Source organism: Eumetopias jubatus, unplaced genomic scaffold (assembly GCF_037043125.1).
Source record: "Eumetopias jubatus isolate StellerSeaLion01/CBP00866 unplaced genomic scaffold, mEumJub1_p1.0 scaffold_6, whole genome shotgun sequence".
NCBI lineage: Eukaryota > Metazoa > Chordata > Mammalia > Carnivora > Otariidae > Eumetopias > Eumetopias jubatus.
The window spans coordinates 111,975,301-112,046,643 of NW_028274812.1; the positions used below are offsets into that span (position 1 = coordinate 111,975,301).

Genomic DNA, 71,343 nt, shown 5'->3' on the forward strand with positions numbered 1-71,343 from the left:
AGCTGGGGATTCTGTTCCAAGGCCAAGGGAAGACCAGACACACCTTGGAGGGGCAACATGGGATTCTTTATGCCCACGTTCCTCCTTGTGGCAAGCAGCCCCAGACCTGCCACCGCCACCACAAACAGGAGAGATGAAACAGGCAAAAAAAACTCCCATCAAGAAACCAATTTGATTGTCTAAATTCTTTCTGTTTTAATAATCAGAGGTGTTATTAGGAGCCCGAGATTAAATATGCCATGCTTGATATCCTAGCAAACACATAATAACAGGGCAGGGTAATAACTGCAGGCCTTTGTAATGAGACCTCCTCCTTCCCAGAGCCGCCTGTTAACTTTAATGATATCCTGCCTGGGGCTGCCCAGCTGAAGCCCTCTGCCTACCTGCTGGACAGGGCTGCTTCTGGGAGGCTGGGCCCTCACTGGGGCCCCTAAGAGTGGGGTGAGGAGAGGGAGCAGAAGAACACTGGTAATGCTAGCTTCAAGTTCCAGGGGCAGTACTGTGGGGAGATGCTGGGGATATAGGGATTAGACACAGCCCTGGAGCCCTGGTCTGAGAGGGGAAGACACAGCCCTGCCCTCAGGGAGCCCCAGTCTGAGGGAGGAGACACAGCCCTGCCTCAGGGACCCCAGACTGAGGGGGGAAGACAGAGCCCTGCCCTCAGGGAGCCAGAGTCTGAGGGGAAGACACAGCCCTGCCCTCAGGGAGCCCCAGGGTGAGGAGGGAGATTTAACTCCTTTCTCCAGTGACCTTCAAGTCTGATATCCTAGTGAGATATCAACCCTAAATTATGTTCTCCAGCTGGAGTGAACTCTAATGCTATCCAGTCATTGCCTACCCCGTAGCTTGGCTTAAAGAGAAAAAGCCAATTTTAATTTTAGCCTGAGCCAAACATAATGAGGAGAGTAAATCGTAGTGTGAACCTTCCCTCGCCAAATGGAAATGAGTTTTGGATTATCTGCCGTTTTGAATTATCCACCCACTTCTCCTTTCATTAGCCCAGGCCTAGAGAGGACGGCACACTGAGGTTGCCACCCTGAGCATGGGGCCCAAGGAAAGGTCAGGGTGCTTGGGGGTGGGGTGCTGGTGAGTCAGTGAACCCAGGGGTGCTCTGTGATTTCAAGCAGGGAAGGGTTAAGATGGCAAGGACTGGGTTCTTGGACATGAATCTGCGGAGGGTGAAGGGGGAGACTTTGGGCAAGGGAGAAGGGACCAGAGAGGCCCTGGTGACTGAAAATGCATTGCTGTGTATCCATACCCTCCACACTCTTCCTGTGAGGTACAGAAGGAGTGGTCCTCCCGCCTTCCAGAGCAGGATCCTTGCTTGAGTCTTCAGGTGACAGAATCCAGAAAGTGCTCAAAATGGGGGGCAGGGGGCATTTTAGAGAAGGAATCTTGAAAGTCATGACTGAATCAAAGCAAAAATCTCTCTGTGTGAAACCAGAGCTCCCACACACTCACCTAAGGGCTGGAATAGAGGCTGACAGGCAGGGACAGGGAGGAAGGTCGAGGCCTAAACTGATGCTGAGAGCCGCCAGCCCCATGGGCTGTCTGTGTCCCCTAAGCAGGGACAGATCACAGGCAACCATGGAGATTAATGCATTTGTAGTTGACAACACGGCAGCAAAACAGCATTTGTTTCCATCAAAGCCGAACAAACAAGCTTGCTCCCTCTCCCTTCCTCACACACTATCGGCCCACGGGCAACCTCATTCACATCCAGGCCCCCATTCGTAAAACCAGGCCCTCCTTCACCCACACAGCCCTCCATTCAGGCAAACACACCCCGTTCACTCACTCACTCACCTCCATTCATTCAACACCCCCTCACTCACACATGAGGTGCCTCAAGGCACGTGATCAGTCAGACATGCCCACTTCCTCACACACACACCTCTCCATTCACTTTCCAGCCCTGATAACGACACTCCACATGCGTGTGCACATGGACGCCTCTCAATCACACTCACTCACACACTGGCTCACAGCTATCTTGAGACAAGAGGGTGAGTGCTCCACAGGGCCGTGGTCGTGAATACGTTGGGTGGAAAACAATTGCCATTCAACTCTTAGGACCAATCCTTTGTGTGGGAACTCAGGTCTCCTTCCTCCCCAGAGTTGATGGTTTTTTTGTTTTGTTTTGTTTTGTTTTTGTCATTGATGAGAATGTGAGTGATTTTCATATCATTTTTTATTTCCATGTATGTGACATTTCCACAGTGGCCCAAACTCAGTTGGTACCTTACATCATGAGAGTTATAATTAAGAAGTGGACCTTGAGCTGGATTCCCCAGAAGTGGACCTGAAACGAGGATCTGAATGGAAGTGGCTTACTTGGCTGGTGATTGCAGGAAGAGGAGTGGGGGTGGGGAAGGGAAGACAGTCAAGCCAATATGGGGTGTGAGGAACAGGTGACTCCAAAGGGCATTGGGGCTCACTGTCACCAGGGACCTCCAGGAGACTGAATAACGTGCCTCAGAGTCATCTCACCAGTGGGGGGAGGGAGTTGAGGTATTTATCCTCCACCCCTCTCATGGGGAAGCATTGGTTGGAGCCTGCTGTCTGGGGCATTGCTTCTCCAGCATGCCCGGCCTGCCCCAGACAAAGGTGAGTGTGTTCCTGCAATAAGTCAGCGTGTGAGGGCTGGCGAAGGTGCCAAGGGGTACAAGTGGTCATACACTCATTTTCAGTCAGTCACTCATTCATTCTATCCTCAGACATGTCCCCGATGCCTCCTCTGTGCCAGGTACTGAGCTTGCTGCTGGGGATTCAGAGCTGAACAAAACACAGTCCCTGCCAAGAAGGGGTTCCCAGGTGAATGAGGTAGGAGACAGCAAAACACATAATTACGTTGCAACACAATAAAAGCTATCATGGATGCATTAACACGGAGGCCTAATGCTGTCATTGAGAACAGAAAGGAAGCAGCTCTGAGCTTAATAACTTGCTTATGATAACAACTGCTTATCTTGCACAATAGGAGTTTAAACAGAGCATAAATGGGCTCATTCTGCCCTTTTGATGTTTTAGACATTATTTCCCCTTTTCTTTCCTGTTGCCCATGCTGTCTCAGACCCCTGTTTTTAATTAGTTTATGCCAAAGTTTGAGGATTCAAGATGTGGTCTCTGCCCCCACGGTTTTGTTTAGGGACAGCATAGGAACTGTTTTTACCCATCCTGTTTGAGTGTCTTCTGTAGCCAAGAAACTAGGGTCTTTTAGAGGGGAAGGGGCTCCCTTGGGGATTTGGCTTCCTCTCTCTCTTTCTCTCTCGCCTCTGTCTCTGTATCTCTCCCCTTACCCACTTCAAACCAGAAGCTGTGACTCCAACATCAAAATAGGAGCTGCCTGAGGTCAAAAGGCTGTGCCTCTCCCATCAGACTGGGAACTCTGAGGTCTTGGGCTCACTCTCTCTCTAGCACAGACTCATGAAGCTTGCTCCCTGCCCTCTTTTTGAGGGTTCTAGAAGGATCTCTCTGCAGGGCAGCATCTGAGAGGCGGTTGGGGAAATTAGCTCTCTAATGCTAATTCATTTTTCTTATCCTTAGAAGGAGCTCTGGTCTGTTATTTCCTGAGGGTCTGGGAGGTGGAGGTAATGGTGATGGGGCTGAGAGGGCCAAACATGGGGCTGGGGGCAGGGCCACCACCTGCCAACTCCTAGACCAGAAAAGCAGCCCCATCAACTCTTGTCTGGAAGTCAAGTTTCCTTTCCCCTATCCCCTGGCTCCAGAGCCAGTCCCCCAGGGCTCGCCTTTAGTGGTATGATTTATGGGGAACAGCAAGTGCTCTGGGAGGGCAAGTCTGGAAAGAAGGAGCAGGGGGCTACCTCTCCTGACAGATCTGAACCACTCCCACTTTTATTAATTCACACTTTCCTGGCTGGGAGCACCCTGGAGGAGCCATTTCTTTTTACCTGACGCAGAGACAGGCATCCTACTTGATTTACAGGCTCCAGGGGCGGGTGGCTCCTTGGCTGGTTGCTAAGGTATCTTTTAAATGGAAATCAGGGTGGAGAGATATCCCATATATCGTGCCAGCCATCTGCTAAATGTTGCCTCTTCTGTCTGGAACAGCTCGAGGTGGTTCTGACAGGGAGGTAGGGCCCAGGGGCTGGAGGGAGTGGGGAGGAAAGTCTGTGGCCTCACCATCGAGGGAAGGAACAGGAACTTTCCTTTTCTGCTGCCGTGTCCATTAGTTTTCTGCTTTCTGTCCTCGCCTTTCTTTGTCCCTTTTGTTTTAAATATAAAATCCCATCTGGAGACTCTGATTACAAACCATCAGCCTAGTTCCACACGCTATATTTATTCCAGTATATTTAAGTGTGTGCATGCATGCATGTGTGTGCACGTGTGCTCGTGTGTGTTTGTGTGTGTGTGTGAGAGAGAGAGAGAGAAAATCACCACCATGAGGCCTGACAGGTGGGTCTTTCTGAGCCAATTAGGCCCCTGCTTCTGAGAACACCATCCCTAAGCAGCAAACTCAAGTGCCCAAATTTAGTCAAACAGCTGGGCAGTCACAGGTCACTAAGAATCCCATAGTTGTGGCAGTCACTTTCTCCCTGTAGACCAGGCACATGCAAGCCTCGGGTGGTCGGGGGGGCGGGGGGGGGGCGCTGCTCTACTCCAAGGACAGCCTGGAGCCAGAGAGAGTCATCAGTTCTTCTCAGAGTAGCTGGGAGAGTTTGGGCCAGCCCAAACCTCTTTGAACCTCATTTCCTAGTGGTTGAAATGAGGATAGCAATACTCAAGGCCACAAGGTATGGGAGGGTAGGTTGTTTACTGGGCAAGGTTGTCCAGCGAAAGGGGCCCTACAAATGCCCTGAAGGGACACCTGTTCCTAATTGCACAAGAGTACCTTATGAACCAGTTGCAGTGCTCACCTTGCTGGGGAAAACTGCCTGAAGAAACCCAAGGAGGGAAGAGACACTGTTCCTACCCAGAGACGCGCGGATTCTTGCAAGCACAGCAGATCCAGGGAAGAGTGTTTCTCCTCCTCTCCGGGGTCCTCTGTCTGCTTCCCCAGGCAGCCCCTTCCCCTCCCCTCCCCTAGCCCAGGCTCATAGACATTCCAAGCAGATGAACTCTTGTCCTCTGCAGATGGATTCCTCTGCATGAAGGCTGATGCTGACATTTGATACCAGCATCCATTTCACAGCCTCGCTTCTGATCCCCCATGCACCTCTCTCAGCTTTGCTCACAAATGATCCCAGAGCCCCTCCCACCGGCTTTTATCTGCTCCTTTTTTCCTGAGACCAGACCTCCTACTCCTAATCTCCAGCTCTCCTTGCTCCCCTCTGCCACCTCTCCCATTCAGACATGTTTAGAGGGACCTAGTTTCTCCTTCCAGCTCAGATCTCTGCTCAGGAGAGGGAGCCTCCAGTCTGGGTGTGCACTAATTACGCACACCCACATGCTCCCCATCGCCTCCCTCCCAACCCAGGGTTTAAGCTGCTTTTTGTTTGACTGTGAGAGTAATATATTAAGTGACAGTTCTCAGAATACGATTTTAATTAAGATTCAATAGTCACTTCTCTGTCAGTAATCTTCCATGCTGATTACTTAAAATATATTTACCCAGCTCTATTATGTCACAGCCTTGAATTCATTAGACGTTTGTTAATCCTTAACAAACTTTAAAAAAATAATTTCCAAGGACAGAACTGTTTGAAACAATGGGCCATGTACAGGGTGTGCACCCCGGAGTGTCTGAGTCTTCTCTGCTTGCTGCCACCACCACCCTCTAGCAGAGGGCAGGCAGGCAACAGGACCGAGGACAGCCAGCCCCAGGGGATGCTGTAGGATGGGGCAGTCTGTCCACGGTGCACTGATGCAGCCCAGACAGCCAGCCTTCCAGGGCACAGGGCAGAATCGGAGAGGGTGGAGGGAAGAATCTGGAGGGACGAACCGCAGAGATCTAGCATGGGCCACCTGCAAGCTTGGCCCTGGACTCACAGGAACCTGCTGAGCACTACCATTTCCTCTATGCGCCGTGATGTGAAAATGCTGGACGTGCTGCTTAGCCTTAGGTCACTTCAGTGTTTACTGATGAGAGCTGGTAAGGAGGATGGCTTTCTCTTGAGGCCCTATGCTTTCAGCACACTATCCCCCTCTCTACACGTGCACACACAGCTGCCTCCAGCTTAACTAGGGAGGGACATCCTTGGGTGTGGTTGTCCCTGGATCCCCAGTGGGTAGAGGGAGTATTGTTCATCTCTACTTGAGGAGACATGGTAGCTAGAGAAATATGGACTCCCTGACTCTATGACCATGGTGTCATGCTGGGAAGTGCAGCTGATGCTTGACAGAAGATGCTTCTGAAGTTTCTCTCCATAAAGATAGTTTTCTCAGCTGATCAACCGAATGAACCCGGAACAGGGTTAATACAGACCTCAGAAACTCAGCGACAATGCCAGAAACTCCCTTTGCTCAACTCCTACTTCATTCATTTAATTGATATTTACTGGGCACTTGCTATGAGTCGGGTGTGGTGCTAGGTCCTGAGGGTACCGTGAGGGGTAGACAAGATAGCTAAGTTCCCTGCCTTTTGGCGTTTACAGTCTAGGAAGGCAGATAGGTAAGGAAGGAAGGCATTATAATGAAAAGTGCAGTGAGCAATCTGTGGGACAAGTATAGACTAAGGGGCACATAGCAGCAGAGCCAAATTTGGTCCAGGTCATGGGGAGGTTTCCTGGGGTAGGTGATGTTAGAGCCGAGACCTGGAGAGAGAATAAGAACCTGGCCAGGCAGGAGTGGAGGTAGGGAGAGAGGCCAGGAAGAGACCAGAGCATGTTGGCAGTCTCAAAGGAAGATCAAGCATTGCATTTATAAGTGAGAGACGTTGAGCCTAGCTGGGACATGAAGAGCAATGGAACGGAGAGTGGTAAGAGATAAACCAGGGGAGTGGCCAGGACGAGCCCTTGAAAAAAGAGAAGATCCCTATTTGTTTTATCAGGGCCCCAGCTAATTATGGACTTAAAAGACCCAAGCACCTTTGAGCACAGAGACAGTGGCGGGTGGGAAGCTTCCACACGTAGATACCTCTGGGTTGGATGCTCCTGATGGGACCTTTATGTTGTATCCTTTTAAATCAGCCAGTTGTTTTTTTTCTGCACCTGTGCTTCTCAAACTGGGAGCTCTGGAGCCCTACTTCCTCCAGATATTAATGGTTGTTGCTTCCAAAAACGAATATCTTGGGGCACCTGGGTGGCTCAGATGGTTAAGCATCTGCCTTTGGCTCGGGTCATGATCCCAGGGTCCTGGGATCGAGTCCTCCATCAGGCTCCCTGCTCAGCGGGAAGCCTGCTTCTCCCTCTGCCTGCTCTGCCTGTTTGTGCAGTCTCTCTGTGTGTGTCAAATAAATAAAATCGTAAATATAAAAAGGAATATCTTTAGCTCAAAACGGGGGGAGCAATGCAGAATTAAACACTAATCCATTTTCTTTACTGCGGCAGAATTCCTCAACCCTTCTGCACTTGCTAATGCATACAGAGCTTTTGCAAGAGCAAGAGAGACCAGGCAGTGCGTCCCCAACTCAGTGGCCTTAGAAGACCCCCTTGCAGCACGCTGCTTTGGGTGACGCTACACAACCGGTGTGCAGGATTTTCAAAAGTCCAACTCCATTGATGTTTTTAGCACCACATAAATAGAACTGCAGTTAGTATAACGTGGAATAGTGAGAAAACTGTGAGATTTGAAGGCACAAAGACCTAAGGCAGAGTCCATTCTTTCCTTCCCTAGATATTCATTCATGCAAAAGCACTGACTATGTACCAGGCAGTGCCCTGAGTATACAGTGGTGAATAAAAACAAGTCCCTACGTCTTGGGGCTTTGTTGCCAGTACAGAAGACAAGCAATAAACAAGACGAGCAGGTGAAATAAATACACAGTAAGGTAGATCATGATGAATTCCCAAGGAGAAAACACAAGGCAGGAAAGAGGGTTATGCACAGCCAGGGTGGGGCCTCAGGGAGAAGGTGACTTTTGAGTGAACACCTGAAGGAGGTGATTCACAGGTGAACAAGTCCTCATCTGTATACAAAGATAAGCCCTTCCTTATGAAGTGTGTTCCCAAAGCCCAAATGAGATGAGGTACATGAAGGTCTGGGCAGAGGATACAGCACATACAGGGTGCTCAGAAGAAGTTAATGCCTTTGCTTCCAGCCTCACCCCCTTCTTCACTTCCCTGAGCTCCCAAAGGTTCACCCACTGTGTAGATTCTCCATGGGGAAACTTGTCTACAACCAGTTCCCCAATAACCCTGGCATCTCCAGGGGCCAGTTCTCTCCTTGTCCATGCCCTTGTTCCTAAGGAATGCTGGTCCAATTTGATTTCATGCCAAGCCCAAACCAATTAAGGAGATAAAAGTGCTTCAACATACATCCAGAACACACTTTTCAAATCTGATGATTATTAGATGAACCACTGGTATAGAATCATCCTTCCATTTGTTCAACACATTGATGGAGCACCTTCTGTGTTCCGAGCATCATGCTAGATGTGTGGTATATAGCAATTAACAAAACAGACAAAAGAGCCTTCCGTTGTGGAGCTGGCATTCTAGTGGGGGAGATAGGAAATATTACATAAACATAGTTAATAAGCAAATTAAATAGTCTGTTAGAAAGTGATAAGAGCTAAGGCAAAAAAAAAAAAAAAAAGAACTATATTAGAGGGATCGATTGGGGGAAGAGGTTAGACCTCACAAAAGCACAAGCCATTCTGGGCTGCTCCATAAGGCAGGGGTTGGGGCGACAGATGAAGCCCTGGTGGGGCATTAGGAAGTTGCCTCTTGACCCTGACCTTGTGTCCCTCCCTTCCAGGCACCGTGGCCTGAGTGACCAGACCATGGAGACCCTGCTTGGTGGCCTGCTGGCATTTGGCATGGCGTTTGCCGTGGTCGATGCCTGCCCCAAGTACTGCGTCTGCCAGAACCTGTCTGAGTCACTGGGGACCCTCTGCCCTTCCAAGGGGCTGCTCTTCGTGCCCCCTGACATCGACCGGCGGACGGTGGAGCTACGTCTGGGTGGCAACTTCATCATCCACATCGGCCGCCAGGACTTCGCCAACATGACGGGGCTGGTGGACTTAACCCTGTCGAGGAACACCATCAGCCACATCCAGCCCTTCTCCTTCCTGGACCTCGAGAGCCTCCGTTCCCTGCACCTCGACAGCAACCGGCTGCCCAGCCTTGGGGAGGACACCCTGCGGGGCCTGGTCAACCTGCAGCACCTCATTGTGAACAACAACCAGCTGGGTGGCATCGCCGACGAGGCCTTCGAGGACTTCCTGCTCACGCTGGAGGACCTGGACCTCTCCTACAACAACCTCCATGGCCTGCCCTGGGGCTCCGTGCGGCGCATGGTCAACCTTCACCAGCTGAGCCTGGACCACAACCTGCTGGACCACATTGCCGAGGGCACCTTTGCCGACCTGCAGAAACTGGCTCGCCTCGACCTCACGTCCAACCGGCTGCAGAAGCTGCCCCCCGACCCCATCTTCGCCCGCTCCCAGGCCTCCGCCCTGACGGCCACGCCCTTTGCTCCACCCTTGTCTTTTAGTTTTGGGGGGAACCCGCTGCACTGCAACTGCGAGCTGCTCTGGCTGCGGCGGCTGGAGCGGGACGATGACCTGGAGACCTGCGGCTCCCCGGGGGGCCTCAAGGGCCGCTACTTCTGGCATGTGCGCGAGGAGGAGTTTGTGTGCGAGCCGCCTCTCATCACCCAGCACACGCACAAGCTGCTGGTTCTGGAGGGCCAGGCGGCCACGCTCAAGTGCAAGGCCATTGGGGACCCCAGCCCCCTAATCCACTGGGTGGCCCCTGATGACCGCCTGGTGGGGAACTCCTCAAGGACCGCCGTGTTCGACAACGGCACGCTGGACATCCTCATCACCACGTCTCAGGACAGCGGCGCCTTCACCTGCATCGCGGCCAACGCCGCCGGGGAGGCCACGGCCATGGTGGAGGTCTCCATCGTCCAGTTGCCTCACCTCAGCAACAGCACCAGCCGCACGGCTCCCCCCAAGTCCCGCCTCTCAGACATCACGGGCTCCAGCAAGACCAGCCGGGGAGGTGGAGGCAGTGGGGGCGGGGAGCTGCCCAAAGGCCCCCTGGAACGCGCTGTGCTTGTGTCCGATGTGACGACCACCTCGGCCCTGGTCAAGTGGTCGGTCAGCAAGTCAGCGCCCCGCGTGAAGATGTACCAGCTGCAGTACAACTGCTCCGACGACGAGGTACTGATCTACAGGTGAGCCGGGGCTGCCGCAAAGGCAGGGAGGTGTCTGGCTGGGGAAGGAGGAGGGCTGGGGAGGGTTGTGAACCGTTCCCACCCATGCCCCTTCTCCCCAGAGGTGCCTGGGGGAGTCGTGGGACGAACTGTGCCCTCTGTGCAGGTAAGAGGACATAGAAATCACATCGACTAAAGTGTAGGAAGAAAAGAACCCCGTGGGCAGCCCCAAGAGACATGTGTGTAAGAGGATCAGGCCACCCAGGGCACAGCTCTGGCAGGTGGGTGCATGGCTACGAGCCTCTGAGGAGTGAATCTGACCTTCACCTGAATGCACATTCAGTTATGCTTAAGGCTTTAAGGTCAGGAAGAGTAGAATTTGGATCACGGCTCCGCCACTTGCTAGTGATTTAATTCTCCCGGCCTGCCTGTTTGTCCCCTTCTGTAAAATGGGGAGAATCCATACCTGACTTAGGCTGGATGCTTGATTACAAGTAATGGAACCCAATTCAAACTGGCTGAAGAAAGAAAAAGGGGAAAAGGAGAGGTAGGGTGTCGCCTCATGTAATATAAAAGTCAAGAAGCTACTTCAGGTTCAGTGAGATCAAAGGCCCCCCCACCGACATCCTGTGTTCTCAGAGTTTCTTACCTTCCCTAAGTTCTACTTTCTTCTGGTTGAGCTCACCCCCATGCAGTCTCTTCCCTCCGAACAGCCCTAGAGGACCGGTTCCCAGCTGGTCGCACAGGAGCCCTGCATGAGCTCCGATTGGCAAGAGCAGGTCACGGGAGCCTGGATATTAGAGGTGGGGTCATCCTATCCCCCCACGCTGACATCTCTGGACACCAGTCTCCTTTATCTGGAAACAGACAATGATGTTGACCTTGTAAATTTATGGTGAGGGTCAAGGGGTCATTTCCTGGGCCTGGTAGAGAGGGAGGTTAAGACTAAAAAGCTGTGCTAGAATCGCCTCCATCATTCAGAGGGAAGAGCTCACAGAGTGATAGATCCAGGCCCCAGGGTCCAGGCTCTGCCGGCAGATGAGTTCCTGTCTCAGCCAGCCTCGGTTTGCGGTAAACGTGAAGCACATGGCCTAGAATCTCACTGCCCAAGGAATGCCTGCTTTCTTCCAGAAATCCTCTATGTTTTCTTTTATGCATTTATTTTATTTTATTTTTTCAGAGAGAAAGCGAGTACTGGAGAGTAAGTTGGGTGGTGGCGGAGGGAGAGGGAGAGACAGAATCTTAGGCAGGCTCCACGCTGGGCCCGATGCAGGGCTCGATCTCATGATCCTGAGATCATGACCTGAGCTGAAATCCAGAGTCAGACACTTAACCAACTGAGCACCCAGGTGCCTCTCTTTTATGTATTTAAAATGGTTATTCTGAGAAATAATCCCATATGCTTCATAGACACCCAAAGGGTCCATGGTGCAGGAGCGGTCAAGAGTATTGAGAGTTCTTCCGGCTCCAATCTCAGCTGATGAGTCTCTGGATGGGAATGTGTGAGGGAGAAGAGCTTGTAAGGAAGGTATTCATTCACCAAATGGAGTCCCTGAGACTGAGGGGGTGCATCATGGACACCAGCGGAAACCAGGGTATTTCCCTGGCCGGGCATGCACTTGGTTTGTCTGGAGAGCAGCTTCGCTTCTCAGGATGTGCAGAAAGCAGCATTAGAACCTAACTTAAATGTATGCATATATACACATATAAAGAGATCTATAGATATATCATTAAGCCTAAATATACATGTATGTGTTTTTCTAATTATAAAAGTAATAGTCTTTGTAGAAAATTTGGAAGGTAAAGAAAATGACAGAGAGGGGCGCCTTGGTGGCTCAGTTTGTTAAGTGTCTGACTCTTGGTATCGGCTCAGGTCATGATCTCAGGGTCATGAGATCAAGCCGTGTGTCCGGCTCTGTACTCAGGGTGGAGTCTGCTTGGGACTCTCTCTCCTTCTCCCTCTGCCCCCCTTCCCAATAAATAAGTAAATTAAAAAAGAAAAGAAAAGAAAATGACAAAGAGAGAAATAAGAATTACCTGTAATCCCACCAAAGTTAACCAGAAGCATTTGGCCTCTCAGTTTTATTTCAATTCAAAACAATATTTATGGTCAGTCTAGTTTGTATTCTTTGCACTCCACATTAGAGCTTGCTTAGTTCCCATGGTAGTAAAATATTTTTCACTTCTCTGTACCACAATTTCTGTAACCAGTCTTCTATTGTTGAACATTTAGATTGTTTCTCATTTTCAACATTGAAAGTAGCGCCTTGATGGATTGTTGTACTTAAATATATCTGTGCAAGTTCAGTGATTTCCTTAGCTTATTTTTCTAGGGGCTGAATTACTGGTTTAATGCGTAAATTATAATCTTTATACATTGCATGTAAATATTTATTGACCCCCTCACCAGTGGAAGGCGACAGTGCCCATTTCCACCACACCTTCGCCAATGACTGAATATATAATTACTTTCATCTTTGCCAATTTTACAGGTGAGAAATGGAACTTGTTTTAATTTGCATTTCTTTGATAACTTGTGAGGTTGACCTTTGGAAAATAAGTTTATTTCTTCACTTGTGAATTTATTATATGGTCTTGACTTTGATAAAAAGTGTAAAGGTGAAATGCTACCTGCTCTGAGTCTCGCACAGGCACGGGACGGAGGGAAGGCAGTGCAGTGGGTGATGGGCGGGGGCTGTTGGTGTCCAGGCGGCAGCAGGCCCATAGGGCGCCCCTCCCTGGGGGCCCCAGAAGCCCAGGCAGGGGCACAGGAGGGGATGGAGCCGGGCTCCTGATGTCACTCAAGACGGGGATTCAAACGGCATGCATTTGGTGGCTCAGAACCTGGAGACACTAAGTTCATAAAAATAATTGAAATGAAAGCATCAGAAACCTTGGAATTAAAAAAATAATAAATAAAAAAAAACCCTGCTGAGTTCCTCTGAGGGTGGTCATGGGGACTGGAGGAGACAGAGCTCAGAAGGCTCTCCAAATAATGTGAGCACACAGCTCGTGTTCGAGGTACATGCATCATTATCATTGTTGTTAGTAAAAGTAATAGTAATGGTGAGCGAAGACCATTATCTTGTCTGCCAAGCTTGGGGGAGGAAACGGAAGAGGAGGGCTGAATACACAGTTCGGTCTGTAACAAGACAGAGTTCCAAAATCTTAGAGAACAATTTCAGAGTGAGATTGTATCCAGAGGATAGGAACAGCCATCGTGGGTCACCATGGTTGCCTGCTTACTCTGTGTCAGACTCGTAGTTCTGGGGCAGTGTCCGAAGTAGAAAGGGCCGAGAGATTTAGAAAGCTCACCCTGGCTCACACAGCCAGAAAGAAGCAGGAGTCATTTGAACCCAGGCGCTTCTGGAGTCTGCGCCTAGCCTTGGCCCTGTGACCATACTGCCCAGCGCCCCAACAGCGACTCTGGCTCGGGAGAAATAGGGCACTCCAAGAAGGAAACTGAATTTTTAGAAAATGAATTGTCCCCGTAAGAAAGAAAAGACACCAGTGGCTGCACAGTGGCTTCTGACGTGCGTAGACTTTAGCAGGAAAGTGTACAAAAGAAGGGAAGAAAGGCCCATATGGGAAGATGAGGAGGAGCATGCCCTGTGCAGAGAGAGCTAAACACAGCCCAACAGGGATTTTTAATCCGTGTTCGTAGCAAAAAGGAAAAATGACAACAGCCTGCTGGTTGGGAAGGAGGTTGCAATGAGACTAGACAGGAGCCAGCAGGCCAGCCTGGCCATTTCTGACTGACACCCACCCTCCCGGCAAGGAGCACAGTGGCAGAAGGGAAGGCACAAATCTGAGCTGAGAGCTGACTAGGGCTTTATGCAGACCAACTCATTTAGTGTTTACTATCCCCAGGAGGTGAGAACTATGATTATTCCACTTTCCGTATAAGAAACTTGTCCAGGGTGTGTATGATACCGGGGTAAGAAGCAGAGACAGAATTAGGATCCTAGCAAACCAGGAAGGGCAAGCCCTATACTGCAGAGAAGGAATGGAAGAATGTGGGTCCTGTCTCCAGACCCCCAGGGTCACATCCAAGGCTAAAGGAACAGTAGATGAGGTTCCCAAGCTGTGGGCGTGGTCCTGAGGCAGCACGGACAGAAAGACAAGTGCCTCAGATGGGAAAAGGGCGGATATTCTGCTTTTCCAAGAATAGACCGTGTAAAGCATAGGATGCAAGCCTGGGCATGGAGTCCCTGCCAAATTCTAGAAAGGATTTCGCAACAGATGGCGGTAAGCCCTCAGAAAAGAATGCTGATTGCCAGGCCCCAGCATGGGTTCACAAGGAGAAAATCCTGCCCAATTGCTGATCTGTGTTCAGGAGACACTGTGGATCAGCAGCTCAGACGGGCGTGCCTCCCCATCATTCACGAGGGCAGCACCTCTCGGTCAGCATCATCCTTGTACAGCGATTCTCCATTAGATCCCACCCCCATGTGTCCCCACAGGAAAGTGGATCCGAATCTCTGGGGTGCTGAGTACCCTTGGAAAATGTCCTAGGAGTTTCCATTGGCTATGACTTACTACCATAAACAGAGCTTATCACAATTTTACAGGACATTTGACAAAATCTCACCCTGTGTTAGGACAAAATGGAGAAACGCGTCCTGGTGAAATGCACTTGAAACTGGTCAAGTAATCAGACTGATACATTGATGTGAACATGAAAGAAAGCCTCTGCCTCCTGCTTCCTCAGCTCCTGCCCCCATTTCTGTGCTGCTTGATCCATTTTCCTGTTGTCACGGATAATAACACAGAAAATGTGTATTCCCTTCCCTTTGGTTCAAGGACTCAACTGAACCAAGCGCAAGGTGGCGATAATCTGGCTTGACTGGAATTTTGTGTGGCCTAGGCTCTGAGTTTTAGTTGATCTCAAGGACATTACGGCCACAAAGTGGCCACAAAGGAGCTGCTAAGACTCCTATGGTTTTTGGTTTTGTTAACAGAAATAAAAGGCTCAGCTCGTGAGAGATTACGATTCTAACCACTGAATCACTCAAGCTAGTCAGGGCAGTGCTGTGGAATGTTCGATACAGGATGGCACAGTCTTAAGAGTCATTGCCGTGTGTCCAGAGATCAACTGATGAGAATGGGATTCTGGAAGCTCATGGGAGATGAGGAAGGTTACCTTGGAGATGAGGCGACTCAGAAAAGAAGACCTACCTCCCTTAACGTATTCAAAGAATTTAGGAGCAGAAGAGTGGAAAAACACATGCACCCGTGCACGCACATGCACATGCATGCACATGCATGCACATATGAAAGTAGGCATCAGCCCATTACAAGAGAAAAGTCCAACAGCAACAGCCTTATGTACCTCTCTCATTACTCTCCATCTGGCCGTGAAATTTGGTTTTGTATCTTTCTTTCTCTCCAGCATATACTTTCCATGTGTACTCATCTCTGTACCCCCAGCTCCTAGTAAGTCCTGGCCCATGACAGCTACTGGGTCGACATTCAGTGAACTGAACAGAATGGAAATGAGCATCAGAGCTGCCCAACAGCAGAATAAGTAAGAGCTGCCACAAAGTAGTGAGCTGCCTGTGCCAGAAGGGTTCAAGCAGAACCTGGTTGACTTCGTGCTAGGGACACTGAGTGGGCAGCCTGACTTTAGGCAGGCATGGAAACATTTGACTTACATGATCCCAGCCCTGATGGTTTCTGATTCTGTGCAAGACCATTATAATCCCATGATTAAAGCAATATAGTATTACTCTTGCTAAATCCACCTACTTTTACCAGCAGGGGCCACTCTGACATCTTACCTCCCAGGGTTAGAGTGCCCTCTCTCATAGGGGTTTGAGCCGCAGGGCCCTGAGGTCACAGACAGGGACTTGGGCAGAGGCTCAGATTGTCCAACCAGAACAGGATGCGAGTCATAGATAGGTCACCATTGATCCACATCTGGGGCCCACAGAAGCTCTGGGGAGCTGTGAGCAGTTTCTGAAAACATAAGGTTCTATTCCACAAACCAAGAAGGGGGAAGCAGCCATAGGTAATCCCAAATCATGGATAATTTAGGATTTGAATTTGACTATGAAATAGGGTCTTGCTTTTTTATCAGATAATTAGCTCCCTAATTATCTAATCGTTCTTGCTGACCTCCAAGGCATTTGTCTTCCCTGCGTACACAAGGCTGAGCTCCGCAGCGGCCTGGCATGTTTCCCATGTGACTGGGGAAGGCCGACTCTCCCATCTCTCTGCCCCAGAATCTGCTCTTTCAGGAAGTGGCCAGCATTAATGAGGACAGCGTCAGAGCAAGGAGGGGTCACAAGGGGAAGAGGGAGGGTGGCAGGAGAGGAGTCAGAAAAAGGGGAGCCTCCCTCCTCACTGGAGAAGGCAACAGCCTGTCCCGGCTCAGCCTCATCCCTGGTGTGACACAGAAAGTTAAGTGCCCTGCATGTCATTATCAGCCCAAGTGACATTCACAAACACTTGTCTCCAAGAGTCATCAAGAACATCTGTCACCAGGTGTGATGTCGGAATTGCCCCCAGGAGGGCCAGGGGAACAGCAAGCATGCTTCTAAAGCACAGTGTGGAATTAGCCAGGATGCAGTCTTGCCTTTCTCTTGCTTATTATGCAGTGGTCATCCATAAGTAGGGAAAGTGATGGATTATGAGAAGAGAGACACTGAAGTTGGGGGGAGATAGCAGCCACTCCATGCCCCACCCCCCCTCTGTCTGCAGGCCCCCCTTTCCATGTCGTCTTCTTCGGTGAATGTCAGACATTACACCATCCCCCCATCCTGGGGAGCCTGGACCACCCCACTGAGTTTTGCAGTGCTGGGGAGGGGGCATCTTCTACTGTTGCTCTGCCTTCCATCTAGGGAAAGGATAGAGGGCCAATTCGGTCAGGACCCACCCCATCAGAATCTTATCAGTCAACACTTAAGTGGAGATCTGTCTCCTCCCCCTGAAGAGACAGCCATCTCCACCATGGGATGGGAGGGAATTAACTAATGAACTTGAGACTTTATGGATCTGGGGAGAAACTGGTAGGGACAATTGTACCCTAGAGGGAGGGGAACCTGCTGTCTATGCAGGGGGAGGCTTCCCCAGACAGCCCAGCTTCTGCTGAAAGGGTTGATTGAGCTCCCACAGGCGGAGGAAGAAAAATATATAAAGGAGGAAACCGGATGGATGGGTCGGGAGAAGCTCCCCAGCAGCTTGCTGGTCAGAGCCAAAATCAAAATCAGCCTGCCTTGGATTTTATATTTTTCTAAATTTTTTTCACACTATTAAATTACTGAAACCTGACATCCACAAGGGAGGGATGGACAGGACAAATATTAGGCTCATTTTATAGATAGAGAAACTAATTGTCCAATGAATTGAATAGATTTCCCAGGATTCCAAAAAATACAGATGTGGTCTCCTATGTTCAGTGCCAGGTACCACGCTGTGGGGCACATCTCACTAGCAGCACGCGGGTTTTTGTTAAGGCTATAGACTTGGGCCGAGGAGCACCAACTGTAACTTCTCCTTCTGAGAAGGATGGGGTAAATCACTGGGAGTCTGCTGGGTTGTCTCTCACAGCTTTAGTTTCTTCCCACATTTCTAAGGTCTAGAAGTGTTGAGGGAAAGTGGAACAGGAGGGCCAGGGAGAACCTTGGGTCCCACTCAGAAATAGCCACCTGGGACCAGCTAGCAGAAAATCAAGGCAGGATGAGGATTCTATGTGGTACCAGGTGAGCCACTGTGAAGTAACTTAGTTGCTAGAGGCATCCCAGAGGAAAACAAGTCTGGAGTCATAAGTCCAGAGTGGCAATTAGGATGAACAAAATACTCAATGACTTAAACTCATTAGCGTTTATATGTCTCTCATGTAAAAGAAGTCCAGTGAAAGAGAATTTAGGTCTGGTTTTCTGGGTAGCATGGCCACCAGGGGCCTAGCTCCTTCCAGCTTTCTGCCCTGCCATCTTCAGCACAGTTTCTGTCCTTAAGGTCACCTCATGGTGCAAAATGGCTGCTAGAGCTCTAGCTGTCACATCTCTCTTCTATACACAATAGGAAAGATGAAAAGTAGAGAGCAAGAGGGCAAAAGGGAAGTTCTCAGTAGGCCCAGCCAATAACATCTGCTCACATCTCATTGACCACACCTTTCTGCAAGGGAGGCTGGGAAATGTAGTCTTTTTTAAAGCCAGGTACAATGTACATCCATTAATATGGAAAAGATAGGGAAGAAACTGGCACTTCTAGAACCTCAGTTTGCTCCCCACCTCCACCATGTACTAGTCCTGGGACCATGAACAAATCATTTCATTGCTCTCAGTCTCCATGTTCTCCTCTGTAAATGGGAACAGAGATTCCTCTCTGTATAGTTCCTGGAATTGTGGTGAAGACTGAATGAGATCGTGTATTTGAAAACACATCTTTCATAGTCAAGTGTGCAGTGCTGAACACATGTAAGTACTTACTGTTATTAGGAGGCTGCCTGCTTTCCCTTCTTGCCCCACTTCTTGGGCCTCTTCTTCAAGCTCCCTCTTATGGCTCCAGTCTTCAAAGCCGTATTCCAAGAGAGTTGTAAATTTGGAAAATGATCTAACAGGGTTTTAAGAGATCAAGGTATAAGATGTAAATCCTTTCAGAAATGTTTGCAGTTCAATTGGAAAGACCCAAAGGAATGAATCTCTAATGGTGGTATTTCAAAACCCACAGCACACTTGTGCATAGGGAAGACATTTTTCAGGGTTGTCTTCCAAGAGCATTTCAAATCATATCACTACCTTCTCATCCTTCCTTTCCTGCTCTGCACAAGAAGATGACACCACTCAGATTCAAAAACCTTCAGGGCATCTGCTCAGAGGTGACTAATTTCTCTACTTGTCATTCCCTCTTCACTCTCAAAAAGCTCTGGCTGGAGACATCTCCGAAGATAGAAGTAATTAGTAGGAGTAAAGGGATTATAGTGTATATCCAGTCTGCCTTGCTTCTGAAATGTGGCTCTTCCCCTGTTGGTAAGGAAGAACCAGAGAACCAGCCCCTTGTTAATTTTATATACATTTGGTTAGTCCATGAGTGGAAGTCCATTTATTTCACACCAGGAAAACACCAAAGAAGGTTCCTAGAGGGAGGGGCTCGGCTGGGAGGAATGTATGGTGGCGGGGGTGGGGTTCAGTGCGGGTGGTGACAGTCATCATAAGGACACCAAACCCTCATCTGACAACTTGCCCAGGTGGGTTCACAGCAGCCAGCTCCTTTCAGGAAGAACCAGGGCTGGGCAAGGTGTGAAACCCAGGCATCCTGACCCCAAACCCCAGGTTCCCACCTCCCCAGTGTTCCCTGATCCTGGCTGCATGCTGGAATCTTTTGGGGAGTTGTATCTTCCCTCTGAGAGATTCTGAGTCAGCTTGGGGTGGCGCCCAAGCATCAGTGTTTCTAAAGCTCTCCCAGCGACTCTGACGTGTATTCAGCATCATGCCACATGCCGGTGAAATCAGATGTGTGGGCAGCACTGGTGGGCAGAGCCGCTGTGCATCCCACAGCGGGGGGCTGCTCTCTGAATTTCCGGCCTGCTCATCTCACCTCTCGGAGACTTTGCTTCCTCCTTAACATTGAAATAAAAATCCCTTAGAATGGGGTTATCTCATTCAAGATAAAGTATGCAGGGGCAAGTAAAGCACCTTGCACACTTCAGTTGCTGGAGTCCTTTGTTCTTGCCCCTCGTTTGAGCCTGTGGGATGAATACAAGGATGGACTTGGGGACCCCAGACGTGGGCTCTTATCTTCCCTGCTCTGAGCCTCAGGCTTCCCATCTGCAGAATGGGAATAACACGGGTCCTGCCTACCTTACTAGGTAGCAGCAAAATGCAAGACGTCAGGGGTAATGAAGAGCATTTCCATAGAGCGCCAAGTGCTTCTAGTGGCAGAGATTGGACTACAGTGCCTGAATCAAATTTGGATGGTTTTTGTTTTTCCTGTCATGTAACAGAATCCCAGCCAGAGGTAGTTCAGGCTGGTATGGGAGTTTCATGGCTTTCAAGGACTAAGGCTCCTTCTGAAGGTCAATGGCATGATCCTTACCATGTGGCTCATGTCTTCTGTGCTCGCTGACAATTCTGCCTGGGGACTCTCCGGGAGCACAGGTGGTAGTGCAGGGGACCATCCCCGGGAGACCCCGAGCCTCTGACACTGGGAGTTAGAGGATTCATACCCCAGCTTCCTCTTCCTTGGAGGACAGGGGAGGAGGACAACCGAGGCATGTTCTGTGCCTCCTCCAAGAGGGTCTGAGTAGGATTGAGCCCCAATTGCCTACAGTGGGACCATGCTTAGTGGACCCTCCTGTAAGGACTTCCTTCCCCATCTCCTGACTGGACTGTCCTGGGTCCACCTCCCAGATTAACTACTGAGACTCAAATCCTTGTCTCCAGGTCTGCTTCTGGGGAACATCACAGGCACCACCTCCTGGTTGAGTTAGCCCCCAGAAGTCCCACCCAGTGACTGCCAGAGGCTGAGAAAAGTAGTTGTGTGTTAGGCACATCACTGCCCCAAATAAAATCAGGACTCTGCCGGGAAGCTGGGAGGGGGACAGGCTGATGGGGAGGCGTGCAGCCACTGCAGAGCTGTATGGGTGAAAGCTTTGGTGTCATTAACGCTTCTTGGCACCTGCCCACACAATCCCAGAAACCAGTAGCCAACATGTAGCTGAGGCCAGCCTGGGAAAGAAGATGATCCAGGCTGTTTTTCTGCCTCTCTCTGAGTGCTCTTTTCTCATCTCTGGAGACAGTGAGACAGAGAGAAGCAAAGAGGGATGTCTTAGTTCTTGTCAATTAGGGCTATGGTCTGCCATGTGCGCATGTGATGGGAGTGGGCACCCTGTGGGGGACAGAAGGGTTGAGGACATGAAGTCAAATTAATGCACATCATCTTCAAAGTCGCTGAGGTGGTGGGGGGGCAGAGGGGGTGGGCAGAATCACACAAACCACAAACTGCAATGTGTCAACCCAGGGCGAATGCGGGGCCACGAATGTCCAATACGGATGCACAGCTAGCTCATTAACTATTTACAAAGGGGAGCTATTTCTAGCTGGGGTGGGCTCCAGAGATAGGCTCTGACTTGTTCTGTGGCTGCAGGGCTGATGCTGTGACCGCGGGGAGGGCAGGGGAAGTACTGATCCAGATGTGGGAACTGACTTCTATCCTGTCATAAAGGAGGTAATTGTTTGGAAATTAAACATCATGGGGAACTATTAAACACTTAACCTTGTAACATGGTAATTAGTTAGTGATGGTACTAAGTTAAGGGGCCTTTCAGTGTAGTAATTACCCACCTAAAAGGTGAAACTCTAAATGAATTGCTTGGTGAACTTTATCCACTTGAGCTTTTTCATGAGCTAACTGAAGTGAATTCACATGACTGGGTGGAAGGGGGGGCGGTGGGGTGTGTTCTAGAGGGTAGGGCTTCTGGGAACAGGTGGGGTGGAGTGTAAGGTGTATCCTGGGGAATAGGTGGGATGTGGGGGGAAGAGGGGAAGGCGTAGCTGCTCTAGGTGGAACTGGTAAAGACAGAGGCAGAGGCAAGAGGGATTGGTCCTGGTCAAGGACTTATAAGGGCTGCTGGTGTATTAGTCAGCTGCTGCCACAGTAATGCTGCATGACAAACAACCTCAACATCTAGGTGGCTTACAACAACTAACATTTCATTTTCTTATTCATGGGTCTGTAGGTTTGTTGGAGTTCACCCAGTCTTGGCGAGCCTGGGCTGGGTGGGGCTGGACTGGGCAGGACTGGGCTGTGGTTTAAGTCCTCCCTCCATATCTCATTCTGGAGCCCAGCTAGGGGCAATGGCTGTTCAGAGTATGGTCCTCTCATGGTGAGAACAGAAATGCAGGAGGGCAAGCCCAACAGAAGAACCAAATGCCAAGCTTGTGGCATCACATGTACTAAATCCTTTTGGCCAAAGCAAGTTACATGGCCAAGCCCAAAGTCAGGGGGCAAGGCATGCACTTCACCCACCATTGGGCCATGGTAAGGCTGGGGAGGTATCATTTTCTTATAGGAAAGTGAAGAAACAGGACCAACAACTCAATCTAGCACACATGGCATACCTACCAGAGGAGTTGTCTCTAGGGCAGGTATCTTATCTCACTTGAGCACGCATCTGAGTCATCTGGCATACTTGTTAGCACACAGATGCAGGACCCTACTGAGTTTCTGACTCAGTTGGTCTGGAGCAGAGTCTGACAATCTGCTGTTCTAATACATTCTCCCAGGGATGCCGATACACTCACTTTGGGGACCACACTTCAAAAAGCTCTCGTCTAGGAAAATAATAGCTTTGTTTAAAGAAGATAGGAGAGGTCAGCTTGTCGGTGTCCTTGAATCTCACACAAAATAGCTATATTTACTGAGTTCTTACTACCTTCCAGTAACTGTTCTAAAAGCATTCTGTGTGTTCTCTTCATTGGTACATGAACCCTGTACGTGTGGCATTGCCATTTGACAGACAAGGACTCTGAGCCATAGCGGGTGTTGTGACTTCTGAGGCCCCCAGCTTGGAGGTGGTAGAGCTGGAGCTCGTAGCCAGTGCTCTGTCCTGTCCTGAAAGTCAGGCTTCCTCCTGTTGACGGTGGGGAGCCAGGTCAAGTTCTATGGAAAGGAATGACCTGTGGTGGAGAAAACCGTGGACTTGGAACTGGATGGTCTAGGCACAAACCACAATTTGACTTGCAATAGCTAGATTTTGGGGTAGCTAGATCTGTTTTGGGGTAGACTGTCAAGACCCTAGGGTTAGAAAAAGATAGGCAAGGTCCTTATATTCTTATGAGAGAGATGGACAAAAATTTAACATGTGCATTTGGAAGAAAAATAATTAATATAAGAGGACACAGAATAAGGGGCTACTGCTTTATAAGGGTGGTCATGGATGGCCCTTTTAAAGAGTGACATTGGAAGAGAGACCTGAATAGAGCGAGAAAAAGAGCTCAGCAAGGGGAAGTAGCATGTGCAAAGGCCCTGGGGTAGGAACAAACTTGTCTTGTTAGAGAAACAGCAAGGACTCCAGTGCATCTGGAGGAAGAGTGACAGTAAATAAAATTAGAAGACTGGACAGTGCTGGATCATGTAGGGCCGCATAGGTCATGGTGAGGCCTTGGATTTTATGCTGAAAGAGATGGGAGCCACTGGCGTGTGGAGCGGGGGGTGTTGAATGCAGGAGAGGGACATGATGTGATTAAGAGAGAAGATTCTGGCTATTAGGTGAAGAATAGACATCAAGGGGGCAAGGGTGGAACCAGGGAGATCAGTTATAAGATGGTTGCAGGGGTCTTAGCTACGTCTTGAGACACCCCCCCTTAAGGTTCACATCCATAAAATGGGGGAAGGATCTCTTCCATCTTTTCCCCTCAGTGTCCTTAGAGGGGGGAAGGAGATCAGGGTGCGGGCAGCAAGTGAGCAGGAAATACTCAGGTGGGGAACAAAGCAGCACTTGGTCATGGTTTTTCTGGCAGAATTCGTGGTCCCAGCTGGGGAGGCCCGTGGAGGCCCAGCAGCAGCCTGGAGTGACGAGGAGTTCCCATCTTCCCCTGCAGGGCAGACGTCTCGCGCATCACTGTCCCAGCTCTGTAGTCAGTGTCCCCCACCCTCTCCGCCCCCAGCCCTCTCACTCCGATAGGGAGTAATTATTTATGTTCTTGTTTAATTAGCTCATTAGGCATGTGCTGCAGGATTTCTGATAATAAATCTTCTCCTCTAGTGGCTCTTCAGTGTGTTTTTGCTGGCACCAGGCCGCGGGGATGGAGGCGGCAGTTGCAGGTGTGAGGCTAGCTGGGGGTTGGGGCTCGGTGACCTGGGTTCTGACCCCTGGGGGGGGAGGCGTGTGGACAGGTGAGGAGTCTGCCGAGGCCCTGGGCAAGGAGACAGGATCTTGGAAGCTGAGACAGTGGCAGCAGCCGGCAGTGAACGCCAGAGAGATATTTTTACCACCCGTCAAAATGCCACCATGTGTGAGCTGGTGCCAAGGGCTGCTTCCCAAGGCTGCTTTGCTCTCCTCCCCCAGCCTTTGATTGTTGCTCCAAAGAAGGTCTGAGTGAAACAGTGAGATTTTGAAAATTCCCGGCCGGCTAGGCTGGTGCCCACTCTCCCTCTGGCAGGGGCTGGAAGAAAGCTGGTCTACTACAGCAAAAGTGAGTGGGTGGGAGCTGCCAGGAAAACATAGGTGCCAAGATTTAGACCCCAACCCCCCCCACACCCCATTCTGTCTAGAGCGGGCCTACGAATAGGACCCCACCCAAAAACATTTCTTTCATAGAAGATCAGAGGGCCTGAAATTCCACCGTTAGAGATGCACTTCTTTGCACTTATCATAGGCAAAAACCTAGGTGATACTGACGTGGTTTCCTCCAGGACTGGTCAATAGAGGATATGGACCTGAGGGGGGGGCACAGTGGAGGTCCCAGCAGCAGGAGGAGGGAGGGGGGCAGGGACAGGTCATAAGGTGACCTCAAAGCCCAGTTCCCCTGTGTGGACATATTGCCAAGGACTTGAGAGAGCTCAGGGAAAGGGAGGGAAAGCCAAGGTCTTGGGACCAGTCCAGCCATTTATTGGCCGCAACTCTCTTGGATTCTGTTCTTCTGTCTTTAAATGAGCCTTGTTCTTGCTACTGTCATAGCTGAAGAAGGTCCAGAGTTAGAAAGGGACAGTTCAACGTCATCCAGGCTAGCTCTCTCCTTTCTTTGTGAATCCTTATGATGCCCACCACTTCCCCCATCTATTACCCCCACCTCACCTCCCCCCACACTGTTAGGATCCTAACTGGCCCCATATGGGAATAGCTTGCATACACAAGAAACTACCCCCTCCTTTTCTTTCCCAAGAGCCCCAACTACCATTGGATGCTGTCGCTGAGAAGATTTTCCTTATTACAGGCTCCCAACTCCTTCTGCCTCTACTTCCTGCCCTTCCATTCTGCCTTCATCCTCATCAGGAATAAAATGAATTCTGGTTTCAAAATAGGTCCATTTAATGTTTGCAGATATTTCTCATGGCTCGCTGAATGCTATTTTTTTTTTTTCAGATTCAACATCCTCCTTCCCTGCCTTCTTCCCTTCTTGCATCTCCCCTTTAGTCATTGAAGAGGTCTTTATTTCATGTGTCTAATGTCAGGCCTGGGCCACTCACAGGGAAAACAGGCACTCACAGGACACGCCTGCCCTCCTGCAGCTCACATTTCCCAGGGAGGTGGACATAAAGGACTTGGTGCTTAAGGAGTACCTGACTCAGTTACTGTGGCTGGGATAAGTTCCATGCAAGCATCATGGCAGGTCCTGGGAAGGTCACGGAGGGCTTTCTGGAGGAGGTGACCCAGAAGGTCAAATAGGAGCCCAGTCAGGGAAGAGACACAGGAGGCATTTCAGGTATAGGGTGGCAGTGCTTGTCTCAGGAGCAGGAAGGGGGCGGGGGGGTACATTCTCTGGTGCCTCTCCTGCTTCCTTGCCTTGGAAGCATGCCAGGTTGTGCCATCCCTCTGCATGTGTGGGGTCTAGTGGGCGGTATGCTGGATGTGGCCTGGGGTGGGGGTAGCCCCTCCTGGGCTGGGTACCCCTCATCTGAAGTATGATCAGCCCTTTCTGCTCCTGTTGTCCCAGTCCCACACAGACTGGATGCCCCTGACAAAGCTCCTCCTCTCACGTTGTTCTGAGGCCATCACATCCCCCCCCCCGCCTCACCCTCCTCCCTATGTTCTTCCCAAGATAGAATGACCAGGGCTGCCTGGCGGCTCTGTGGGCATGCCTTAGTTACATGCTACAGCCAACCATCCTGGGGGCAAGGCCTCTAGCTCGAACCTCCTTACTGATCTCTGATCTGCCATGAAATAGCTTTTTAAAAATTTACTTATCTCCTATGTTTTTATGTAGAAAGTCATCTTATATCTTTGGTTAGAAGTAAGTGGATTATACATCACAAAACCAATTGATGGAAATTAGGTCAAAATTGCCAAGTAAATGCAGATTTTTTTTTCCTCCAGTAATGATGATAATAAGAGCCAACCTTTTGGAGAAATTATGACGTGCCAGGTACTATTCCAGTGGTTTCCATTTATTAGCTTATTTAGTTCTTTCAACATCTCGATGACGAAGGTCCTGTTATTATCTTGCCTTTACAAATGAGAAAACCGAGGCACAAAGAGGTTAAGTAGCTTTCCTGAGGTGTTCTGCCTGGGATTTGAACCCAGGCAGGCTGGCTCCAGGGTCTGTGCCTCACTGTCTTAACAATATGCGGCTAGCATCTGAGCGCTTGCTGTGTGTGTCCTGCTGCACCAGGCATGCATACAACTACAACAACTTTACAGGGTAGGAATCTCCAGGATCAGAGAGGGTAGGTAAGCTGCCCTGGGTCTCCCAGCTTGGACATGGCAGAACCAGCATTCAAACCCAGGCCTGCCATGCTCCAGATAGCTCCCGACCACTCTTCTTCCTCCCAGGATGTGAGTTAGGGTAGAGAGGAGTGAGATGGATGTCTTGGAGTCACAGGTATTATATTCAAACTGTGGCTGGCACAGTGAGTGGAATATGTGATTCTTGATCCCGGGGTCGTGAGTCCAAGCCCCACGTTGGGCGTGGAGCTTACTTTAAATAAATAAATAAATAAATAAATAAGAAAAAAAATAGAGACCAGTGACCCCATTTCCTTTCTAGATCATCCCCCTCCCAGCCACCTAATCTTTTCACAAACCCAGAACCATCAACCCCCTGTCACTCAGAACCACCATGAGGAGCAAGGGGAAGCATGAAGACATCCCACCCACCCCCATGTAAGGAAGGAAACAAGGAGAAACAGTGGGGGTTATAGGGCGGGATCTCAGCCAGATGAGTGGAAGGACGTCCCAGCAGTGCTGGTGATGTCTAACAAACAAAACCATTGCTTCTTTGAAAGCAGAAGGAGGGCCTGGCTGTGTAAAGGGCCTGGAGGATTCTGTGAGAGGCCAGCAAGCTGATGCATGCCTCTTGCCCCTTCTGCACGCTGAGGAAGGCGATGGCCAGCCCTGGGGCATTCTCATTTATAACTTGCCATTTGAACCACGGCTGTTTGGCCTCCCCATCACTGCCTCCTCCCAGGACCAAAATGAAACGCGGGTCGTGGGTTCAACCCTAGTGATGGGGTGTACTCAGGAGAGCGGGATGAGATTTATGGCTTGGTCTCTGTCCTTAATGAGCCATCATGCCCCAGAGCCACTGTGACCACGTCCTTCCCAGCTGGGTGAGGCCCAGAACTAGTGTCAAGGGGCAGGCGGGTGTGCAGGGCCGGAGGATGATGCCATGAATCTCTGACAGCCACAGGGCTCCCTGGCTCATGGACGGCCAGCGGAGGGAGCTGCCGATGGATCACAGCTGGGCTGTTGACCTTGAGTCTTAAGCAAAGTGAAGAATAAAAGGTTTTTTATTCCATCAGAGCCACAGGAACTGTAAAATATCGGAGTGTGGATAAAGACAGTGGTAAATCACTCATCACTCTTGGGAACTTGGCTGATCTGTCTTCTGGCCCCATCACCCACAGTGCAAGCTGGGGATTGGTGTGCTCAGCAATGGGGGACTCCAGGGGACCCCAAACGGTGCTCTCTCGGAACACAGAAGTGCCAAGAATCACTGAGATTCATAGGTTCCTGGAACGTAAGATAACCCTCACCCCAGAGGTGACCTTCTCAAGGAGGTTTCCCTGGTCATCCCCACCTAGAGCTGAGCCTGCCTTCCCTCCACCAACACTTTTACCTTTCTTTTTTTTTTAAAAAAAGATTTTATTTATTTATTTGACAGCGAGAGAGGGAACACAAGCAGGGGGAGTGGGAGAGGGAGAAGCAGGCTTCCTGCGGAGCAGGGAGCCCAATGCGGGGCTCGATCCCAGGGCCCCTAAGCCGAAAGCAGATGCTCAACGACTGAGCCACCCAGGCACCCCATCACATTTTTACCTTCTTTTAACCTGCTACACTTTTCCCTTTTTTCCATAGCATGCTCCATCTTATGACACATTCACTCATTTACCAATTATGTTTATTATTTACTTCCCCTCTCCCCACGCCCAGAATGTCAACTCCACAAGGCAGGGACTTGTGTCAAGTGGTCACTGCTATATCCCCAGTGCCTGGAGCAGTACGGGCGTATAACAGGTGCTCTGGGAACATTTCTTGGATGAACGGACCAGCCTGGAAAGACCTCAGAAATGGTCTAATCCCAACCCCTTGCTGTGCCTAGGGAGAGCAGAGACCCAGACAGGGGACACAGGCCTTGTCCTGGGTCCTACAGCCTGTTAGGGGTCCCTGGGCTGAGAGAAGAATCCAGGCATCCAACTCCTGGGTCAGAGCTGGGGTCCTGCGTGGTCTGAACAGAAACCACAGCCATCAGAAGATGTGCTTGCTGGTCACATTCTGCTAACTACCTATAGGATTGGGAGCCGGCAGCCCAGGGTGTGCAGGCTGGGGCTGCCTGGCTTCCTGTCTTGATTAAAAAAAAAAAGTAACGAATAGACTGATAACTAACTCCCTAAGCCAAAGGGGGTCCAATAATATGGGTTCCAGGACTGTGGGAGGTCAGGGAAATTTTACAAGGTAGGTGGGAGCCCTGTGAGCCCCTTCCCCTCTGCTGGGCCCTTCACACAGATCACTCATCTCCTTCTGACTCCCAGCTGTGATGGGGTATAATAATAATAGCCAACATTTACTGAACTATGTGCCAAGCACTGTTCTCAGTGCTTTAGGTATTCATTCATCTAATCTGCCGACAACTCTATGAAGTGGAGAGCTTCTATTATCGTCCCCATGTTACAAATGAGAAACCGGAAGCAAATATGCCAGAATATAAATGCTTCCATTCTGGGTGCTTGGGATGCATTGGTGAGCAAAACAACTGAGGATCCTTGTCCTCATGGGGGAAGCAAGCAACAAGCACAATAAATGAGCAAATTATCTAGGTGTGGAGAGGCAGTGAGTGCTTTGCAGGGGAGAGAGGAGCAGGGTAAGGGGCTTGGGGCAGTGGGCAAGGTGCAGGCTTACACAGGACGGCTGGCGTGGGCCTCCCTGAGAAGGTGAGGCCTGGTAGAGGCTCGAAGGAGGTGAGCCAAGCCCAGGTCTGCAGGAAGGGCGTTCCTGGCAGAGGGAACAGCAGAGGTCAAGCCCCAAGGCCAGAGCCGGTGTGTGGAGCAGTGAAGGGCCTGGTTGGGTACAGCAGGAGAGCGAGGGGCAGAGTCTAGGAGATGGGGCAGGGAAGGAGTGGGGCCAGGTCCTGGGAGCCTTGCAGCCCCCCCCTCAAGGACATCTTAAATGCTCTGAGTCATTCAAATGCTCACATAGGTTCATGGCCTCAAGCCAACACCCTCCCCTCTGCTCACACAGCAAGGCTGCTTCCATACCAGCCAATAGACCCACACTCAAGCACACACTGGCCAGTGGACGCACACACACACACCAGCCAATGGACACACACTCACATGCTCACACTGGCCAATGAATGCACACACTCAGGCACACACTGGCCAATGGACACTCACACAGCCACCCTGCCAGAAGCTTCATCCTCCATCCTACCTTGTGTGTAGGAAAGAGGGACAGGAGGGGGTCCTCATGAGCCTTGCTCCACCTGCAGCCCAGCATGGCCTCTCCACAGCCAGACCAGGAAAAGGAGGAAAGCATGCCAATCCCTGGGGCTTCAGACACATACACCCCAATAACAGTGCTAGAGAGACACCCAGAAAATTATAGACCTAAGTCTGTGAAGTACTCACCCATGTTTTACTCACATGATTACTTCCATATAAGAAGATCACAGACCCACATGGTCATCCTCCAGGGACACTGAAGTTCGTTTAGTGGCTCTATTCTGTGCTCCTTGTCCCCATAGGAACTGCTACCCAGGCCTGAGGGGGGCTTGGGAGGGAGAGGATAGTAATCCTGCTACTTTTAGGTATTCCCAGGTCGAACCAGGACAGGGCACTCTAGACCAGGCTGGCCTCACCTGAGAGCTCCCAGCTAATGAGTAAGTCCCACAGTAAGGTTCATCTTCTCAGCACTGAGCCCCTGAACCCCCAGATGACCTACCAGTGCCCCCAGACAGCTCATCTGCCTCTGCAAGAGCTCCTCCTGGGAGATGGGTGGGTTGGATGGTGCTAGCGTTCTCTATGAAAAAGATGATAGTGATGATAAAGATCAGTAGACAGACAGATACATAGAGATAGATGGAGAGATAGAAAGATAGATAGATGATAGACGTGATAAAGTAGGGTAAGCATTCACCATATTCATACTTGATCTATTGAGTATATATTGTATGCCAGTATTTTGCATACATTATTTCTAATCCTCATATGACCATGCAATTTAGATTTGCACACAGCTTTTACAAACAAGAAGAATGAAGTTCTGGGAAGTTAAGCAACAGGGTAAAGATGAGGCAGTCGGTGAGGTGTGAGTCAGGATTTGAGCTCACAGCCCAGGTCACTCAGATGCCAAATCCTATGTGCTCTAAGGGTTGGGAATCTGGTGCTCGAGCTCCCACAGCCCTTTGCTGGCTGTAGCCCACCTGTCCTCCTCCTGCCTCCCCCTGGCTCCTGTCACCTCTCTTCTGGTGATATTCTTATAGAATCCTAGAACGTCAGAATTGGGCATTGAAACACAGAGAAGAAAAGTAGCTTGACAGCCACACAGCCAGTCCGTGACAAAGCCAGGGTTAGAACCTTGTCCATCCAGCCTGGACCAGAAGGTATTTGATGACTGGGGACAGCTCTGTGCCCCCATCCTCCCTCCCACTTGGCTGAGTGGAGTAGCCTCCCCACTGTGGGGAGGTCTCCCTCCAGAGGTCATTCTCTCCCTCCCTTAATTCCTTCCCAGCCAGCCTGCTTGTGAGAGGCAGTGGTGTCCCGGGGAGGATCAGCAGAAGTGCAGCCCAGAGAAGTGCTGAGCAGGCTCCTCCAGTCCACCAGCTGGAACAACTATCTCTCCGCCGGGGGGAGGCAGGAGCAGAGTGATGCTGCCGCCTGGGCAGCCAGGTGTCCAGCAGTCCACTCGGTTGTGGGGGCCCGCCTCCAGCCACGCAGCTTGGAGCAACCCTCAAGGAAGCCCCGGGCAGTTTCTCTGTCACTGGTTCGTGCATGGGTGCTGAACGACCCCTCACATTTGTGACCACTTCACCACTTACGAACTGCATCCCAGGAGACTCCCATCTTCCTAGGTTTGCCAAGAGTCCTCTGGGGGTAGGTAGCAGGATTAGCGTTCCATGGGACAGACAACAAAGCTGAGATCTGGACGAGTGAGATCTCCTTGTTCGCGATTGCTCAGCTAGCCGATGGGGGTGCCAGGAATGGAACCTGATCTCCAGACACCAAACCCCAGCATCACCATGGCTGCTTCTGACTGCACACACACACACACACACGTTCTAAGCACGGTGTCCAGTACTGAACCAGTACTGTGTTTAATGTTCACAGAGATACCTTGTGATTAATATTATGAACCCATTTTGCAGTCAAGAAAACTGAGTAAGGCTCGGAGCTGTGATGTGAAGGGACTTATCTACACTGCACAGTCAGTGAATTTTTCCCACACGGCACAAATTCCACCTCGGGGTTGAGAAAATTCCCGTCTTCAAGGAGCTTCTCATCTGACAGAGAGGGGGGATTATAATAGGGGGGAAAGGCAGGACCCTAATATTCAGCCATGAGATGACTGAGGACTTCATTTCATCTTGATTTCTTCTATCAAGAGTCAGCATTGACTTCCCCCCGTCATCAAAACAGAACATCGTGCTTCCTGTTCAGGCATCCTGCCAAGCGTTTCACACACTTTACCTCATTTCATCCTGACAGTGTTCCTACAAAGCAGGTACTAGCTTTGCTATTTAACTCATGCAGAGAGGGTGACATAATCTTCCTAGAGTCCCAAAGCTAATCACTGGCAGGGGGGAATTGAACCCAGGTCCAGCCAACACCACAGCGGACACCATGAAACACCACGTGATTTTCTTCCGCAACCTCTTTGCACCCATTAGATTCAGGCCAAGTTCTGCTCTGGAGCTGCCCCGTTCTTCAACCACCAGGACAGATGGAGAAGTGCAAATACAAGGCCAGGGGCCACCCTATTCCACCCAGGCCCTTCCCCACATGCTGCCCGTCCCTGATCTGACAGGGCCAACCGAGCCCGTGGACAACAGAGCCAGGAAGTCCCTGATGATGGTGACCGCCCGCTGAGTGTGCATCAGCCACATGGACGTGGCAAATTTGTTTCCAGCAATCTCTCTTTGTCCTACCCTCCTGGCAGAATTTGCTTTGTGATGGCATTTTGCAGGGGGGCATTGTATGTGTGTGTGTGTGTGTGTGTGTGTGTGTGTGTGTGTGTGTGTTAAAATATATGGAACATGAAATTGACAATTTTAGGCATTTTTGAGTGTGCAGTTCAGTGTCACGAAGTACTTTCACACTGTTGTGCAGGTGCGCCACCCATCCCCTGACTTTCCATCGTCCCACACTCTGACTCCGCACCACTCACACAACCAGCCCCCCTTTCCCCACCCCCCAGCCCCTGGCAGCCACCCTTCTTTCTACTTGCTGTCTCTCTGAACTTGACCACTCTCAGTACTTTGTGTAAGTGGAATCGTGCCGTGGCTATCCTTTTGTAGCTGGCTGATTGCACTTAGTGGAATGCCCTCGAGGTTCATCCATGTTGTAGCCTGTGTCAGAATTTCATAAAAATATGCAATGCTTCATGAATTATCATGTCATCTATGTGCAAGGGCTGTACGCATCTCTGTATCATTCTAGTTTAGTGCACGTGCAGCTGGAGTGAGCACCGTGATAACACTTTTAAGGAGGTTGGTGCCACAGGTGACTTTATCCCTGGGTGGCGCCCCCATGAAATGATGGATCTGCCAACCGGGGGATTTGTCAGATGAGGTACATCATTGGGCGGCACTGACCTGAGGTCTGACAGTTGTTCAGGTTCTTTTTGAATGCAGCTGGTGGGGAATCTTTATTTTGAACACTCCTGTGTTTACAACAAGGTATAATTGGTCTGACACCTTCTGTGTTTTTCTTTGTAAGTGATGAATTGTTAGTGAGCAAGCTTTTCTCAGCTCCTCAAGGAGAAAAAAGCCAACTATCATCGTAATCGTCCTCTTCACTGGGGTACTAAGTGGTCCTGGGAAGGGAGCAGAAGGGGCGGCCCTGCTTCTCCCCACTGCCTTTAATTTTTCACACTCACACAGGAGGCTGGTACAGCTATCTGCATCTCACACGTGAGCTAAGAGGTTCAGAGACAGAAAATGATCCAGAGTCACATGGTTGGGGGCAGAACCGACCTTCAAAGAGAGATTTCTGTCTGATTCCAAAACCCACACTTTTTCCTCTGAGACATGCCAACCCAGTCCTTGGGGGCTGGGAGCTAAAGACAAGTGAATACAGAGAGAAGTTTCACATCCATCGAGACTTGGATGAAGGGAGACAGAAAGAAAGTTAAAGACACACAGAAAGAGAGGCCTGCTGTGGGCTGGGGAGCCCGCCTGGGTGGCTGCAGTGGCAAGAAATGAGCCAGCAATGATAGAGATGCTGCTCTAGGGGAACAGAATGGGAACAAGGGGGCTTCATAGCAACCCTGGGCTAATCACAGGGCATTTCCACTGACTGCAGGCTCAGTGGGAGCCACGGATGGGATGCTGCTTCCAGAAAGTCCAATGCAGTCTTGGGTGGGAGTGGGGGAGGCTCAGGAGAAGTCTGACGTCTGATCAGGGAAGGTGGCATCTGACTCCGTTCTCAGTGCTCAGAACACCCCAGAAAGTCACAGACTGGCATGTGACCAGAGGCGAGCAGCTGGGAGGCAAGAGGAAACTGGGGCCTGAGGAAATGTCAGAAGGAATGGGAATGTTAATTCTGGAAAAGTAGAAACTCAAGGTGGGATGGGAGAGCCACTGCACGATTTGAGAGAAGCCCCAGTGTGGCCAAAAACAAGCAAACAAAACAGCACCTTGTTCTGCATGTCCCCTGGGGTTGGCTTGGGGCCTGTGGGAGAAGTGGCAGTTATCAGGACAGTTATCAGGACAGACGTGAGCCGGGATTCCCCTCCACTCGAGGTTGTGTGAGCTGGACAGGCTGCCCGGCCTGTCCCTGACCCGTGGGAGCGTGGTGCTGACAGCCAAAGGAGCCTGTTGCAGAGGGATTTGTACCCCTCTCAAGCAGCGTTCCTGAGGTTTGTGTGTGGAGATGGCAGGGGAGGCGGGACAGACCAGCAGACATCAGGGAGTCAGCCAGACAAGCACCTGGGCCGGAGGGCAGACTGGGCCAGCGAGGGCACCCAGACAGACCGCCAGGTCTCAGACGGCTGCCCCTGTGCTGGGCTGCATGCTTGCCTCCCTAGTTGGAACTGAATCTAACCTCACGCCAGCTGGGTTCATCAGTCCGCCCGCCTTGGGACCAGACGACACCCTCAGTCACCACCAGCTAGCATATGCTGAGTGCTCACAAGGGACCCGGCACCGTTCATACATCAGGAACTGACTCCTTTAGTCCTCATAACGACTCTGTGAGGGAGGCCCTGTCATCTGTCCCCCTTTACAGAGAGGTTGAGTGGCTTGCCCCAGGTCACACAGCCAGTAAGTGATGGCGCCAAGCTTTGGACCCTGATGACCCAGGACCAGTGCTCTGGCCCTGACCTCCTGGCTCCATCCTCTCCATGAAGGAGCACCGTGGAGCAGGTGAAACTCTCTCACTGGCACTGTAGTCCCAGCCAAACACAGGACCTGGCGATTTCCCCTGCCCTTGCCAGGCAGCTGGATGGTTGGATGTGCCATGCTTCCTGAGTCAGGGAGCAAAGGAAAGGTCTCCCCAGGTCAGACCCTCACCTGTCACCAGGTAAGCCCTTACTCTGGGAAGGTGAGCACAGAAGCAGCTTGCTGGGGCTTGCCTCACTTTGGCCTGATTTCCAGACATCTCTGCAATCACTCAGCCAGGGTTTAACTAATGCTGTCACCACATGTCTTCCAAAAGAAAAAGATTCTTGGAGTCACACGGAGGGTGGGGGACACAGGTCCGTGTGGTGAGTGTCCCAGGCACCATGCCTCCCTGCCAGCCCAGCCAGGACCCAGGCACAGCACAGGTCTCCCACTTTTTAGCTGGTGTGAGGTTTGCCAGCCACAAATCCCCGAGGCCTGCATTTCCAGCATAAGAGATCCATTTCTTTTGGTTCAGCATCACCAACTCCTTTATATAATAGATCCTCAAGAGGATCTTCTCTGTGCCAGACACTGACCAAGTTCTTTGTGAATCATGACTCATGTAAACCTTATGATGACCCTATAAAGCAGAGCTTATAAGTGCCATTTTACAGAAATTGGGTATTTTTAGGCCACTAAGGCACAGACAGGTTAAGAGACTGCCCGTGGTAAGCTCTCATAGCTGTTAAGTGGTGGAGCCAGCATTTGAACCCAGCAGGCTGGCTCCAGGGTCTGCTCATCACTACAGCACTCTGCTGCCTCTGCACCTTCTCTTTCTTTCTAGTGGTAGGTATTCCTGGGAGGGGTGATATTTATCATTGGGATTGGATTTATCGGGGATTTTTCTTAATAGACTTAGGCAACAGAAGTGTAACTAATAGAGGGGAAGTGGAAAAGCAAGCATGAGGATTCAGAAACAGAGAACCAGACGGGGACCCAGAGCCTCCGTTTGGCAAAGCAGAGTCAGAGCACTCCGGGGGCATGTGATCTTGAGCCAGGCCCAGGGGAACCCCGAAAAGACCCCACTGAACCTGAGGTCCGAGGAGCCAAGAGAAGCTGGAAGAACCAAAATGAAGGGATGAAGCTGTCCAAAGTCACTGTGAGACTTTGTGGGGAGAAAGATAACTCAGAAGCCCTCTGGAAACCTCTAGGAGTGGTCCCTGAGCTGGACAGTGTTCTCTGGCCTGGCCCCATCAGTTTGGGGTGCTGGGGCTCATATAGGAAAGGGCCTACCTCCTGCTGGAGTGCTCAGCATGCTTTAGAAGAGCACCATCCGATTGAACTCTGGGACGGGGCGGGGGATGCTCGGAGGCTGCCCTGTCCCATGTGGTAGCCTCTAGCCACATGTGACTAGTGTGACTGGGGAACTGAATGTTTAATTTGATTCAATTTTAATTAATTTGAAGTTAAATTTAAATAGCCACATGTAGCTACTGTGTTCAGTGGTGCATATATAGAACATGCATTTCCTTCACCTGCCCAACAAATGTTTTTAAGGGCCTCCTTTGTGCCAAGTGTTGTTCTCAAGGCTGGGGAAATATCAGCCAACAAAACAGGCAAAAAACCCTGATCCCCAGAAGGAGAGCTGAGATTGATTCTATTGCAAGGAGAGAAAGATAATTAATAGTAAGCACAGTAAATAAGCAAATGATAACATCTTTCAGGCAATAATAGTGGAATGGGGGGAGGGAATGGAGCAGAGTAAGGGGCATGGGGGAGCCAAGATAGAGATGAGAGGAAGCCCGCCATGTTAAATAGGAGGTCAGAGAAGGTAACATTGGAGCAGAATTAAAGGAGGTGAAGCAGTGAACATAGGGACATCTGGAGGGAAAGCACTGAGGTAAGGGCAACTGCCAGTGCAAAGGCCCTGAGGCAGGAGCACCGTTGGCAGGTTTGAGGACTAGCAGGGAGGCCAGGTGCTGGTGCAGAGTGATCTGGATAAGGAGGAAGAGAGGAAATAAGAGAGGTGAGGTGCAGATCACATGGGGTCTGTAGGCCACACAAGGACTTTGACACATGAGACAAGCCTCACTGGGGGTATTGGGCAGAGGAAAGACTTGCTCTGACTGGCTTTTACAAGATCCTCTAGCTGCTGGTGCAGAAGAGGCAGAGGAAAGAAGAGCAAGAGAGTTTACCCAGAGGCCAGTTCAACAAGGGCTCTGATCACCCACCTGGCCTGCTCTCCTGAGGGCTGTGGGAATGGATAGTGGGGTCTTTGCCTCAGAATCTCAATAATCTTGAATGTGACTTCTTTACTTGCTGACAGGGTGAAGTAACTGTCAAGAAGACAGAGGGCCTTGGGATACCCGGGGGACTCTGTGTTCTCAGGAGGGGCATAGGCAGAAAGGGAGCGACAGATCCTGGTCCCTGGCCCCTGGCCCTGGTCAGAAGTTGATAAGAAGCTTCTGATTCTTGGAGTCCTCACTCAGTCACCCCAGCTCCATGATAATCTCATTCCCTGTTATCACTCAGAGCCATGCATTTAGGGAAGGCCAGCATCTGGCATGAGACACCAGAAGAGGGGATTCAACAGCTTATATTAGTAATTCCAGTAATTCTAACTATTCTCTGATCCCTAGACCAGAAACAACAAATACAGGACACAGGTTCTTCCAGACCCATACCACTCTGTCCCACTGAATTTGAACACAGCCTCAGAATCCTCCTCAACCCTGCTACCCAGCAAATACTCTGAGTTGGAACACAACACTGAAAATATTTACAAGCCTTCTAGAACCTGGCTCCTGGCTACTACTTTGGTGACCTCATCTCCTACCACTCTTCCTTTCCATCACTCTATTCCAACCATACCAGCTTCCTCACTGTTCCTGCCTTAGGGCCTTTGCCCTGGCAGCTCCCTCTGTGAGGAAACTGCCTGCAGATATCCATGTGGCTCCCTCAGTATCTTTAGACCTCACATAAGCCTCAAGAAGCAGCCAGACAACCCTCATGGCTCACTGAAATCCCATCTCTACCCCTAATTAGCTATGCAACCTTGGGGCAAGTCAGTTACTCTCTCTAAAATGGGAGTATAATTATGAAATTATTTCGGGGTTATCTTAAGCATTGATGGAGGTAATGTGAGAGTGCTGGGTTCAAATCTTATCCAGGCACAAACGTTCTAAGAGACGTTGGGCAAAAAACTTCTCTGAGCTTCAGTTTATTTATCTGTAAAATGAGGATCATAATAGTATACCTCTTTCATAGAGTTGCCATTAGGATTAAATTAGTTTAATACATGTAGCATACTCAGAAGACCATTTGACATATGGTAAGTGTTCAGTAAATATCAGCTGTCATGGTAGTAACACATGTTTGTTTTTTGTTTGTTTGTTTGTTTTTTGTATTGCTGTCAGTTTGCATGACTCTAAGACTGGCTTGCTGTTAAAATCTGACTCTGCTCAATTCAATTCCAGGTAATTCAGTAGAGGGCAGATCATGCTCAGGGGACTGGCAGGCCTGGATTACAGCACTGGCTCAGCCACTGTCCAGCCCTGTGCACTTAAGCGGGTGACCCATCTGCCTGAGCCTCAGTCTCTTCATCTGTAATGTGGGGATAATTATTCCCACTTATACGGGCAGGGCACAGAACCAAAGAGAGCATGCTGGTCAAGTGCCCAGCATGTGGGAAGTGCTAGGTAAGTTGTATGCCAGAGAGAAGCAGCCGAGTCTCCCCTCTACCTGTCAGTTTGTACAGGGAAGCAAACAGGCCCCTCTGGGGGCTTGCGGGAGGAGGGAGAGGCTGGGGAGCCAGGGCCGCTGGCCTGTTTAATGAGGCTCTTTCATGTGCCCCAAGATCTCGCAGCCCGCCAGAGAGGTTGGCAGGCTGGTGGTTCTGAGAAGAGCCGGTAATGAGGGTGCAGAGCCGGGGAAGTAGAGTGGGGCAGCTTGACGTGGCTTCTGCAGATTAGTGCAGGGGCCCAGCCGGCAGCCATGGTGCGTCATGGATGGGCGGGGGGGAGAGGGAGGCACAATGTCTTCTTCACCTGGAGACACAGTCACCTCTGACTTCTACTACCCCTCAGGCCTCGCTGTCACCTGCGTGGTCAAGACAGGTCGTTGTACCCCGTGTCTGGCCGCAGAAGGGAGGGAGAATGTGGGGCAAGCAGTTCTTCTCTTTTAAGGTCTGGTCCAGGGGTGGCCCACATTCCATTTGCCAGAACATATCACTTGGATTCCCTTAACTACAAGGGAGACAGGGGAATGTAGTCTGGAGTGAGCCCAGGGAGGTGGGTAGTGGACTCTGGTAGTCAGCTCCCAGGCTTTGCCCTGAGGCCCCGGCAGAGACTCAGGATCTCTCCTGTTCCTGTTCTTGGATGCCCTGATACCTTTAATGGTAGCTATTAGGAAGGATCGGGCCTGGCCTGCAAGGGCACACGGGAGTCTCCTCAGAAGTGTCAGGGGACACGCGAGAGTGCCTGGGAGGGTTGAGACTGGGTGGAAGGGGAGCAGAGCAGTGACTAATATTGGGGGGGAACCAGCACCTTTGCACACCATCTGTATGTGAGCACTGACACCCCCCACCCCCCCTACAGATGCACCTCCACGCCTGCACTCACACTCCCCGCACACGTAGATACGTGCATATCCATGAAGGTAGTCAGGAGGCCACTTGGTGAGCCTCAAGCATATAGAAAAACTCCTCTCCAGAAAGATGTCCTGGGGACCAGCCAGTGTCTGCAAGTCACCATTAGCCAACCATCATATTTAAAGAAGATTCTCTCCCATTTGTATAGGCCTTAACATTTAACCAAGCACTCTTTCATTCACTCAATTGTAAGGTAAATATTTACTCAGCAGTGGCTCTGGGCCAGATACCATGAGGCCCCTGTCCTCAAGGGAATCTTAGCCGCGCATAAACAGAGGAGGGCTCTAAGGCAAGGGTGTGCGAGGGCGGGGACAGCTCTCAGTGGCTCAGCGGGGTCCAACGTGACATCTGGGTAAGGCCCCAAAGGACACAGTCACCTGGTGGAGAAAGAGACAGGAGGCTTCCAGGAAGAGAGGCTGCTACATGCCAAGGCATTGGGGTGTCTTATGTGGGGAGTGGTGTGAGAGTCAGAGAAGGTCGCCAAGTGCTTCCTGAAGCTGGAGTTCCACCAGGCTAAGGCCAAGATGTGCTGGGGCTGATGTGAAGCCAGGACAGTCTTTTCCCGAAATGCAAGGGGAAAATGATAAGGTAGAACATTCTCATTATGGGAAGGTTACCTCCCACGCCACTCGGGATTCAGTCAGGAAAAATAAAAACACGCTCTAGATCTAAGAGGGAATTCAGTACAGGGGTTCAGTACATGGGCTACACAGGGGATGGAATTGCTGGGGCTTCAACCAGGGGGCGGGGAGGCATCACAGAGATGAGCGACAGCAGGAAGCCATAGCCCCCTGCCAGCTCACCCTGGGTGGGGAGCACAGGAGATGACATGACCAGAGCCAAAGATCCAAATCCATCTGGCAGGAACCAGAACCCCAGGAGCTGGGATCACAGAGGGGGGCCCAGAACCTGATGGGAAGCCACCAAATGAAGCAGAAAAAGAGGAAGAAATAGCTGGCTTCTCCCCTACCTTGGGCCCTCCAGCCTTCTTCCAGGGCCCTCATTGGCCAACTCTTCCCAGAAGCCCGAGGCCAAGGAGCCTGGGAACAGGCAAGGGAGCCTGGGAAATGTAGTTCCTCGGCACCCAGCGTGGGGACAGGTGAAAGGGAAGACAGACATGTGAGCAAATAGTCGGGTAACCAGTATGCTGCTGTGATTCCTTCCTAAACCTCTGGCATCAGCTGTAGACATCAGCTGTAGATTTGTCTGATAGTATTAAGTTGAATGAACGAATGCCAAATGAATATTAATAGGGGAAAAAGAAAAACAACTCAGAAGCAGCCACTTACGTTTGTTTTGTTTTTCCTGGGTAAGTGCTTGGGGTTGCAAGCTTTAAATTGTGCTTTAGAGCACATGAGCTTAATTAAATTTAACATGTTGGAGCAACTGAACTTAAAATAGCAATTCATGTTTTCTGCAGAGATGTAGCCTGTGTATGTGATAGAAAGAAACCTATCAGGATTTCAGGATGTGTCTTTCACAAGGAGGGCTGTGACCCAATGGTTGTGCCAGATATTGCCCACTGACTCCCCAGATCCACTCCTCTGTGCTGCTGTGTGCCCTGGAGGGCTGACCAGTGTGCCGCCCTGAACCCTGGCCTTTGGTGGGGTTCAGCCATGGGGAGCAACAGAAGATTGGGAGGAGGGAAGAGAGTGAGATCAGGGTCTGGTGATTGGGAAACAGTGTGGCTGCTACCAGCCCTGGGTTATGGCACATTCCCTGCAGTCCCCCATCCCCCAGTCTACCCCTTTGGAACAAGGTCCTTTGTAAGCAAAGGCTTTAATTACCCCTCTGTGAGTATGCCTTCCGCCCCTATTGGGCCCAGCTGATTCCAAGGTGTTTTCCTAAAGATTGTGGGCAAAGTGCATGGGTGGAGGGACAAGAAGGTGATGGGCAGCCTGGTTTGGGAGCCCCGCTCAGGAGCTTGGACTGACTCTTGTAGGTCATGGTCAGCCCTTGAGGAGTGTTTCAGTGGGCGAGGGGCATGGCCAGAGTTGTTTCAAATGGTGCGCTCTGGGGTTGGTGGTGCTGAGCATGGATGTGAAGGGAGCCCAGGCAGAGGCAGAGAGGCCTATTTGGAGGCTTCTGCGCTCCTCCACACCAAAGATGGCAAGGCCTAAGCAAAAGTGTGAGTGTGGAGATGGAAGACAGCGAGAAGTCCAGAAGGTAGAACGTGGGACGTGGATAGGAGTGAAGTGGGGCCCTGGGCTCTCCAGATCTAGCCTGGAGGATCAGCAACTGGTTGTGCTGGGGAGCATGAGCGGGTAGACAGGGCCATGTGGGCAGAGATGAGTTTGGTTCTGTCACTAGAGTTTGAATAGAGCCCATTTCACATGACTTTCTCGTGCAGTTTGTCCTTTTGGTTGCCCGGGGTGGGAAGCAGCCTTGCTTATGCCTAGGAGTGTGGGCTCTGAATACCCACGGATCCAGATCTGGTCTCAGCTCCCCCACTTCCCCGAGGGAAAGTGACAACTGCTTAGCTTCCTCCTTCCCTAAATGGGAATGATGATAATGACTTCTTCCAGGGGTTGTCAGGGGGGTAAAGTGAGATAATGTGCAAAACTTCCAGGCACAAGATTAGTGCTCACGCTGGTTATTATTGTTTTTGCTAAAGGCGGACTTGACTCTCAAGGCTGTTTGGAGCCAGCTGGCTCTGGCTTGTCCATAAGTACACACACACACACCCAGGAACCCGGAGCTACTTCCCTGCTCTTAATCCTGGGAAGAAGGCCCTTTCCTCTGGCCATGTTTCTGATGCACCAGTCATAGCGGGAAGCTTCTCTCAGCCCGCCCTCTCTCACCGCTGGTGCCAAGGACCAGCTCGCCCTATTGCACCTCTGTCAGCAGCACGGCCCACTGTGGCTTCATCATATTCTGAGCTGCCCTGACTTGAGCAGCAAAGGGGAGAGAGGCCAGGCAGGGTCCCGCACAGAGTCACCCCGAGGCCTCAGCAAAACGAGACAGTGTCTGAGAGGCGGGATGGCACAGTGGTCCCCTGAGGCCAGACTGCCCAGTTCAGATCCCAGCTCTGTCAGTTACTAGCTGGGCACCCCTAGGCAGCCAGCTTAACCTTTCTGTGCCTCTGGTTCTTATCTGTAAAATGGAGATGATGATTGCTATTATGAGTATTCATCCCGTTAAAGATCTCCGAGCAGTGCCTGCACACAGGAAGCCCTCACTCGACCTTAGCCCCCCTTCTTCTTTATTATTAATTAGCAGTAGCGGCAGTGTCTGCTTTCCAGACAACAGCTAAACATGGATAAGAGTTCTGGGCTCATGGTCCATCCCGTGTCCTAGGATTGTTGCAAAGATTAAGCGTAACACCAGATGTGAAAACCCCATCACAGAACAGGTGTTCAGTAGGCAAGCTGGCCCATCCCTTCCTCAAATGGATGTGCTCTGACATTGCACACACTCAAGCGGGGTGCTGGGGTGCAGTGGTCTGGGGTCAAATCCCAGCTGTGTATCTTTGCTTCTTAGCTCTGCCTGCCCAGCTGCAGAGCAAGGATCATGGTAGGGGCTGCCTCAGAGAGTTGCTACAGGACCAAGAGAGCTGATAGCCATAGGGCCCTGAAAATGGGGCCTGGCACACAGGTGACCTTTGGGGTTTGCTCCTACTGTCGTCACTGTTCTGGGTGTGGATTGCTCCTGCCTCTCCAACTTCTCTCATCAGCTCTGAGGGGGAATGAAGTGGGCTCTGCCCAGTCGGTGGCCCAGCAGGCCAGAAATCCTGCTGGTGGCGGTGTATGAGCCATGGTGGGCTCTGAGCACTGCTCTAGGGAAGGGGTGGCTGACAGGCCACAGGCTGGGACAAGCTTTTCAGTGAGATGAGGAAACATGCCCTGTGTTTGTCACATGGTAAGGAGCAAACCCAGACTACGGACCTAGAAACCAGTGTTAAAGTCCAGTGGCCCATCTTAGCAGTCCCAGCTATGTGACTTCAGGCAAATCACTTAACCTCTCTGACTCTTGGCCATTCCTCTTCTGTGCCATGAAAGCACTAGTCCCTATCCTCTCAGGATTGCCACGATGCCCAGGTGAAACAGATAGACCTAAGGGGCTGGCCCACAGGCCCTTGCAGAACCCCCGCACCCCCTGCCCCGGCCCTGGCCCCACCTCCCCACCTCTCTTAGCTGTGAGCTGGGATGGGGCCGGGGACCAAAGTTTCCTCCACTGTGGCTTCCCCCTCCACAGAGCAGGCTGGGAACATGAGGAGGGAGGCAATGGCCTCTTGCACTGCCCACTGACGGGATGTCAATAAATGCCTGTCAGCTCCAATCCTGCGTGAGGGAGTTCCCAGGTGGAAGTTTGCAGGCTCCGGTATTTCATAGTTGAGATCTCAATTAAGCTGCCTGGTTCTGGGTTTGCGGGGTTGATGGGTGCTAATGGAGCCCTTGAGTAGTAGGGGACTGCAGAACGGAGGGCCCTTTGGGAGGAGGGGTGGTGGGAAAGGTGCAGAGGGATGTGGCCCCTCCAGGACGAGGTGACTATCTTTGCAGGAGTGTTTATGGGGTGACACGGGCATTGTCTCTGGAGAAACCACAAGGCACGATACCTGGATGGGGCCTTAGAGATCAGGGTGTGCGCCCAGGCTTCCTGAGGGTCCCAGCGAGAAAGGCCCAGGACAGTGGATGGGCCCCAGCATGGGAGACTGTGGCCCCACTAGACCCTCCCCTAAGGTGGAGGGACCAGTCAAGGCCTCCCCAAGCAGAGACTCTCTTTCCCCAGGCCTCTCTGGATGAGGCTGGCCTGCTATGCCTGCGAGGGAGGAATTATCCCTTCCCTCTGGGAAGCAGAATCGCCCTCCAGTCTTCATCATTGCACTGTCCCCCTCCCCTCCCCGCCTCTAGCTGTCTTCTGCTTAGACCCCTCCAGCCCAGTTTGCAGCAGCAAACATTCTCCTGCCAGGCCTGAGAAAGCCATTTGCAGAGGAGGATGGCGTGGGCTCCAAGGGCAGAGCCTTGACTGTGACTCCCCACAGTGCAGGCCCCAGGCAGGGGCTCAGCCAATGTCCATGCATCTCCAGGACACAGCAGGGGTGGATGGAGTCTGGGGTGTCTGGAGCGGGGACCCTGGCAGGCCTGGCTCCCACCACCTCCCAGAGTCTGAGGGAGACAGGGCGGGAGTCAGGCTGCAGGTCCGTTTGTCTAGACTGGGCTTCCGCAGGCTTTAACCTCTCTGCCTCTCCGTGTCTCTCCCTCTGCCCCTCCTGTCATCCCTCTCCCATCTCTGCCCGAGGTGCTCCCCTTCTTCTCTGTACCTGCTCTCCACTCCCCCCCCACCTCGTTCCCTTCATCTTCACACTCCTGATGTCTGTTTTTGCCTCTTCGGGGCCCTTGGGCATCTGGTCTGCATGCGCATCTCTCACTGACCCTCCCACCCCTGAATCTCTCTCTCACTGCCCTTTTCACCCCCACCTGTCCTTCTCTGGCTTCTTATGTGGGCCCCTCTCCTGTCCTTCTCTGGCTTCTTATCTGGGCCCCTCTCCTGTCCTTCTCTGGCTTCTTATCTGGGCCCCCCACCTGTCCTTCTCTGGCTTCTTATGTGGGCCCCTCTCCTCCCACCTCTGGGGCTCCTTCACCACCTCCCATGCCCTGTTTGTGTCCCCTGCCATCCCTTCATCCCTTCGCTTCCTCCTCCTCTCTCCCCACCCCTCCTGTCTCCTTGGTTCCTTTTCCTGTCTCTTCGCCTATCCCTCTCTCTCCTGCTCCACCTCATTCCCTCTGTGTCCGTGTGTCTGTCTCCCTACCGCCAACCTCTCCTGTCTCTGTCACTCTCTCTTTCCGTCTCTGCTGACCATCACCATCTAACCCCTCTGCATCCCCCCACCCCAGGATGATCCCAGCCTCCAACAAGGCCTTCGTGGTCAACAACCTGGTGTCAGGAACCGGCTACGACCTGTGTGTGCTGGCCATGTGGGATGACACGGCCACGACGCTCACGGCCACCAACATCGTGGGCTGCGCCCAGTTCTTCACCAAGGCCGACTACCCCCAGTGCCAGTCAATGCACAGCCAGATCCTGGGTGGCACCATGATCCTGGTCATCGGCGGCATCATCGTGGCCACGCTGCTGGTCTTCATCGTCATCCTCATGGTGCGCTACAAGGTCTGCAACCAGGAGGCCCCGGGCAAGCTCGTGACCACTGCGGTCAGCAACATGCACTCGCAGACCAACGGGGCCCCGCCACCCACTCTGGCCAGGGCGCCCAGCGGGGCCCCTACGCAGGTGCCACCCAAGGTGGTGGTGCGCAATGAACTTGTGCAGTTCAGTGCCAACCTGGCCCGGGGCAGCGACTCCTCTTCCTCCAGCTCCCTGGGCAGTGGGGAAGCCGCAGGGCTGGGACGGGGCCCCTGGCGGCTCCCACCCCCTGCCCCCCGCCCCAAGCCTAACCTTGACCGCCTGATGGGGGCCTTTGCCTCCCTGGACCTCAAGAGTCAGAGAAAGGAGGAGCTGCTGGACTCTAGGACTCCAGGCGGGAGAGGGTCTGGGACATCGACCAGGGGCCACCACTCAGACCGAGAGCCACTGCTGGGGCCGCCTGCCGCCCGGGCCAGGAGCCTGCTCCCCTTGCCCCTGGAGGGCAAGGCCAAGCGTAGCCATTCCTTCGACATGGGGGACTTTGCTGCTGCAGCTGCGGCAGCTGGAGCGGTCGCCCCTGGTGGCTACAGCCCCCCACGGAGGGTCTCGAACATCTGGACAAAGCGCAGCCTCTCTGTCAACGGCATGCTCTTGCCCTTTGAGGACAGTGACCTGGTGGGGGCCCGGGGAACTTTTGGCAGTTCCGAGTGGGTGATGGAGAGCACGGTGTAAGCCGGGGGGGCCCTCCTGCCGCTCACCCTTGCAGGGTGGATGAAGGGGAAAGAATCTGTACTGGCAAGTCTTTGTGGAGTTACCATGGTGATGTTTACATCTAGGGACAGTTTCATCTCCTTGTCAACGCCCCCCCACTAACCCACACCACCTTCCAAGCCTGTCCCCCACCACCCAGCCAGGGTGTGCTCAGGGAAAGCAGACTCAATCGCTATAATGTCGGACTGAGCCCTGAGTGTTTGGAAAGGCGGACTCCCTCCTTTCTGATCACGAATGTAGCGTGTAAGCAAGCAGCTTTGGATTGCTTATGGTTCCAGCATTGTTTTTATTTCTTAATTTATGTTTCCCACTTCCCAGACTCCTCCTCTTCCTTCACACAGATCATGGAGAGTTTACTCTTCATGTGAGAGTGGGTTCCCAGCAGCCCTGGTAGTGGGAGATTATGGTCCATTGACAAGAAAAGGGAAAGATCCTGGTTCCACACTTGTTTGGAGGGAAGACTGAGGCATCCCCTGTCCAGACTCCTCCTTATTTCCAACTGTTCCCATGCTTGGGAGGGATGGGCAGCCACCTGTATACCTGACCCAGCTTCCTCTGCTCAGACATCATGCCCCACACCCATCACAGCAGCCTAAATCAGAAGAGTAACTTCCAGAACTTCTTATGTGTGGGAAAGGCAGAAGGGCTTTATGAGGCACAAGGGTATAAAGGGTGTTAACTTTTGGAGTTGCTGTAGGATTTTTACCTCTTTTGGGGGGAACCTGGGACCGAAAGTCCCCATAAGTATGTGGCTGGCCAAGAGGGCTTCTCTTGATGAAGCAGAGTGGGGTGGCAACAGGAGCACTGGACTTGGAGTCCAAAGCTCTCAGTTTAGGTTCCAGAGCCACCACTGAATAACCAGCTGAACACATTGGGCAAGACCCTTTTTCTCTTTGGACCTCAGTCTCTTAATTCTCACACTACTGGATTGTACCCAGTCTTTGATTTCCTTCAGTTCTAAGGACTAATGAACTCTTCCATGACTCTAGATGTTATGGTCTCCAGATCAGCAGTACCAGCAGCACAAGCTGGTAGAGCATCCCTTTTCTTCCTACTGGACACAGAGGGAGAATTCTAGAGGTTTGGGAGGGGGAAACTGGAATCTTTTTAGAATGGTAGAGATTTGAAGTTTGAAGAGGTGTTTGCAATCATCTCATCCTTAACCCTCTCTCCCTCCCACACCTGCCCCAGAGTATAAAGGACTTGCTCAAGGTCGCACAGTGAGTTAGTGACCAAGTCAGGGCAGGTGCCAAGGTCATCTCCTGGGATGGTGTTTGGGATTCACTATGCTCAGGCATTTCTATGTCCAAAGTCCATCCCTTGTTTGTTCCTGAGGAAGGTGGCTCAGGGTGGGACATGGGGGGTGCCTTTCCTAGATGCCAGCTTTGAGGAGGATCCATCCATGGAAATGACAGAGGGCAATGGGAGGGGTGCACGTGGGTTCCTTTCTACCAGGGGATTAACTCCCACATTCCAGACCATGTCAAGAGGGGGCAGAGGACATGTGGCCAGGGAGAAACTGTTTTAGAAACATCTGGAGGACTTTCCCCTGCATCTCTCTCTGTCTCTCCTGGTCTCCGTCTCTTCTAGATCTTTCCTCACTGCCAATATACTACCTTTCCCTCAGTCTCCCCAACCCATTCTTTGCTCTTCTGAGCCTCTGTCATTGATCTCTAGCTTTTCTCCTGTTCTTTTCCCTCCTTCCACTTGCCAACCACATCACACACAATGTCCAGGTGAGTCCACTTCTGCTGAAGGGTTCTGATGGGCTCAGACCTGGAGCTGAACTGGCGGCCCCCAGCCCCACCCAGAACACAAAAGGAGCTGGTAGGGAACTATCTATGCAGGATTGCCTTCTGGCTCCAGCCCCAGAGCTTTGCCCGTCTCCCTCCCACCCCTCCTGCCTCCTCTCACCTTCCCTCCACTTTCTTGTCTTCATTCTTGTTCTTCCTGTTGACCCTCTGCCCCTTGCCCCATCCCTTTCTGGTCCTGACAGTCATTAGCAGCCCAGGCTGGTCTCTTCCTAAGACATGTTAATTTTCCAGGCGAGTCCTGGGGCCGTAGCGCAGGCCTTCCCCAGTCATGGTGGCAACCATGGAATTGGGTGACTTGAACGGAAATCTCTCCCTCCCTCCCTCCCTCCCTCCCTCCCTCTTTCCCTGCCTGAGTTTCTCTTCTCTTCTTTTCCTCCCTGCACCTTTCTCCTTCAGTCTTTCTAAATGTAGCCATTGAGGAAGTGACCCCAAATACCACCTTTTTGCCTTTGGGTTAGGACACCCAGAAGGAAATGGTGGACACTGGAAGGGGAGGACCGGACTGTATATTCTGGTCAGTGCCCCGAGCTCTGTCATGACATGATGTGTACTTGCACTTGTGTTTGTCATGTTTCTGACTCGGAGTTTTGGAAAGCTACATCCGTGTGGTCAGAATATAAATGCCAACTTTCTTTGCTAAAAAAGAAATGTACAGTAAAATGTACAGTTTAAAAAACAGAACCAACCACACTTCTTGGGAGAGAGAAAAAAAGAACATTCTCATATCTGTGAATGTCTGCTGTTCATTTCTCTGGAAACTGCAGTTTTCTGAAGGTGGCTTTGAAGTGGCATTTTCTCTTGCACCTGTGTTTGTTACTGCCCAGTGGGAGCCTGCTTCCTGCCAAGGTCATGTATAAGACAGGAGCCTTCTGAAATAAGAGAGAATGGGGTCGTCCTTCTGGAATAAAGGACGGTAGAGGGATCTGGAGTGAAGCTCCAGGCGAAGAAGGAATGGTCCATCCTCAGCTGCCCTGACTGACCCACCTGGTATCTCATAGACCTGCCCTGCCTCCTTTTCCGTTACCGTGGCCACCACCACACTTAGCCACTAGGGGTGCACGGACATCTCCCACCCATCCTTGTTGAGCCTTGGACAACACTTTTTCAAAAGGCTCTTTTACTGGGGGAACTGGGACAACGAACCAAAGCATAAACCCAAGGTACAGAAACGAATAAACTTCTCTGGAAACAGCTTCCAACCCTAGCTACATCTAGTGGCTAGATTAGCGCTGTCCAATTGGAATAAAGTGTGACCCACAGGGTCATTTTAAATTTTCCAGTAGCTGCATTGAATCAAGTATAAAGAAACAGGTGGAATTAATTTTAATAATATATTTTATCTAATCCAATATAGCCAAAAGATTATTTTAATGTGTAATCACCATAAAATTATTAATAAGACATTTAAATTTGGGGTGGGTGGGGGGAGTTCCCCCACCAAAGTTTTGGAAATCAAGTGTGTGCTTTACACTCAGGGCACATCTCAATCCAGACTAGCCACATTTAAAGTGTTTGAGAGCCACATGTGGCTAGTGCTGGTCACCATATGGGACAGTGCAACTCTAGACAGAGAGTGATTGACTTGCCAGTGCACCTTTTGGAAGGGGAAGGAGCTAACAGTTATTGAGCACCTACAGTTTCCAGGTCCTGTGCTGCTACTAAACAGGCATTTCTCACAGCAGCCTCTCAAAGTAGATATTATTATGCTGATTTTACAGATGAAGGGCCTGAGGCCCAAGAGGGGTTAAGTAACTTGCCCAAGGTCACACAATATGTCTGGTCGCAAAGCCTTAGCTCTTTCTATAACATCACCCTCTATTCTCTCTTCCTCCCTTCAACCCATTATGGATTGTATTTTAGACTGATGGAAGTACTCAGATTTATAGCCTAATCTGGAAGCTCGTGGTTTGGCCTCAAGGTCTGGTAAAATTCTCAGAGTGTTAACTCCAGGTAAGGGCCCTTGGTTAAGTGGTTTCCTCTGACCTCACACTGGCCTTTTTGGCCTTTCTTAGAGGCCTGTAACACATTCCCTCCCCTGACCGGAAAGATTCCCTCAGGCTTCAGAAGGTCCTGCTCAGACCACCCTTGTGATCAGCCCTTCTCCTGGCCTGGAGACTTCTAGGAGATCCCTTGCTTCCACCCCCAGCGTCATCTAGTCCCCTGTGCCCTGAGAGCCTATGACTTCATCCCCATAAGATAGAAAGCCTCAGACCAGCTCACTCCAATGACCAAACCCATCTTCCCACCACTTCCTGTTCCTAAACTCTTGTCCCTATCAGGAGAAGCGCTCGCCCACCCAGATCCTCTTTCTTGATTGAAAGAAGCTTCAGTTCTCTGCTCTTTGGCAGAGAAGAGGTAGCTGATACATGCTGAGCCCAGCCGAATTATGGGGTCATCCTTCTGGAATAAAGGACGGTAGAGGGATCTGGAGTGAAGCTCCAGGCGAAGAAGGAATGGTCCATCCTCAGCTGCCCTGACTGTCCCACCTAGTATCTTATAGACCTGCCCTGCCTCCTTTTTTTGGTACCGTGGCCTTTCTGACAAACAGTCCAACCCCCTTTCCCCAAATTCTTGATAACGACATTCCTCAGTTTCCCCTCAGAGGAGATGCTTTTCATTTTGCCATCATAACACTGTTGAAATTCCAAAAGAACTTACGCACATTTTTTTTTTTAAAGGGATAAAATTTTCAGCGGGGTAAAAGGAAGGTCATTGTCTCAGGTTTCCCCCTTCCAAGACAAGTAGTAACTTTTCTCCCCAGGTCTCTAGGTACTGATTTTCCCAAAGCACAGCCCGGGTATTTCAGTGTCTTCTATTCTCTCTCTGTCTGCAATGAGGGTCTCAGGGCTTGAGCCAGCGAGGCGGGGCTTCCTCTGTTCTTAACAGCCACTGTGGCCTCTGCAAACTGCTGCCAGTAAGATCGACACACTTACTCAAAAGACGAGACTTGGCAGACAGCAGTCAAATCCCCACCACGCGGTTTTAAATAGCACACCTCGGTTCTCAAACCCAGCCACTCCCTGTGATGCAGTTGGCAGCAGGAAGTTTGTTGTGACAAGGCTTCTCCCAGGTTCTTACCTTTGCAGAATAGAATCGGACCCACCCAGGTTGCTCTCCCAACATCTACACGGAACACTGCTGTCTTAAGAGTTTAAAGATACCTATTTATTTCATTTCATTTCATTTCATTTTATTTCATTTTATTTTTTTGCTTTCAGACTTTAAACTGGAGATCTTAGTTTCTGATCTTTCGTGATCTCATTTAAGGTCTCCCATGTTACAGCCAGCCAGTGTTTACTACAAGGCTCAGGATTTCCCTTCCTCACAGCCTCTAGCAGAAGGAATTGCTATGCTTCCCAAAAGACCAAAGAGGGGAGCTGGCCTTTGCATCTCAAGCTATCCTGTGATGCCCATCATAGCCATGTAATGTCTTCTGACAGACCCAGCCGTCTTGCCCTATGTCTTTCTTTTGGATGCTTGGCATCTTCAGCTCACCGACTCTAAGCAAATGGGCCAAGATTGCCGGATCTTGCCTGGTTATTTTCCTCTTCTTGTTGGGATCCTTGAGCTTCTGGCTCCTTTAGCCAACAGTCAAATGTGCTCCTGGTGAATGAGAGCCACTATTCTCCCCCAGCATCTTGCACTGGTGTCTGTGTGGCTGGGGCAAGGAAGACCTCATTATCTAATCCTTTTCTGAGATGTCAGTGCATCCTGCAGGCACCCGCTTGGTTTCTTAGTGATGAGGGGGTGAAACTGGAATTTCACCCATCTCCATGGGATCCCCAAACCCCTCTGGCCCACAGCCAATCAGCCCACCAACCAGCCTCCCACGGCCCCAGGTCTCTGCGTCCAGCTGCCCGTCTGGTTAAGTGATGATGAGCACACCCCCTCTTCTTTCGCCACCTCCTCTGTACCATGTGTTCATTGGTGCTCCCTGGCCACCCAGCAGCGACTCAAGCAGGGGTGAGTTCGCTTTCCCTTGACACCCCCTGTGCTGTATTCGAGATGTCTCCTGTTCCCCAAACCGTAGTTACCTCTGTTAGCTGAACTTCCTGATACTGTTCCAACTTTCTCATGAAAAAAAACCTCAGAGCCTCAGGCCTCCATCATCGACTCGGCACACCCTGACAAGAGGCAGGTATCTCGTTCACTGTCTGAGAAGGAATGTTATGAAGAAGAAGAGAGTGAAGTCCTCGGTTATACCTAGTAATCCTGAATGTTTTCCTCTTGGGTTCCCTGTCACATTCTACCCATTCTTCCAGGGATCTCTTGAGGATACGATTCTGCCTGTCTACCCAGGATGGGCTAGTTGCCTTACTTACACAGACTAATTACAGGGAAAGTTTTATCCCTTCATTAGGTTGACACAAGATTAGCATTTTCCAAGTGGATATTGAACCGCAAAATTAAATTGCTAATAATAGCTGACATTGAGATTTTCCTATGTGCCATGCACCATGCTAAGAGCTTGGTGTAATCTCACTTTATCATCAAAACAACACAATGAAGTAGGTATTATTATTAACATTCCCACTGGGGAAGCTAAGGTAGAGAGGAGTTAAATAACTTGCCTAACATCACATAGTTAGTGAGTGGCAGAGTTGGATAAACATTCAATAAATGGATTTGCACTGAAGTTACCCGCAGAGCTGCAGAAGCGAGTAGAAACGCAGTTTGCTGGGTTTCATGTCAAAGGCCTGAATCCTGGTGTGTGAACCTTGAATTTGAGAAGGCCAAGCCCAGCAGAAAAAGTGAGAGAGGTGGAGAAATCAGCGCCGGAGGATTCAACATACATTTGCTGACCTGCTGTGTGCCCCACACTGTGCCTGGTTTTAAAAAGAAATCAAAATAAAAGTGAAGGACACTGTGCATGCCCTTGAGGGCCTTACATGTTTCCCGGAGGGGCAGGGGAATGAGCTAGTTTCTAGATTTCTGATTTTGCAAAGATGGGTCCATTTTCATTTATTTCAAGATAATGTATAGCTTTGGGGAAGCTACTATCCCGGAGAAGATGGATGGGTGGATGGATCGGCCAGGGCCACAAGCCCCAGGTGGCACCTCTGGCTGGAAGAGTTCACTAGATTTTAAGCTTCAGAGAAACTCAGCATGGGGAGTGATGGGCTTTGTGCCAAATAGGAGCCGGGTCAGGACTGAAATCCTGTGCTGGGCAAGCAGGGGTGGATGGAGGCAACCAGCTGTCCTGGGGGGGCTTTAAGGTGGGGTGGGTGGGAAGTAGGATGGAGAGAACAAAGGAGGTCTGGAAGAGGGGCAGTTGCAGAGAACTGGGGGCGGGGGGCAGTCCTGACTAGCCCAAGGCAAGTGCAATCGTTCCTGTGGGTAAGGGGCCCTTCAGGGGGAGTTGAGCTGGATGCAGAGCCATTTCTCAGCCCTGGTTTCCTTTCTGATGAAGTATCAATGGTAAGTATCGACCTTGGTAAGTACGCCTGGGAAGTACCATGTAGTTCTATAGATTACACATCAGATTTGAAAAGGCAGAGTGATAACAGTCATTATTATTAATGATATGCATCGCTGAAAACATTAATATAAATTACAGGTAATTAGTGATAATATTAGGTATCTCAGACTCAGAGAATCTCAGGTCTGCCAGAGCTATTAGGGGCCATCCACTCTAGCCTCCCTCAATGGGTATTAGAATCTTCTGTTCAATAGCCATGAAAACTGTTGTTAATCTTATTACAAGCAAGATTGTGCATGATGAATTTCAGAGTTCACCCCAGGCAGGAAGTGGCTCCCCGTACTCCAATCAGATCAAGGCCTGATGGTTATGACTCCATATTCCTGGTGGACTCATGTGGAGCCATCATTCCTGCCTTCACAAGAAATCCAGAGGCCAGACAGAAAGCAGCTCACAGAGTGCTGTGGCCAGAATCATGGTAGGAAACCAGGTACAGAGCCAGGACCTTGGCTGAGAAAATCTCCGAGGGGGAGGATGCTGTTCCCTTTGCCAAGTCAGCGTTGGTCTCCATGATATTGAGAAAAGGAAGGAGGCCGGAAAAGGGCAGAAAGCACATGGCAGCCTCTGCAGCCCCTGATGCTCCTTCATGTTCCGAGATCTACAGTCCCAGTAGCAGCAAGGAGACCTGGAAAATCCCCTGGGCTTCCTGGCTTATCACTTCCCCAATCCCTGCTCACCCTTTAGTCTCGTTCCAGGTCTGACATAATAGCCAAAATCTAACAACGGGGCTCTGGAATGACCCAAATGCTGCCACCAAGCCCCCCACTGGTTTCCTCCATTTCTCTGGGTTAACAGACGTTTTCCCTTCTAGGCTGTAAATGCTCATGGGAAGACTCTGCCAGATGCCAAGTAAATCACCCAGTGACAGGCTGGCTCACTTGAGTTAGGAGTGAGCACTTCCCAAGGTGTGGTAGGAGGACCTGGGGCAGCCTATTGAGCAGCCCTCTCCACCTCTCCTTAATATCCTGGTCCCTATTAGCACAAACACCATCCCCCTGTTTGAGGTGGGGAGACTCAAAATGGCTCCATTTAGTCTTTACTTCTGAATCATCACATTAGTCCCCAACTGGAATGAAGAAGGAATGTTAGAGAAATGGCCCACCCCATCTGGCACTACACAGCTGGGCAGGCCCCTAGAGTAGAGCTGACACTTCACAGTTGCTTAAGGGAAAAGTGGGGTATAGCAGAACATATGGCAGGGGATAGGGTGACCCACACACAAAGAGCCTGGCTTCCATGATGAAGGTAAATGGAGATGAGTGGGGGTCACCCCAGAGGTCTGGGAGGAGGTGGAGTGGGCCTCCACAGTCATCAAGTAAAGGGGCCCAATTTTTCCTTGATCATCAAAGTTTTTGTGGAGTTCTGACAAGACTCTGTCTTCTGAGGAATCTTGCGAACAGTTTTAGGTTAGTTCAGCCTTGACCAATATTATTAAGGAAGCAGAGGTTGGGACTTTTCTGGGATTTTTTCTCTTGAGCCCTAGGGCCTTCCATCTCCCCTGAGGTATGGAAAACAGGGAATGGGGGTCTGTGTCAGGCATAAGTAAACAAGATACTCTTGCCCGAGCCCCTCCACCTTTGGTTTGGGGTAGAAAACAAGATGGAACGGGCTGAGGCAAGAGTATCAGATTCCAGGGGTGGTTAACCAAGAGGGGAGTTAGAGGGGGGTGGGGAGAAAACTAAGTGGGGACGTTTAGTCAACAGCAGGACTGGAGAGCTTATACAGCATCCCTTGTTCCAAGTAAATCCTTTCACATGGATTATCATTCCTTCCATTGATAACAACAACTTGGATTTACATATCAGGGCTTTCCCCATTTTACAGATTTTCCAACCTGAGAATGCAAGTTGTTTGTTTTTTCCAAGTTCTTACAGAGTTTATGGAGCAGAAGAGGGTCTCAGATGAAACCTTCAGACCCCAGAACATGTGTTCCCATCACTCCCACCCCCACCCCCACACACACTCAGCCATTACAGTGATGGCTGCCTACTACAGCAAAATAGAAGTGAGGCCCAGAAGGCAATAAGAGTGAAAAGAAAATATCCACATGGCGGGAGGACAACCAAGTGTGGGAGAGGTGAAAAGGGATATGGGGCCCTGGAGAGTTGCAGCATAGTGCTAAAAAGGGTGACTCTGCCAGGAATTCCCCATGGGCATCAGGCTCTCTCAGCCCTCCAGTGCCAGGCCAGCTGGAACGGGGTCAGAGACCATGGTCCACTGTTGGCTAAGAAGGGGGGAGGTGAGAGGGATCAGGCAAGCATGAGTAGGGAAGAGGTGAAGGGCAGAATCAGAGGAACAATTGGGAGGACACAGCTGTGCCAGTCCAGGGTATAGGTCTAGCCCATCTGCCATCCACATCGAGAAGAGGGCAAGAGAACAGAGGCCTGGGATGGGGCTCCATCTGGAGCATCCTTGTGGGCCTTCTACATAGTGAAGCCAGCAGGCAAGCAGTGTCCACCAAGAAACTGAGGGTGTTTTCAGGATTTGAGTGATTGTGCTGTATATATCTTGAAGCTCTTGCTCTTCCCTCTGGGAAGGCAGACTCCTGACCCTATATAAGAAGAGAGGCTCATTGGGAAATCATGGCTGTGTCTATACTTGCACATCAAGGTTTAGTAAAGAAGAAAGGCCTGGCTTTTCCATGAATACCAGAAGCTCTAGGGCATGGCCACACCATCAAATCCACTTGTCTCTTCTAGGTCTCCATGAAGGCATGAATGGACACTACAAGAGTGGAGAATGACTGGGGGTGATGAGCCCCTGGCCTTCCAGATTATTCCAGGGTAAATTTATTGAGGGGAGAGCTGTTGCACAGAAGAGTAGAAGTTTTTCAGAAAGTTTTATGGAATCTGGGTTGACCATGAAATAGCTAGAGAAGGGGAGACTCAGGACTCTCCCCTTTAGGTTGTGAGGCACCATGAATAGTAAAGCTCTTTGCTGACAAGTCCTTTACACAAAGGACTGTCCAAGCAGGGAAGAGGGAACTCATGTGATTTTCTGAACAGTGCAGTAAGCATCCTGTATACTTCATGTGCTATTCCTCATAATCCTCACAAGGATTATGACACAAAGGTTAGATCATCCATTTTACCACTGAGAAAACTGAGACACGGAAAGGATAAACAACTTGCTGTAGCTCATATAACTAGTCAGGGGAAGAGCTGGGTAATCAGTCACTTGATAATTGGAGTTGCCCCAAGTTTACCTAAGAATAGTGAAGGACATTAGAGTCTCAGTGAATTGCCTGGAAGGAATCATAACGTGTGAGCGATGAGAGTTAAAAGCGAAAATATAACATTAGAAGTGGAAGACTTCTAAATGGAGAAATCTATTGAACAAATATTTAATGACTTTTCTGTGCCTGTCTTAGTGCCTATGAGAAATAGAAGACTGCCCTGAAGGTCTTGAACGTCCTGACAAACTGAGGATTAAACAAGCCCCAAGTCCCTATTTGCTTTTTCTTGTTTTCTAAAATGTGGGGGTTGGAGAGAGGAGTAAGCCAGTAGGCCCAACAGGGCTAATGCACTGCAGACCTTCTCCTTCAAGGGAGTTGAATCTTTTTCCTGTTTTCAGTATCCTCATCTGGAAAATGGCCAGGGTATCTCTCTACCACCAAGGATTACCTTGTTTGTAAATCACAGAGCTCTATGTAGCTACACAAATAAACCACAGCCTTTGAGAAGTCACCAATTCATGATGATTAATGATCTGGATCAATGATAACACTGGTATAAATTACAGAACACTAATGATTATTATATGGGCATTAGACCCTGAGTCTTAGGGCTGGAAAGATCAGAAATCTCCAAATAAGCCCTCCTCTGCTCATCAATATCCCTGCCGGGTGGTATTCCAATTACAATTGATTCCATACTTTTAATTTATAAGTCCCCCAAGGAAGAGAACACACAAACTCTTCCCTGTGCTCCAATGAGCTCCATGCTTGATGATTGTGGCTCCAGCTTTGTACAGATTCTACCATTCCTGCTCCTTAGGAGACACCAAAGTCATTACAGAAAACTTCTAGAATATTCTGTGGTCATCATTGGAGTAGAATAACACAGAGCAAGGGCCCCAAGGTGGGGAGTCTTAGGGAATTCTGTTCTCTTGCCAAATCAGCTCTGGTCTCCATGGCACATGGGCAAAACAAGAAAGGAAGAGGGGGCAGGGCACTGGGCAACCTCTGAAGCCCCAGTGAGTGAATGCTTTGTTTTCTGCAAGGACTTTCACTACCAGCTGTGAGACCCAGGAAAGTTACCCACCACCTGCCAGGTGCACAGCACAGGCCCATTGACAGGATACCTGTACTCTTTGATCAACAACCCCCTCCCACTAGGAATTTGTTCCTTATTAATTCTCCCTTTATCCTAAATCAAGGACTAGGAGAACAAAGTTACAAAAATAGTAACTAATAAAATTCCAGGACCTCAATATGAATCATTATTTACCCCCTTTTACATCCTTCCTAATGAGCAGAGATATTTGTTCCTTTGGTTCTTGCCCTATCACAATGTAGATGCTCAAAGAAAACCCTGCCAGGTGTCTAGCTAACCAACTGGTGTCTGATCCCTCCCTGAGATAGTGACAAGCATTCTTCAAAGAGGGAGGTGGGCAGAACCAGGGATACCTCTTATAACAGCCCTCTTTACTTCCCCTCTTTGTCCCCTTCTTTGTGGCAAAAACACCATGCACTGGTTTTGGATGGAAAGAAAGAAGGACTATCCAGTCTTTTGATTCAGCACACCACTCACAAGTCCCAGCATTCAAGGACATAAAGCCCTAATTAAATTGGTCTACCCAACCTGAGGTCTGAGGGCCTTAGTCACCTCTCGGTGTCTGGCCAGACCCCTTGACTCCACAGGCCTCCTTCGTGGAAGGGCAGTTTTGAGGAACAAGATAATGCACAAAAGAGGGAGAATACACCCATGTAAAGAGCCAAGTTTCCATGTTGATGGTAAATGGAAGAGCCTTTGGGTCTGAGCTGAGCTCTGAGACAAAGGGGGAAAAGATGAACTGATACGAAAGCCTACAGTGGGGTTCCTGCTCATGCCCAGCCCACTCTACTGTGGAATCCTATGAGCCCTGACCTTTGACGGAACTGAGACCGGTGAGGGCTAGGTCTTCTCCTGCTGCCTGAGTGAAGCTCAAATCTCCTCCCTGAAGAGACAGTACTGGATATCTTGAGGGGGAGAAGGGTGTGGGGTGCAGGGAACAAAAGCCCCAGGTCCTACTAGCAGATCCTTTTCCAGATAGCTAATACTTCAGTAAAGGCTGCAAAAGGAGGAGCCGGGCATGGTCTCGCTGTGATGGGGACTCCTGAAGGGTGGCTTCCTAGTTCCTCGAAGATGACCATGTGCACAAATAGACAGCCTCCATGCTCTTGGTTATGGCTTGACTGATGATCATGGGCAGTGACCAGTCCTGTGAAAGCAAAAGGAAATCAGGAGAACCTTGATACACGGAAAGGCAGCAGTGGGGGCAAAGCCGACACCGTTAAAACCACAAGTTAAAACCACAAGCAATCTGTAGTACACTTGTTTTCAAAAGACATTCACTTCACTCCCATTCTCACCGAGACTCTTGACCTCTGCGGTGTTACCGTCCTGTCATGTTTCAGGTGAGAGGACACATTCACAAGGGGTTAATGTGTTTCCCATGCCCCCCTCCGCCCCCCCCCCCCCCCCCGGCCTCGCAGAGGAGATCTCCTGCCCCCAGGTCTGCAGTTCGGTCCAACCCAAGCCCCCTCCCCTCGCGGTGGGAAGGGAGGTGAGAAGGAAAGGAGAAGGATGAACATCCCGCAAACTCCCTCACCCCAGCGCCTCAGGAGGGGGCCGGGCCGGCTGGGCAGCTCCGCCAGGCTCATCCTGCTCCTTGGAGTCTGGCGCTCTCCCACTGCCTGCAGGTGGCGACCCCTCGGGAAAGGGGAATGGTATCCTTCCACGGGAGATACAATACACAGGTAAAGGGAGAAAAGAGGGTGGAAATGCGAGGGTGAGCCCGCGGCAAGGGAAGGGGGCTCAGCAGGGGCTTCGATCGGCCCCCAGCCCGCAGCCCTGCAGCGCGGGGCCGCGTTCGGAGGAGGAGGACAGAGCAGTGATCCTGGGGACGAAGGCCGCAACTTCTGCAACCAACCTGGGGTAAGCGAGGGGGTGCCCAGTTCCCCACAGCTTGGGCCTCGGGGATTTTCCTGCATCCTTAAAGCAGTTCTGATCTTCCTTGGAGAGGGGGATGCCCCTAAACCGGTTTGTCAGCTACAAAGTCAACTCAAAGCCATCTCGAAGAAACTAAGCAAAGCGCTGCCCGAAATTAACAGCCAATGGCTCGGGCTCCTGCCATTGGCCACGCCCATCGTCCCGCCCCCGCGCCCCTCTTCCAATCAGAGGCCGAGCTCCTCCCCCGGACCGCCCCCGCCGACCTTAGTGGGTCATGTTCGCGGACAGGAGTGGAGGAGGGACGGCCCGGAGTCCGCGGGATTCGGGGGCTGCAGAGGGACGCTGCTCCCCGGGAAGGTGGTGGCGGGGGTGAGGGGACGGAGCCCTAGGACGCCGGAACGGGGGTCCGCCCCGGTTTGGCCTCCGAGGGCAGTGCCCCTTGCTTTATATTTACCAGGCCGTGGAATCACAGGCTATCTGTGCTCCCACAGTCCTCACTTCCGTTTTATCCTACCTCAGAGGAAAGCACCATCCAGAAGGCACTTGGCCTGACATCTCACAAGAGTTAGGGGCAGAGCTGCAGTTCAGACCCTCCTAACGTAAATTTCTGGCATTTTCCAACCAACCAAAGACCTCTCACTTGAGAGAAATGCTTGACCAGCCTCATCCAGCTCGTGGGGCCCCAGACCCCTAAAGAAAGCTTGGCCATTGCCCCCAGCTTCCTCTCTCCCCTGCTGCAGGGCCTGGGGAAACAGGGTTCTCTCTCAGACCCTTAGCATTCAAGGATCCAGCCAATGGGAGAGGGTTGCTGAGCTGATGAGAATGCCCCTGACCAATGAGAAGAGAACAGTGCCGTGGAGGCCAGTTGGAGGAGGCTCACTTGTTAATATTTCCTGGGCACTTATTTTGAAAGACTCCCTCCTGGAAAATTCAGAATGCATCATCATATTTGAGCATCCCATATTCCTTTTTCAAAAATGCACATAACGTAAAGTTCACCATCTTAACCTTTTAAAGTGTACAATTCAATGGCTTTTACTACATTCACGATGTTGTGCAACCATTGCAACACTATTGGATTCCAGAACATTTTGTCACCCCTGCACAAAAAAAGAAGTCCCATACATGCAAAGTGGTCACTACCCATTCTTTTCTTTAGCCTAGAGCAACCCACTAATCTGTTTTCTGTTTTGATGGATTTGTCTGCTCTGGACATGCTGTGTAAATGGGATCACAGAATATGTGATCTCTTGTGTCTGGCTTCTTTTACCTAGCATACTCTTTTCGAGGTTTCTCCACGCTGGAGCATGTATCAGTGCTTCATTCTTTTTAAGGCCAAATAATATTCCACTACATGAATATACCTTATTTTGCTTATCCATTCACATTGATGGACATTTGGGTTTTTTCTACTTTTCGGTTATCCTGAATAACTCTGCCATAAACATTTGTGTACACATTTTTGTTTGAGTTTTTGTTTTTCATTTTTTTTTTTGGATATATACCTAGGAGTGGAATTGTTGGGTCATGTGGCAATTCTATGTTTAACTTTTTAAGGAACTGCCAAAATGCTTTCCACAGTGGCTATATCATTTTACATTCCTACCAGCAATATATGAAGGTTCTGGTTTCTCCTCATCAATACTTGTTATTTTCATTTTTAAAAAAGGATATAGCTATCCTAGTAGGTGTGAAGTGGTATCTCATTGTGGTTTTGATTTGAATTTCCCTTGTTGTGGTTTGTTTGTTTCATGACTTTTTTCAACTGGTTTTGTATAGGGTGTATCCTTTGTAATGTGTGATCATTAAAGTCTATTTTGTTGGTTTTATGGTCAGCTCGTGATTTCCCAGAAATGTCCTTAAATACTTGGGACTAAAAACAAAAACAAACACAAACAAACAAACAAAACAAAACAAAACAAAAAACCTCCTAGTTTTAGTGGGTGGTGTGTGTGTGTGTGTGTGTGTGTGTGTGTGTGTGTGTGTGTGTGTGTTGGGACATGCATTCAACACTCAGCCACACATTTTACAATTTTACCCTAGCCTTCACTTCCTTTTTGTGCAGAGCCCAAAGATCAGCCAGGTACAAGAGCTTAGGGCCTTCTCAGGTATTTTCTGATCATGTTCCCAGAGCTGGATATGTGCATAGCCTTCTAGAGTCCCAGAACTATGTGGCAGCATTCCAAAATCCTTATTCTTCAAAGAATCTCATTCTCCAGGCTTTCCTTTCCAGGCTTTTAGGTTAGACTATTATTTTCCCCAACTGTTAGTCCTTGCCTGAGGAAGCAGCAGCTAACACACTTGATTTTAAGTATTTTTGACAAATTCTCTCTGGGTAGCTGCTTCAACCCTGGGATAGTTCTTGAGTTAGGTGAAATAGAACATGCTTTTTGAGACAGTTCTTCAAGAAGCCACCAAACAGGTCAAAACAAAAACTGCAATTGTTTGGAATAGGGTCTGTTCTGTTCCCTCTGTTGCCAGGTACATACTGCTGTCCTCAGGCCACTGCCAAGCTGGGGAGTGGGAGATAGTACCAGGTAGGTTAAAATGTCACATTTCATTGAGACTCATATGTGTTTTTCTCAGTTAATCATTCCCATGCTTGCTGTATGATATTGATTGGATTCCAGAGTCCTGAAAATGTTGATTCTCACAGTTTTTGTCAGTTTATTCATTGCTTTTGTGGAGGAACAGACTTTTGGAGTTCCATACTCCACCATTTTTGCTGATATCGCACTCCCTATTTCTTTTATAGGTAACTATTCATTAGGAGCTAAGTTCCTGAGAAGCTTAGTTACTTGCCCATGTTTTATCCAGTAACACTAAGAATAAGGATTTGGACACAGATCATCTGACTCTAGAGCCTGTTTTATCCAATTTTAACATTTATTCACTCATTCAAGAATATTAATTCTAACATCTACTAAGTGCTAGGTATAGTTCTAGAAATTCAGGATTACCTCACTGTATAAAATATCAGATTCCTGTCCCTGAGATCTTGTATTTTTATGGAGGCAGATTCATAATAAACATTTAATAAATATTTGATATTATAACTTAAGTGCTTTGAAATAAAGAATTGGGATACTTCTTTTGAATAGGGACTACTATGGGAGTGATGTGAATATAATTTTTTAACATTTATTTTGTGTTGGTTGCAAATTTTATAGAAAAGTTGTAGTAATAGCACATGATTTCCTAAAAATGCTTAAGCAGATCTATTCATGGTTAACATTTTGCTATATTTGCTTTATCTCCCTCTCTCTCATTTGATAGTAAGTTGTATAAAATTGTGCCTGTTTACTTCTTCATAATTAACTATTCTTGAAGAATAAGGAAATTCTTTTATATAAGCATGGAATAGTTATCAATTAGGAAAGTTAACATCTATACAATACTATTATCTAATCAACAGCTATATTCTGATTCTAAATTATGTCACATCCTCTCAATTGATTGATTATCATATGAAATACATTCTCTATCCCTGGTAATAATCTTTGTTCTGAAATCTACTTAGTTTCATATTGGTATAGCCACTCCAGCTTTCTTTTGATTAGTCATAGCACAGTTTATCTTTTCCCATTTCTTTGCCTTAATTTATTTGTGTCTGTATTTAAAGTGAGTTTTGTGTAGGCAGTAATAGTGGGGATTGCTTTTTTATCCATTTTAACAATCTCTGCCATTTTATTGGGGTGTTTAGACCATTTACATGTAATGAGATTATTGATACTGTTAGATGTAAGTATACCACCTTACAGTTTGATTTCTATTCATTCCATATGTTCTTGATTTTTATTTTCCCCTTTCTCTTTCTTTTAAATTAATTGAACAGTTTTCTCCATTTTTTCTCTTTTGTTGGCTTATGAACTATAATTTTTGTTTTGCCATTTTGGTGGTTGTTTTAGGATTTATAGTATACATCACTAACTTATCACAATTTACTTTCAAGTGATTTTATACTACATCATATATATTATAGGAAGCAATCTCTCCATAGTATATTTCATTTATCTCCTAGTAGACTTTATGCAATCTCTGCCATACATTTCACTTTCACATATATTATAAACTCTACACTACAATGTTTTTCTCTTAAACGTAACTATTTCAAAGAAATTTAAATAATAAAAATAAAATCTTACATATTTCTCCATATAGCTATCATTTTCAGTGCTCTTTATTCCTTTGTGAAATTTTATATTTCCATCTGGTATCATTTTCCTCTGCCTGAAAGATTTCTTTAACAAACCTTATAGTGTGGCTCTGCAGGCATAAATTCTTTTAGCTTTTGAGTATCTAAAAAAATTATTTATTTGCATTAGTTTTTGAAAGATACTTTCGCTGGGTATTGAATTCTAGGTTGACAGTTTACTTTTTTCAGTACTTTAAAGATGTTGCTTCACTGTCTTCTTGCTTGCATTGTTTCTGACTAGAAATCTGCTAGTGCCCTTGTTTTTTTTCTTCTTTACGTAAGGTGACTTTTTCTCTGGTTGCTTCTAAGGTTTCCTCTTTATCACTGACTGAGTAATTTTATTATTTGGCTTAGAGTGGTTTTCTTTGTGTTTCTTGTTCCTGGGGATTGTTAACCTTCTTGAGTCTATGAGTTAATAGTTTTTATCATGTTTCAGGTATTTTAAGCCAATATTTCTTCAGATTTTTTTTGTATCTGCCTTTTCTATCCTCTCCTCTGAGGACTCCAATTATAGGTATAATAGGCAGCATGAAGTTGTCCTACTGTTCACTGATGCTCTTTTCATTTTCTTATTTTTTTTCTGTGTATTTCATTTTGGATAGTTTCTATTGCTATGTCTTAAATTCACTAATCTTTTTTCTCAATGCTAATCTTAGTTCTTAGGCCCATCTAATGTGTCTTTCACATCAAGCATTGTAGTTTTCCTTTCTAGGTATTCAGTTTGGGTCTTTTTTGCATCTTCTATGTCAATATACTAACTTTTTGAACATATGGGTTATAGTTATAATAACTGTCTTAATGTCTCTGCTAAATCTAACATTTGAGTCCAGTTCTGTTTGTTTTAATTTATTGACTTTCCTCCTCATTATAGGTTACATTTTCCTGCTTTTTTACATGCCAGGTAATTTTTTATTGGATGCCAGACATTATGAATTTTAATGTATTTTTGTTCCTGAGCTTTGTTCTGAGATACAGTTAAGTTACTTGGAAAGAGTTCAGTCCTTTCAGGTTTTACATTAAAGATTTGTCAGATAGAGCCAAAGCAGTGTTTAGTCTAGGGCTGATTATCCCCCAACTCTAAGGCAAGATCCTTCTGAGTACCCCACACAATTCTACATGAATTGTGAGGTTTTCTAGTTCAGCTGCTTGGAGCAGACACTATTCTTGGCCCTGTGAGATTACCCGACAGTGTTTCTTCTGATCCTTTCAGGAGGTTCTTTCTGTGGTTTTGGGTACTGTTATGGTCTGAATGTGTATTTCATTCCCATAATTCAAATGTTGAAATCGTGGCCCCCAAAGATGATGGATTAGTGGGGCCTTTGGGGAGTGCTTAAGTCATGAGCATGGAATTCTCATGTGTGGAATTAGCCTTATAAAAGAGGTTTCAGAGAGGTCCCTTGCCCTTTCCACCATGTGAGGACTACAGTGAGAAATCTGCCACCAGAAGGCAGCCCTCACCCAACCATGCCAGCACCCGATCCCAGACTTCCAGCCTCCACAACTCTGAGAAATAGATTTCTGTAGTTTATAAGCTGCCAGGTAATGGTATTTTGTTATAGCAGCCTGAATGGACTAAACAGGTGGTTTCCTCACACATATGTGCTGACTAGAATTCTGTTGAATGCTTGAGAGGGACCCTCTGCAGCTCTCCTCTCTCTTGTACTCTATTCTGTGAACTGAAGTTCCCTTGATCCCCTCAGCTTCTCAAGTCAGGCAGGTAGTCCACTGGGCTCCTTGCACTGGGCTTGGAAATCTCTCCAGGCACTAACCTGGCAAAATTGTAAAACTCATCTCATTTGTTCCCAAGTCTTCAGGATCACTGTCCTTCATGGTTTGATCCTGGTATTGTTTCATATATTTTGTTCAGACTTTTTGTTATTGTTTTAGGAGGGAGAATGAAGTCAGTCCCTTTTTCTCTATTTTTGGAAGGGCTTTTTAAATGTTTGCTGTTTATTTCTACTTTTACTGCATTGTGATCAGAGAATTCAGTTTGTAATATTCCTGCTATGAATAGGGAAGCTACTTACGTTTCCCTTGTGATATAATATATGATATATATATTATATAATATATAATATATGATCAATTTTGATGAATATTTCATGGCTGCTTGAGAAGAAAGCATATTCTTTATTACAAGGTACAGCATTTAATACATATTTATGAAATCTACTTTATCTTTAATGTTGGTTAAGTCTTCTCTCTTCACACTTATTTTTTGTTCACATGCCCTTCTTGGCCTGAGAGTGGTGTGTAAAACTGTCTTATCATTATTATTTCTATCTATTTCTCCTCATATTGCTGTCATTTCTATTTCATAGAGAAGCAGTTTCTGTGTAATCTGGTACATAGATATTAATAACTGGTATATTTTATTGTAGATTGTGGCTTTTTGCATTATAATATATTTTTATTTGTCTTGTTTGATGCTTTTTGGCCTAAATTCTGCACTAATATTAAGCTTGCTACCCTTCTTTAGAGTTGTTCTACTTAGCTAGCATAACTTTTCCTATCCTCTTTTATTTTTTAGCCTTTGAATCACTTTGTTTTAAATGTTTCTTCTATATATAGAAGAGACTGGAGTTTTGCTTTGTAAGATATTTTGAAAATCTATTTCTTTTACTGGGCAAGTTAATCTCCTTCACATTTATTGATATGACTAATATATTGGTGTCAATTTTATGTTATGTTTACTTTGTTTTTTTCTCTCCATGTCTCCTTTGCTTTTTTTTTAATAAAAATTGCTTTGATATTTACAAAAGTGTACATTTTTGCTCTAATAGTTACCTTTGTACTGATACCGTTTAAAATATCCTGATTTGGGGCACCTGGGTGGCTCAGTCATTAAACGTCTGCCTTCAGCTCAGGTCATGATCCCAGGGTCCTGGGATCGAGCCCCGCGTCGGGTTCCCTGTTCTGCGGGAAGCCTGCTTCTCCCTCTCCCACTCCCCCTGCTTGTGTTCCCTCTCTCACTATGTCTGTCTCTGTCAAATAAATAAATAAAATCTTAAAAAAAATAAATAAAATAAATCCTGATTTACCTTTTTTCTCACTTAACTATGAACTATCTGCACTGTCTAGATTGTCGATCCTAAATGGTGTCACTTGATTCCTATCTGTTCCCTATGCAACAATGACCTTATTCTACTTTGGTCTTTCTGTCTTCCTTCTTGGCTCAAATTTTAAGTTACATTCTTTCTACTTGGTCAGAACATAAACCATTTACAAATTATTTTCCACCTTTGTCCCTGATCCTTGTTTAACTTTTAGATCTACATGCTCTAAATATACTTTAAATACACTACATACACACCCACCATCAGTCTTTTGCCAAAAGTTCCTCCACCAATCATCTCTTGATCAGATAGAATTCATCCTCTAGCAGGTTATCTAAGAAGGGCTCATGTGTACAGAATTCTCTCACTCCTTGCATATATAATTTTTCAATAGCCTTGATAATTGAATGATAGTTATGCTGCATATAAAGTCCTTGGCTCACAACTTACTTCCTTTCTTTTGGTTATCTGAAAATAATGTTCCATTCTTGTCTTGCTTTGCAGGTTGCTCTCAAATATCCTGATGCCAATAGAATTTGCATACTCTTGTAGGTATTATGACTATTGTGTCTGGAGGCCTTGAGTATTGCTTCTTTGTCTTTAAAGTCTGATAATTGTATAGGCTTTGTCTGTGAGTTGATCATTCTCAATTTTCCCAGGCACATTGTTGACCTTTACATAAATTTAGGTTTTCTCCTATTTCTATAAGTGTTCTTGAATTCTGCTTTTAAAAAATATTAGTTCTACTCCATTGTTCCCTCCAATTTTCAGGGACTCCAATGTTCTTGAACATGAGAAAAGGGGTGGAACTGGTTTGAGGTAGGAGCACAGATAGTTCATTTACTACAATGGTCAAGAAAGAAGAGTGTGGACACAGATGCTGACAGGTGGTCTAAGGAAGCACACTTCTAGTTACTTTGGTTTTCTCAGTGATAAGGAAGCAAGATTGAAGCAAACTCTCTAATTCTCCCCACCTGGAAAAAAGGATGGAGATGAGTCCATTTGCCATATTTAAATTTGTGGCCTGGATGTGAATCATTTACCAAAATTTGTGAACTATGTTCCCAGAAGGAGCTTTACCTGAACACCCAGAGCTGCTTCCTCCTGGGATTTGTTCATATCCAGAGGGACTGAAAACAGCATGGATGGGAGATATGAATGGAGGGAGAGGCCAGGCACATCTCTGCCAGGAAGCCGGAGGATTGTCTGTAGGAGGTGTGAAGACCTGCCTTGTATTGCTTCAGGAGCAGTGAGAGAAAGGCACAAAGACATGGCTTTGAGTGAGTATAAGAAAGAACTTTAAGGGGCTGGGGAAGGCTGTTGTATGAGGTAGTGAATCCTCTCTCCCAGGGAGTATTCCTTAAGTGGCTAAACATCATGATGTCGGGGATGTTGGCTTGGAGATTCCTGAGTCAGGAGGTGATTGCCAAATAGTCTCCATAGCAACTCAAAGTTGACTATTCACTTTCTCTCTCTATCCAAAGCCCCCTGTCAATAGCTCTTGTCCACTCTACCTTCAACATATATTCACAACGCAACCATTTCTAAGTTCCTCCATTTAATTCCTCCTGGACCAATAAATACATGGTTTTCTCTCTCCTGAATTATTTCAAGAGTCTTCTAGATGATTTCTCTGCTTTCTTCTTGGCCCCCACTCCCCTACCCCAACGTATTCTCAAAAAGAGCAGTCAGACTGATCCAGTTAAATTATAAGTCAGATAATGTCACTCCTCTGTGTCAAATTCCACATTACCCAAAGTCCTAACAATGGCCTTCATGGTCACATGTGATCTCTCCCACAGTCCCCCACCCCAGCCAACTGCACACTTCCTTGCCCTGTGCAACATGCTTGCTTATGTAGGCCTCTTGCTATTCCTCAGACATGCCAGACATGCTCTGTCTGCCCTCAGAGGGTCTTGACAATTTCTTCTTCCTGGAATACTTCTGCCTCAGATATTTAGAGAGCTCAATTTTTTTCTACTTTCTCCTTAAATTCCATTAACTATTCAAAGAGGTTCTGCCTGTCCACCTTTATAAAGAAGCACTCCCATCCTTTTGTGTTCCTTTATTTTGCACAATAGTATTTATCGCCTACATATTATATATTTAATTATTTGTTTATATGGCAGTCGCTTTGCCTGGTTTTCATTGCTAAATTCTCAGTGTCTATAAGGGGCCTACCACAGACAGTACTGGTGCTCAAGAAATATTTGTTAAGAGGGTGAATAAGTGAATAGGTGTGATTGTGTTTTCATGAGGATAGAGAACAATGTGACAATCAGCCAGGACTTGTCTCCTTCTTCTTGGAGGCAGGAGAAGGACCAAGGCTTTTATAACTCAATAAGCCTTTAAAATCTTATTATGTTCCAGTTCCAGGTAGGATGAAGTAAACACATGGCCGCCTCTCTCCCTCACTGGGTATAAAACCTGGACAGAGTACATGGTGCAGCTGTCTGAAGTCTCTGAAGGGTAAGTACCAGCAAGTGGACTGGGAGCTGGGGGAGCCAGGAGTCCAAGGACCACCAAACTGGTCATGAGTGGGACATATTTTGTACTTGGGTCTCTGCTGAACAGAACTTAGCATAGCCTGACACCTGAAGTCAGCACTTGGTGCAGAAAGAGATACAGAAGCAACTCTCTGGTTCTGGTCAGAGCAGTGACATCAGGAGCTCCTATAATACAGAGCATGGGTGTAGGGGTGGGGATCCCTGGTTTTTTCCTTTCGCTTTTCTCCATTCTAGTGTCCCAGCCATCAGGGAGTCTGTGGCAGGAACAGAACGTGTGGCAAACATGGTGGCCAACATGGCGGCAAACATGGCTGTCAATGTAAAGAGGCAAGGGCTAGGACTCTGAGGAAGGGAAGCCTATATTCTGGACTCAGGGTGCTATTTCCTCCCGCTTTCAGGGCCATATCCCACAAGCACCTCAGGACTCCTGATACCTGTCACTTTTTAACCCAGATCAGTGGGGTAGGGGGTACAACATGCTCTTGGGGACACAGCAGTTGTCACATTAGGGACCAGTCAAAAAACTTGGCCCCAGACCCCCCATCCCCCATAGATATCCCACGTCCAGGACCTGCCCATCACCCCACCTAGGCCCTGGCCTCCTTAGATGAGGAGCTGGGCTGGCCCACTGGACCAAAGTGCAGAGCCACCAGCCTTCTAAAAACTGCCATATTCTCTGGGTCAGCCATGACAGCCTGAATATAGGGAGCAGGTAAAGCTGGAGCCCAGGGGGAGGGGACAGAGGAGGAGCTCTGAGACCTGACCTTACAGAATGTAAGGGCCAAGCCATGGCATCTGTGATGAAAGATGAGAGATAACTTCTCAATTGCTCAGAGGCTGCATGAGGAGGAAGAGGAAGACGCTTAGCAGTGTAGAAGTGGGGAGAGGAGCAGGGAGGAGCTTGTGTTTCTTATACAGCTCCTCCTAAGCACTTCCTATGCGCTATGCCAGTTAATCCTCACTAAGCCTGTGACATGGGGTAAGGCATCTATTTTCCAGTGGGGTAAGCTGAAGCACAGAGTGGTTAAAGCTCTGTGCCTAAGGTCACAGCCCTGGCAAGTGACAGGGCTGAGTAAGCCTTCAATAAGCACATTTGCCTGCATTGGAACTGCTATGAATGAAAACCCAGAAAATTCCTTAATTCCTAAACTTTGGAATCCCAACCCATGCACCATGAACTTTAGAAGACAGAAGACAGCAGCAGTGTGAGGGAGATGTAGAAATCACAACAGTTCACATTTAGTGGTTTGCTGAATACAAGACACTCTGCCCCCTGTTGTGAGAAATGGGCCTTCACAGGTCTCCCAGAGGAACTTATCTTTGGTTGACAAGGACTGGTGTGTTTTACACATGTCTCCCCCTGGTCTCCGTGTCTCTGAGGAATGCACTGTCAGACAAGGATGGACTGGCCAGAGTTCCACATGGGCCATAATGGTCCTATCAGCTGAGAGAATTCATGGCACTCTCTGAGGTTCCCAGACCTGCAGGCCTCACTTATCCCAGAAAGTGACTAAAGGGAAGAGATTTGTTCTGAGTCTGACTAGGAATCAGTCAAGACAGGCTGTGTTTCTGAGGGACAGGAAGCCTGAGAAACAAAGCCCAGCTTTCGGGTTGAAGGGCGATGTGGTCCTGTGGGCTTGCTGGGGAGAGCATGCCTCAGGGCAGTGGGCTGGGGGCAACCGGAGTTTCTTTCGGAGACCCAAATCAAGGAGGCTGCTTGTCTCTTCCTGAGTGAGGGGCTTTAGCTTGGGCCCCGGTTCTTTAATTGGTAAATGACAATGAAG

The 71,343-nt window shown here is 49.1% G+C and overlaps 1 protein-coding gene and 1 non-coding gene across 2 annotated transcripts; one reads left to right on the plus strand and one right to left on the minus strand.

Annotated features, from left to right (window-relative positions):
* Positions 1 to 8,842: 8,842 nt before the first annotated feature.
* On the plus strand, positions 8,843 to 46,317 carry LRFN2 (leucine rich repeat and fibronectin type III domain containing 2). The gene is made up of 2 exons (XM_028120761.2): positions 8,843 to 10,242; positions 45,339 to 46,317. The coding sequence occupies exons 1-2, from the start codon at positions 8,843 to 8,845 to the stop codon at positions 46,315 to 46,317; spliced, it is 2,379 nt and encodes a 792-aa protein (XP_027976562.2).
* LOC114222296 (U6 spliceosomal RNA) lies at positions 32,900 to 33,002 on the minus strand. Its single transcript, XR_003611908.1, has one exon. It is a non-coding gene; the product is annotated as a U6 spliceosomal RNA (small nuclear RNA).
* Positions 46,318 to 71,343: the final 25,026 nt, after the last annotated feature.

Coding starts and splice junctions, on each gene's coding strand:
- LRFN2 (XM_028120761.2), top strand. CDS start 8,843: ATGGAGACCCTGCTTGGTGGCCTGCTGGCATTTGGCATGGCGTTTGCC. Junction 10,243..45,338: donor GACGAGGTACTGATCTACAG/GTGAGCCGGGGC, acceptor CCCCCACCCCAG/GATGATCCCAGCCTCCAACA.